Raw genomic sequence first — 57,053 nt, 5'->3', positions numbered from 1 at the left:
TTTATAATACATGTATAAGCCGATATCGTGAGTGCTATCATTCCTGAAATGTGAATATTTCAATGAATCTATTTTGGTCTATAAAATGGTATTTGTTAGGAAAATGAGTACACTGATTATGTTATCATCAAAGAGTAATTACTTTTGGACGTATATAAGTGCCTGGATAATGCAAAAAAGCTGACCGTCAAAAGATTTCAAATTTCAAATATGGTAAAAAAATAAAAACAAAAGTTCAGAACTATCAGCAATTCTGTAAATATTTTTATGAATCTGCTTCAGCACAATTTGATATGCGTCAAATAGTGTTAGAATTAATTGGAATTAAAACAATGAACACTGCTGATATGGTGATTATTTAAAACGTGAACAGCTTAAATTAAAAGAATAGAAAGATAATGTTGGGAAGGAATGGTTTTATAACTTTTGAACACCTGTATTCTACTTTTGCCTTATTTTATTTGCATGCATGCTATTGACGAAACATCATGTCAGGTGTCATGTTTCTTAGTGCAGTAGGTTTTTCTCAGTTTCCCTATGTGAAAATGTAATAACATTATTGAAATTTAAAGTGGTCCTTAACCTATTTTTGTTGATAATTCATTATTAATCATATCTTCGATAGGCCTACTTCAATGCAAGTAACCTGTAATTTAGTATAAATATATCCTGCGAAAAAGGACACTTTTTTTAAATATATTTATATAGTTGATATTTTCTGCTTTAATTAAAGTTTGAAGACAAGTATCTACTGATGCATTGTAAATAGTCATCAAAGTTACCAGGCTTACAAATAATAATATGAACACACAATCAATTTTTTGATTTATGAATTATTTGGAAATCTTCATTTATTTTTAAAAAGGGAAGTAATTGATAATATGCATTCACATTTACAGATCTTTACAATGTTTGTGAAAGCATAAGATCAGTTAACAACTTGATATATTTATCACCAAAAAAGTGTATTATTAACAAATTTCAAATCCGGCATGATGCTTAACAAAGGGGGAACAATGGTCAACATAAGGGGTACCAACCATATAAGAGGGAGGTTTGACTAGCCATAAAACTTGGTTCAACCAACCATTTTATACAGTTAAACTTTATACAGTTAAACTTTACACAAAAAATATTCTGGAATGAGTCTGATTTTCAGGTCAAAAATGTAGGACGTGTATTATTTCCAGATGTCATTATGAAGTAAATGATATCAATGTTTTACAGTAAAGGTTTCAATATCATAATGCATTGACACATTTATGGTGAATGTAAGATTATTTTCATCGTTATACTGTACAAGTCAAATTATCCGAAACGAAGGTTCTGGTGGTCTTTTAATAAATGTTTTATTCATCAGATATACTTGTAAAAGTTGTCAAATTACTTGTCGAGATGTCTCCATACAAAATATTTACAACTTCACTGATTGATAGAACCACATTTAGAGTTACCTTAATGATATTGTTTCGTTTGATAATCAAGAATTCTCTAAATATACTGCCGAAATTTACGTAAAGAAACCTATTTTAGAAAAATTCAAATATCAACAGTAATAACTATGTTTTCCTACATTTAGACATTTCATTTCACACTGGTAACTGTCTGCACAACAATTTACAAGAGAGACGATTTGTTTTTATCTTCATCACTATGCGGTATTTGTTTTTTTTTTAATTGTTGAAAGCCACACAGGTGCCTTTATTGGCTTACATCAACTGCATTTGAACTTTTGTGGATAGTTGTCTCATGGCCAATTGTACCACATCTCCTTGTCTCAATCTTTATTTTATTTAGATACATATATGTACGCTTTTATCACGTAATGTTGTCATTCAGGCAATATTTTTAACATTGTCATATAAGAGGGAGGTTTGGCTAGCCATAAAACTAGGTTCAACTCACCATTTTATTTTCAAATGTTCTGCACCAATTCAGGAACATGACAGTTGTTATCAAATAGTCCGTTTCTATATATGTTTCATTTTGTTGTAGTTCATTGTTTATCTTGTTTAGTTGTTTTCTCTTATAGTTCATGTATTTCCCTCGGTTTTGGTTTGTGACCCATATTTGTTTCAGTTAAATCGACGTATGACTACTGAACAGTGATATACCACTATTTATTTACAATATGTCGATACCTATATTTTGGCATTGCACAAGGTTGTATTTTTTTCTCAGAGTGTAAATGACGATTTTACTATGAATCCATCAACTGGTTGAATGTGCACTGATTAGTATTATAGTTTAATATACATGATTTTGTATAAGTTGTTATTGGCTATCGGCTTCTAACTTGTTTAATTCACCGAATTAGACTATTTACCGGATGTGTTATCACATAAGTAACACGACGGGTGCCGCATGTGGAGCAGGATCTGCTTACCCTTCCGGAGCACCTGAGATCACCCCTAGTTTTTTGGTGAGGTTCGTGTTGTTTATTCTTCGTCCCTCCTTTGTTTAAGTAACTTATTCTAAGATCTGTACTTTGTGTCGTATGTGTCGGTTTTGTTTGTTTTTTGGGGGCTGATGATTTAAGTACTGTTCAACTTATATTTATAGTTTGGTCTTATATTGTACTGCAACAACACTATCCCAGGTAAAGGGGCGACTTTTAAGCAAACAAACCAGTTTAATCACACATCATTCAGTATATGTCTGTTTAAAGTCAGAAGTTTGTAATCCAACGAGTTTACTTTTGTTGCTAAATGTTTTTCATTTATTATTTTGTACATAAATCCGGCCGTTAGTCTTCTCATTTGATTTGTTCTATGAGTTGTAAACTCAGGACCTTTAAAACCTTTAAAATGACGTTTTCATTTGGCTCATTGTTGAAGGCCGGTGATCCATAGTTATTTACATCTATGTGATTTTGGTAGAGAGTTTGCGTTGTTTAATATAAATAATTATGTGCAATACCCAGCGGTCAATTGAGCAAGATCTTCAAGGACGAAAAACGCATACTAAGTTTCATAAAATGTATTTGTTGTTTTTGATTCTGTGTATACTTGTAAAATGGTTTCCTGTTATAACCTCTTTATTTAATATTTCATCTATTTTTTACACTCGAAAGAAATCGTGCAAAATAACTGTCCCCAGCAGTACCTGAATGTGACCAATACGGTTGTTAGAAAGCATGTTCACAGCACAATGCAGAGAAATAGACATCCTTCAGACAGTTGTTCAATATGTAATGTTACCGATTGAGTTATTTTTCCGATTACGCGGTTTGATGGTAGATAAATGCAAAGCAATAAAAGCTTATACGGTCTTGTTCTTTTTGGAGGTCATACGATTCTTTAAGTTTGCTAGCTTCCTTGGTGTTTCTTCTTATCGAGTTATTGGATTTGAACATCGATAAACTATTGTTATCTATACTAACAAAATACTACTGGTAGTTATTAAGTTAAAATAAAAACAAAAAAACATAGATCAAAAGACGGGTAACAAAGAGGCATTTAATGGGTATATGCTATACTGTTACAATTGTTCTAAAATTCTGATAGTAAAGTCTTATAATTTTAGTATTAAAACTGTTTAGCTACGAATATACACTTTTCCTTTGCTGATGGTTTTGTCAAGTGCGTCCAGGGATTTTGTGTCATGAATGTACACACCACATACCTTCTTTTCAACGAAAGTTTCTTATATTTATTCATATATATATATATATATATACTTCCTTTTCCTAATAGTAAGGATGCAGCCCACAACTTGCCACCCACAAATTTTACAATCCAATAATAATGTGCACCGGAACTCACGCTTCAAAGTTTGATCATATTGATCAAATTGTCATCTTTTCATTTTAAAATAATTTGTTTTACTCCATTAATCGTACAACAATGGAGGTCCACAATAACTTAACACATTATAAAGTCCCTTTTGTTTGTGTAGTTTTTTGTTGCTAACATAAAAGGTTCTCGTGCTATAAATTAGTTCCGTAAAAATAGAAAATAAAGAAACAAATACTCGGAATAGCCTTACCTCTATGCAAAATAAACGACATAAGGAAGACTTGTCTCCGAATACAATTATGATATCAGATAATTACCATAATCCATTTTATTGTCGTAGATTAGATAAAGCACATATTGTCGCCTTAAGTCAGATTATGTTGCGATAAAACAGGGAAATAAATAGTAAAGAACGTGAAGTAAGCAGCCTTGAATCATTTATTTAACTATAAATAAATGAATATGACTTAAAATCTTTTAAAAGCAATAGTGCGTATAAGAGTGATGCTATAGAAAAATATTTTTCAATGAGGAAACCCTAGCGACAATCTGATTAAAATTCAAATCTATCGCAATTCACTTACTTGTCAAGAATAGCGAAATTGCATATCTTTATTTTTTATTAGATTGCCTTTCCCTATAATTATAAAGATATTTGTAAATGAATGACTGTTTCTTCTAAAACAAAATGTTTTGTCCAAACAATATTTGAGGTCCCCTCACGATAACAAATGGGGGAGTGTTAACTTTCCGTTGTTACATCGATAGACGTTTTACAGATCTCCTTCCAATTTCATCATATGTAAAGTTCCATTTCCAAGAAGCAGAGGTTTAGTAAGTATACATCTACCAATTGATCTCACAGAGCTTGCATTTCCTACCATAGTTTTCTTGACAGATGCTACTTTTTACAAGGAATCTATCGAACAAAGAGTTCCAGGTGGTGAAGTTGAAATTATATCTCTTTAGAAATATTACGGAAGACGTCACGAGTTGATTGACCGTTTTTAATATCTGTTTCTTTGATGACAGCTAACATGTTTCAATTGTAGTAACCACAATCCAGTTCTCTTTTCCTCAAATGTGACCTACCTAATTAGACTAATCACCGGAAATATCCTTACATGAAACAAGTAATTGGAGCAGCATAATCCCTCCCCCTTATATGAAATTAATCCCGGATATTCTGTGGATTTTTTGGTGGTCCAAAAATAAATTACACGTATTTGTGGTGTCAATTTGCATGCAAAGGCGTTTCAAAACAAAAGTTTTAAGTATTGGGTATAAGGTGGTTTTTTTCAGCAGTTAAAATGAAAGGTCGAAATTTTAGAATATGATGATAACTTTACTAAGTCAAACCATTATTCTTAAAAAGTCGTAGATAAAGATCTCAAACCGTACTTTTGTTGACTGGCATAAACAGACTTGGTAAAATTAGTTCCGTAAACCTTTTTTACGGAATTTAGGGTATCAGCTGCAAAGTAGTAAACACTTCGGTGTTGATATGAATATCAATTACATGGTCATGTAATTATAAATTTACTATTTGCAAAAGTTTGAATTATTCGAAATACTAAGGATTTTCTTATCCCAAGAATATATTATACGAGCCTTTTTTGGCACAATTTTTTGGAATTTTGGGCTCTCAGTGCTCTTCAATTTTATACTTGTTTGGCTCTCTAAATATTTTATTCAAGACTGAGCGTCACTGACGAGTCTAATGTAAACGAAACGCGTGTCTGGCGTATCAAATTATAAGCCTGGTACGTTTAATGAATAATACAAATGTGACAATAAGAGTAACTTTGAAATAATACTTTTTCTAACAAATGTGTTTAAGGAAACTCATTAAAGATCCTAGGCTTATATATTATATACACCCGAAACACGTATCGTCTACATTCTAACATTCGTCAGTGGCAAACGAATCGAAGCCGTTAGTAGGCCATAATAAAGATTACCAGAACAGGACAACGGTCAATTGCATTCGTGTTTCGTATTTCAACTTCAAGATTGACATAAACATTTTGATTCAATACCCAAAAGGCTAACAACTAACAGATTTTTTGCGAAAGTTAAAATATATCCTAGATAGACGATCTCTTGCAATTATATGCCTCACATATTTAATCCCTTGTTAGAATACGCTGATGTTGTCTGGGACAACAACTCAATCTTTACAACGGTTAAATAGAGAGAGCACGAAAAAATGCGGCAGAATCGTGTATATGTATGTGGGGTGTTGGGCTGGTTTCTTCATTTCTATTTTATTACAAAAACTATATAGAAAAGCTTAAGATTAATGTACAACTACAAATTGAAAAAGCATATCACTCCCAAATATTTTATCGAACCTATTTCAAAACTCCCATGGAACTATACATTATCATAGTACATCATTTATCAACTCCTCCTGTCCAAACAAGAATGGTGTCCTTTACAGTATGGGTTGAAGTGTGTATGACAAATTTATTACTGAAGACCTCGTATGGAGTTCTCCGGATGAGCAGATTGAAAATGATTTGGCCTTGCCATTTTGTTAAATTAGTGCTATTGAGACCACAACGCATTACTTGTTTCATTGTGTCAAATCTAAGTCATGCATTAACATCTACATTGTTATGAAGCATGAAGCTCCTTTTTTCTTTTCCGTTTTTTGTGTTTTTAGGAAACGTTGCAAACGTACTTCCGCTTTAAAGTGTTCTTGCTTTTTTCCAAACGTTATTACAATAACAGTAGTTTATGTGTTTGTCCCTCTATTCTTATTATCATCAATACGACTAGAAGAACAAATTAAGAGAACAAAAAGAAAAGAGGGGACAAAGGGTCGAAGGAAACAAACGTTTCCGTAATAAAAAGACTGTATTTGTCGAAAGAAATTTTGCTTTATGGTTCAATGGAACTCAGTTAATCAGCATTAAATGATTCGATTACTCCTCTTGTTTAGCATATCTACAATGCATGATTTTCTACCTCAGGAATAGATTACCTTAGCTGTTTTTTTGAAAAAAAATAGGAATTGTGATCCTCCATGTTCTCCAACTTCGTACTTTATTTGGCCTTTTCAACATTTTTTATTCGAGCGTCACTGATGAGTCTTTTGTAGACGAGACGAGCGCCTGGCGTTTATATAAAATTTCAATCCTGGTATCTATGATGAGTTTATTTATATCTTTAATAATGGTGGCCGTTGAGATATTTATATACATCACTATTGATTTATCTTATTTTTGTGTTCATCGTTTTTATGTTTAATCTTTATTTCTTGTATGTCTGTCATTTAGTGTAACTTTCTGCTTTAAATTTTTTTGGAGTTCGGTTTTTTTGTTATTTTACTTCTTTTATACAATGTAATTATATCTATCAAGAAACAGATTAACATAAGTTAACCACTTGTTTCCGGATCCTACTTGTCAATCTATTGGATTTGTTATGAACATGTGTCCGATGACATATATATATATATATATATATATATATATATATATATATATATATATATATATATATATATATATATATATATATATATATATATATATATATATAGTTCAACTTGAATTTAATAAATAATTAATATGTTTACTACTAATTGCATTCTTATTAATTCTAGCAATGATTTGTATCTCACTATACAAATCCTTGATTCAAGATTATGTTACGATGGCACAGGCCCGGACATAATTCACAAAGGACACGAAGAAAGCAACTTTAAATGATTTAGTTAACGAAAAAATACAACATGACAACCAAAAAGGCATAACAAATGTAAGAGTAAATGATACTGACTTAGATAACAATGACATCCTACTGGTAACACACTTTCAGAACAAGTACAAATATACTGGCAATATGTCAAAAACTTTCCAAACAAGTATAGTTATACTGGCACAATGTCAACATATAAATATATTTCTGTCTATTTTTCTATCTTAAGATCCTGTTCTTTGTCTATTTTTCGCCGGTCTTCCTCGTTTCAGATTACATTTTGGCCAACCTTGTTGTTTATTGGCTAAGCAAGATAAATAATGATGTTCCTTAAAGTTTGCACCTTTTATTTCTATCCATCCTAACTTTATATGTTCAATCTTGTATTCTTTTGGTAAAGTTTTTAAATAAGATCCAACATTTTGGGCGTCATACCCTGACAAGTGACTCAGTAATCTTTCTCTGATACAGTCCCCAGATTGTCCGACGTATATGATATGTTCGTCCTCCTTTATAACAAATATTCCACTCGTTTCCGGCTCGGGTAAATCTGATACTGGTCTATTCTGTGATATAAGTGAGCTGCATTGATAATCTTTGCAACTACGCTTCTCCTAGAATATAACAATAGATTATTATTAGAACTAATAAATATAGCGTATATAAAAATATCCGTATCTTACAGAAGTAAGTAGTCAGCTAAAATGAAAATCTTCACAACCACGCTTCTCCTAGAATATAATCAAAGAAAAATTCTTAGAACTTATAAATAGAACATATATAATATATCCTTGTCCTATAGAAGTAAGACGTGAGCTGAAATGAAAATCTTTATAATAATGCTTCTCCTAGAATATAACTAAAGCAAATTCATAGAACTAATAAATAGAAGGTATATAACATATCCTTATCTTATAGAAATAAGACATGAGCTGAAATAATAATCATCACAACCACGCTTCTCATTGAATACAACAAAAGTAAATTCTTAGAACTAATAAATAGAACATGTATAACATTTCATTATCCTTTAGAAATAAGACGTCAGCTGAAATGATAATCTTTATAATATTGCTGTTCGAACATATCATTGAGGAAAATTCTTAAAACTAGTCAATAGAAGGTGATAATAGTTATCAAACGTACCAGGATTATAATTTAATACGCCAGACGCGCGTTTCGTCTACATAAGACTCATCAGTGACGCTGATATCAAAATAGTTATAAAGCCAAACAGGTGTGACAGGTAATCTATTCCTGGGATAAGAAAATCCTTAGTTTTTAAAAAAAAATAAAGTTTTTTAGGCTTCACAACCACGCTGCTCCTAGAATTGAACCAACTCATAAAAAGAAAGTCTTCACATATCCTTACCCTAGAAATTGGACGTGTGCTGCATTTATAATGCTTCCTCGAATACAACCATAGCAAATTCTTATAACTAATGAAATAGAACGTCAATTTTTTAGCGCAGACATAAGAAGTTAAGTAAATTGTAAGTTATCATACTGTCCTGTCAAAGATTCTACGGACTGATACGACATCGAAAGTGAATATAGATTTTTTTGTTTTTTTGTTTTTCTACTTTTGCTTTCGATTTTCGCGACATATGCAGAAGACTTATTACACGTTTGGCATTGTTCTTGAGAAGATAGAAGATATTCTTATGCGTTTGATGTCTGATGTAACGAACGATCTACTGGATTTGATGCCCAACAAACGTACGGTGTTAAAAAATAGTTGTGAATCTTCTGTCCTAATGAGTAAACGAAAATTATTGATACCAGACAGATTTACCGAGTCATGTTGGTGACTTATAGGTCATATTGAAATGGCTAAGTGAACTAGTAAATTGTGTATGCTGCCAGGGCACTGCAAATACCTAACTTAGAAATGATGATTACAACAAGTAAGTAACAAAACGTATGCAAATGTGAATACAATTAGATATAAGGTGAAAGTCAATAAAACAGCAACCCAACACCCAAAGAACGGATAAAGGTTATCATACTTTTTTATCATTCATAAAAGTTAAAACAATGCTTATGCATTTAAAAGCATATATACTTGAGCAAAAAATAAAAATCTAAAATAAATGTTGTTTAAAAAAGTAGGAAAATAAACAAAAAGTACAAAGACATATAGGTAGATGGAAGTGTAGATTGATTAAATTGTTGAAAGTATCCCCCTCTCCCTTAATCTAATTACAGAAAAAACTTGATACAATGAAAATAAGTTTAGAAAAATCACATAACTGTGGAACAAAAGTGCAACTAAAAAACATATTAAAGTAATTTCAACACGAAAAATGTTCACAGGAACTGTGAAACAAGCTCAAGTATTTAACTATCTTTAAAAATGCCGTCTTAGTCTAGAATGTTGTAGAATTTATAAAGCAATGATTGATCATTCACTGTTTTACATATTGGTACATTTAAAAAGTTGTAACGTATCCAAATACATTTTAACTAAATACCAAAAACAGCAAAAAACAACTTTATCAATAGACATTTTTTTTAATAAGCTTTAATTATTTATTGTTAGACTGGTTTAAAATGATGTGAAAGATCGTAAAAAGAAATAATAAAATCTACTTTTTCGACTTATGGATTTATCAAAATTTATTCCAGACTGGCTTTAAATCAATTTCTTTTTTAATTACGAAAAAGTTGTATCAAAATATCCTTGATTTATTCGTTCAAATTTTTTTTTATATAAAAAGAAGATGTGGTATGATTGCCAATGAGACAACTGTCCACAAGAGACCAAAATGACACATACATTAACAACTATAGGTCACCGTACGGCCTTCAACAATGAGCAAATCCCATACCGCATAGCAGCTATAAAAGGCTCCGATATGACAATGTAAAACAATTCAAACGAGAAAACTTATGTCTGTAAGAACAAAGTTTGCCAAGCTTAGAATCAATAGTTTTACTAGTATGTAAGTCGCTGACAATTCTGCTTTTAATCTATCTTGACTGAAACACGTTTTTCAGTACCATACTTCAAAGTTCGATTGCTTAAATACTACATCTATTACTACTAATAATAATAATGATTGTTAATCATTATTAAATGATAAGATGGAATTATATCCGTGTAAAACAACAAAAACAAGTAATCCGTTTTCTTCAGTTTTTTTCTCTCGGGTGTCCAAGAAGTTTTGTCCGCCTAAACACATAAAAAAAATCTGCCTAAGCATCAAGTACACACAAAACATTGACAAACATTCTATCAAATTGGTTTGATGTCGCAAAATTGAACAAGTAAACTATTCCTCACCATCTCTTGCAATTGTCTGAAGTTAAAATATTAAAATTTGCGTAAAAAATCTAAACTAATATGATCACAATCCCGATTTAGGGGATTTTACGAATTCGGGAAGTCCGTATTTCTAATGAATGAGTTCAATATCCCTTCCGAGAAACGAAATCGCAGAGGAAGTTGTTACAAAAATAAATAACGTCATTTCAAATATAGCATCGGGAACCATTTCTATTGATGTATACGCAAACATTGGCAACATTGATAGTGTTTATAGTAAGCTAGTTTCACTTTAACGTATTTACAGAAAATGAGTGTACGGGCACTAATTGGCCTCATGCCACCAGTCCAGGTTAAACGTCCGATATCAGTTGTAGTCTAATTTAATAGTGTATGCAACTATCTACGATTTAATACAGGAACAGGATTAACTTTTTTCAGTCCGGGAAGTTACAACTTGAAGGGAATCCAATGAAATTTTAGAAGGAAGAACAAAAACTTCAAATTCCTTGATGCTCTTTTTAATCCATTGCGGTTGAAAATATTTCTTTAAATACCTTACTTTAGTGCTCTTTTTAATCCATTTCATTTGTAAATATAGCATTTTTGTTAAATAAATTTATCAAAATAAACATATGAAATAAACATTATAAGTTTTAACGAGGTAGTCACGAACTTGTACTATATCTAGACCACTGACCTCGTTTTCTAGTACTAGTATACCTGTGAATTTAATTTTGGTCTGATTATTTCAATTCACCAGTAAGTCAACCAAATATAATACAAAGGAGAACACAAAAGACGTTCAGGGCATTAACCTCTTTTAATTTTTTCTATGTTGTAGACATTTACTATATTTTTTTTTAACTTTGTCAAATAATTTCTTGTTTTGTTTAGTAAGTTCTTGCAATAACTAACACATTCTCGCTTTGGGATAGAAATGTTTCGCCCCTCTATTCCAATTTACTACTTTAAATCATTTTTGCAAATACTAACAACACAGAAAAAAAAACGAGGGAGAAAAGGTCCATGTCTCGAGCGTCTATAGGTGTCCATCAGACTAAAACATATCTTTTTAGAAATTGGAGTTAAGGCATTAAACATAACCTGAGAACATAACAAACGTCAAGAGGGTTGTTGATATAAGTATGTCCACTGGAAATTAACAACAACAAAATATTTAAATTTGTAATATCGCTTATAAAATTTGTCAACATTACCCCTCTGGAATAAATACTTCACATAACCGGGCCTAAGTCCCATGTATATCACCCAATCGATGATGTTTCTCATCGGATTGTACGTGCACACAATTATTTCGTAAGAAAACTTTTATTTGGGTACAAAGCAAAGTTTATGGAGTGCGTGTAAATACTGTATATCAACAATCATTTCGCAAAACATGTAAAAATACTCGGAAATAAAACCTCTTCCTACATTTTCTATAAATAGGTATTTTTGTTCCACTTCTGTTGAAATCGATTATTTACTTAACGCTTTACACTTGTAGTGCAAAAGTCTTCACAATGTGTTAATTTACAGTTTGTCATTTTCTCACCCACTATTTCAGCCCATACGGGCAAAAGATTGTTTATAGATTTAATACTTAGTAAATGATTGATTTAGGTATTTAAAGTAATAAATTATACCCTTAAAATACTGCAACTTTCATTTTTGAAGGAATTTGATTAAAAAAAGAGTTAAAATGAATGTAAGGGAAATTCTATAGAAGTAAGACAAAAAACATGTCATTAACAATAAGTTCATTGATCACGGTTATAATAAAGGAATGCAACAGAAGGCATATACTGGTTGGGAAGTCTATTTGTATTGTCCCATTTTATTTTATTTACTTTTGTGCAATTCCTACTTTTCGGCTTTCTTCTATAACTGAATACAAAACTGAATTAATCTACACGCAACACATCGAGATATTTCGAACCTTTACAATGAGTACAAGGATTCCTTCAATTGTTTTTAGAAAAGGTGTGTTTATTTGTTATGAAAAGTCCTGGAGACAAAGTAGATAGGGAAAATGTTAATCTATTCCATGATGAGTGGTTCTGTAACATTGTAATGTGGATTTTACAGGATAGTTTATCACTGGAATAGATTTTTTTTCTTATTTCATCAAAATAAAACAATAATGCTGATGATAAATCATTTTCAATTGTGAAAAGTTTTAAAATCATTATCCTATTCTTTTTACGTGTACACGAATGAAGCACCACAACGGCTGCTATTAAATCTCTAGAAATGTCTATAAAAGAAAACAAACATCCGTTTGAATAGCCACAAGGTCAAACTGTAATTGGTCAGGGTTCGTTGGAAATTTATATTTGGTAGCAGGAGTTAACCCTTTATAATTTTGATAATTTGAAATCTAATGTACCCGCTATCACTATCATCAATCAGATTTACTCCTCTATAACAAACACGATTTACTCATCTATAACAAACAGGATTTACTCCTCTATAACAAACAGGATTTACTCCTCTATAACAAACAGGATTTACTCCTCTATAACAAACAGGATTTACTCCTCTATAACAAACACGATTTACTCCTCTATAACAAACAGGATTTACTCCTCTATAACAAACAGGATTTACTCCTCTATAACAAACACGATTTACTCCTCTATAACAAACACGATTTACTCCTCTATAGCAAACAGGATTTACTCCTCTATAACAAACACGATTTACTCCTCTATAACAAACACGATTTACTCCTCTATAAACAGGATTTACTCCTCTATAACAAACAGGATTTACTCCTTTATAACAAACACGATTTACTCCTCTATAACAAACACGATTTACTCCTCTATAACAAACACGATTTACTCCTCTATAACAAACACGATTTACTCCTCTATAACAAACAGGATTTACTCCTCTATAACAAACATGATTTACTCCTAATTGACACTTCTTCTTAACCACGTTAGTATATGGTCTTCTTTGGTTTGTTTTGATGATTGCATGTATTGCAATTAAAATCTTTCACAAACCAATCAAATCTTAGGAATGTCTGTAAAAGAGGGACGACAGATACCAGAGGGACAGTCAAACTCATAGATTGAAAATAAAAAGACAAACAGACAAATAATAGTACAGAATACACAACATAGAAAACTAAAGACTAAGCAACACGAACCCAACCAAATACTGGGGGTGATATCAGGTGTTCCGGAAGGGTACGCAAATCCTGCTCCACATGTGGCACCCGTCGTGTTGCTTATGTTATTGCAAATCCAGTAAACAGTCTAATTCGGTAGGTCACATTCGTGAAAAGGGAAGAGTATGCTAGTTACGACATAAGGGACATATCCGATATCATCTGTGAAACGGTTATTCCATAACGGTCACCCAACTCGTGATGGCATCCGTAAAATGTACGACGGGATGATTTCAACTTCACCATTTGAAACTCTTTGTTTAATAGCTTCCTTGTGACAGCAATCCTCTATCAAGGAAATCATGATAGGAAATTCAAGCCTTGGAGATACATACTCCGTATGCAGGCGCTGCTGGGATGTTGCTAGATGAAAATGGAAAGTTTGCAATTGGGAATCTGAAATCATCTCTTTTGTTGAAAAAAATTTGTTTTCAACCGACCCTCTGTCAATTTCTAGATGTAAGTCAAGATATGAGGCACACGTAACTATATCTATGGTATCCTTTATCAATAGTCCGATGGAATATATTCGTTCAACAAAGTCACCAAACTTTGTATTATTTAGTGAGAGAACATCATCTATATAGCAATAAGTTAAAGGATATGGCTAACTTGTTATATTTCTTGCTAAGAAGTTATTGTATGAAGTCAGCCTCGTAATAATACAGACAAAAGTCGGCAAGAAGAGTTGCACAATTGGTTCTCATTGGAATTCCGACAGTCTGTTGAAATAACACGTCCTCCAAACGTAACAAATATGTTGTCAATAAAAAAACCAAGCATCTTGATAATGTCAGTTTCAGACACTGTTTTGTTTGAATCAGAGTGATACTTGCATCTACGTTCGACATTCTTTTTAATGAAACAAAGTAATACTTACTCTTTCAATTTGTCTTTTAGTTTGGAATGGGGAATACTTGTGTAAAGTGTAAAAAAGTCAAATGTTTTAATACTTTGAGATGAGAGATTCTTAGATTGTATGTACTTTAAAGGATCTTTAAATTTTTTTATTATCCACATCTGATTCACGCCACCTCTAGAATAGGCAGTTACACAATAACTTTGGAGCCCCGCTTTGATTGCTGATAAAATAGATGTTAATAATTTAGAAAGATGTTTCATGGAGAACTTTGAAGGACTTTGAACTTTGATACTGTTGTCAGGTCATTAAAGATTGCATATTTTGGCGTTAATATTGATTCACTTATAGGGTCTTTGCATCGGAACTAAACACATTTATTCAAAAAACAGTTGTTGGCATGACACGGGTTATGTTCTTCTCATATATGTTATGATGGTATGATACTAAACCCCTAACGGGAAGGATTGTGCCTGATGTTCATATGATGAAATCATAATCTTTCAGTCAGTTTAATTGAAGTCTGGAGCTGGCATGTCAGTTAACTGCTAGTAGTCTGTTGTTATTTATGTATTATTGTCATTTTGTTTATTTTCTTTGGTTACATCTTCTTACATTAGACTCGGACTTCTTTTGAACTGAATGTTAATGTGCGTATTGTTATGCGTTTACTTTTCCACATTGGCTAGAGGTATAGGGGGAGGGTTGAGATCTCACAAACATGTTTAACCCCGCCGCATTTTTGCGCCTGTCTCAAGTCAGGAGCCTCTGGCCTTTGTTAGTCTTGTATTATTTTAATTTTAGTTTCTTGTGTACAATTTGGAAATTAGTATGGCGTTCATTATCACTGAACTAGTATATATTTGTTTAGGGGCCAGCTGAAGGACGCCTCCGGGTACGGGAATTTCTCGCTACATTGAAGACTGTTGGTGACCTTCTGCTGTTGTTTTTTCTATGGTCGGGTTGTTGTCTCTTTGGCACATTCCCCATTTTCATTCTCAATTTTATTGTGAAGACCCAGCAATATACCTTTGTTTGTAAGGACACTTATTTAGTTTAGGTATCCAACACGGTGATGGAAGATCCAGTTCTTCATCGTTTTTTTGTTGAAATTCAAAAGGAACATAGAACAGACCTATGATTATCCAGGATTTCCTCTTTGGTAAGTGTCGTGAGGTTATATGTTGAGTTTCCAAGTGAATTGTCAATACCTAATTCATTTATCAAGCCGTTTAGGACAAGTGTTTTGCAACATTTGGGTCTTTATAAATTGACGTAGCGTTGGTATTGATAGAACCATTTAGTTTCTTAATTCGGATTTGTATCAAAGATCTTACAGCCTTAATCCATTCGAAAAGAATATCTGCGTCTTCTATCTCGCGTTAAGCCCATTGCCTGGTATAATCCTCGACTGAATCCATCAGTATTTTGAAGTCCAATTGATGGATTTAGGCTCACGAAATATCGGACCTTTGGATAACAATTTTCGCAGACTCTGAGAAGTTTTATTGACAATGTTGAGGTCTCTTGTAATAACGTTGACAGCCGGATTATATGTGAATTGGGAACTAGCACAGGTACAACCTTCTACAGCCTTAATCCATTCGAAAAGAATATCTGCGTCTTCTATCTCGCGTTAAGCCCATTGCCTGGTATAATCCTCGACTGAATCCATCAGTATTTTGAAGTCCAATTGATGGATTTAGGCTCACGAAATATCGGACCTTTGGATAACAAATTTCGCAGAGAAGTTTTATTGACAATGTTGAGGTCTCTTGTAATAACGTTGACAGCCGGATTATATGTGAATTGGGAACTAGCACAGGTACAATCAGAAGGTTTAGAAGTCGTCAATGTTGAGATCCTGGAAAACGTGTTTGTAATTGAAAATTTTAGTTGCAATTGATTTGGTATAGGTATAAGAAATTATTGGTACTGACTGATCTTTAAGATAAGGAGTTATTTTCGACTGAACTTATTTATGATGGAGGATATTGACTAAGTTGACGTCATTTGGACCTTTATTGGCAAAGGAAAGTTTAAGAAAAGATATTTTCTCTTTTTCATTTTTCCCAATGCAAACTGGTTTGAAAAATCTGTGACTTACAATATCCGAAATGATAACTGTAAGTTTGTATTGTTTGGAATAAGGGTTTGTAACAGTAGTTTGTAACTGAACTGTTACTGTGCTTATGTTACTAAGTTACTTCAACTGATAGGCAAACTTATCAAACTTTTGATAAAGAAATCCTTTTATCATACACCTCTCTCTCTCTCTCTCTCTCTCTTTTGTCCGCAACGATTAATTATTGGATTTCCTAATTTCCTAGTCGTGTATTGTCCTCGTGGTTGTTTTTAAACGACTCGGTCTTCACTTGAAACGCATTGTCTGCTTTGGTCGTGTTGTTATCCATTTGATCTACTAGTATTCCCCATATCCATTTCAATTTTTTTGTGGTATTATAATTTTCTCAGTTTATATTTTCACTGATGTTAATATTGTTTATTTGACACACATTTCATCTTATTTTCTCACATTGGTTTCAATACATATCATACGTTCTCATTGATCACGTATACAAGAAATAAGAAAAATACATGTAAAAGTTCTACAAGTATAATGCACTAGATAAACACTTAACTGCACTTAAGCTGTTTGATACAAAAAGTTTTCAAATGAATTATAAAACGGATGTGCATATACTAGACATTCAATTTTGCACATATCGAAACTTCAAAAGTAAGGAAGTGCTTTTCTGGCAAACAACATGATCATATATAATGATAAAAGGGACTAGCCTGTTTAGGAAAGACAATTAAATCTTTGAAGAATACGATTGATTAAGGATGTGTGATTCGCACCCAATTGCTAATCACGTCTCTCATAAATCTGTACAGATTGGCTTATGTATACAAAATGTATCTTTTATAAATGTATTGTGTAATTTTATACATAAGGCGAGACGTAAATAAAATATTGAATTGAATTGAATTGCTATAAATGACCCTTCATTTTTGTGTGCGTTTTGTAATGTATTCACAGAAAAACATAATAGATTCAGTGTTATTTCTTTATCGTCTTGAACTGCAATTTATAAAAATGGAACGTTTTTAAGAGAACTTAGTGATACTGTCAATTAATGACAACCGTTTGCAGAAAAAAATTATATCGAACATATTTCAATTTATACCAAAACGAGAAAAGTTCATACAATATATACTATACTAAACGACGACAGCAACATGGTTATTTTTAATAATTTAAAAATTCACAATAAAGAACATCAAAATGTTGTAAAGTCACTTCAAATGATGTATCGTACACAAACGTATAATATGTATCGTTTAATATGTAACACATATGTTCCCACTGCATGGGTAACATCTATTATTCATAGCTAAAGTATCGCCTTAGGGTTTTCCTATTTAAAGAAGTTAAAAACAATCATTACGTATAGAGCAATTAGGGACTTTCTCTTAAACAAAGTGTAACTAATGACCGATTTTGTCATTATTCATAATATCATACACAGAAATAGAAATACAACCCTTATTTATAACCATCAAACAGTCCTCTTCTGAATTATAAGACAGACCCATTGGTCGGTAAATGTCATCCTTCTCTGTTCCAATAATCGCCAATAAATTGCCTTCTTCATCAAATTGGTGAATATTGTTTGATAACCACCCAGCAACATAAACAAAACAGCGTTTGTCCACGGTCACACCAACGGGGCCTTTCAGTGAAGCTAGTTCATGACTGAAAACAGTACTTCCTTCAGTGGTCACAGCAAATACTCGGTTTTTACAATAATTAGAGCAATATATCACATTTTTATTGACACACATGTAGTCAATTGCATACTCTGTTTCTATAGTTTTCTGATGATTGCCTGTAATGTCAATGATGGTTAATTTTCGATAAGATGTTTTAACGAATATTTTCTTGTTCATGCATGCTACAGCATAAAACGAGCCGTCACATCTAATTCGTTGTCCCGGTGTTAGTGAGGGTATGTTAATAATTTGTATCCCACCTTCTCGTAGTGTCACCACTGCCCGTGAAGAATCGAATACTGCTATATCAAGTGCTTCATGCTCAAGACAACGCTTCTGAAATGTTTCATCTTCAACGTTCAATACATATATACTAGAATTTTTCATGTCTTTCAACAGAACCCGGTTATTAGAAATGAAACAACCACGGTTAATTTGAACGTTAACTTCTATGTCCAAAGTATCAAATCTAGATTTCAAAACTAAACTGTTTCTTTTTATCGAACAATTATTATCTATAATCATGTTTTGGGTATCGATACAGTGATCGTTACGTCGATATAGTTCGATAACGGGCCCATTTGGAATAGAACTAGCAATATCCGGCATCTCTTCATTCGTCAAGGATAATTTTGGTTTAAGCTGTCCAAAAGTTGGTATCAAATATTTCTCTTGGAGTTCTCTGATTAACCCATTCCATTGAAATTCTGCATCTTGTTTTTGCCTGAGTCTGTTATTACTGCTAAGAAAATTAGCTATACCTTTTTGAATTCCACTGGCTTCAATTAGTTTACGGAATGATTTCTCGCTTATTTCATTTATAAGTAATTCTTGAACGCATTGCTGCAAAGGCTCTATCTTTGATTGCTGAATCAAAAGATTGTGTTCGTCCATTTCAGCATTGTTCAGCATCCTACCTATCTCATTATTAATAGCTAAATGAGCATCTCTTTCCATGTTATCTAAAGTTTGTATCATTCTTTGACGAAAGGAACTTATTTCTTCTTTTATCTCTTTTGACTTTCGTTTGAGAAGTAAAATATTCTCTTCTTTGGCCTTTATGGAGGTTGTTATCGTGTGGTTCAATAAGTCAGTACGCTCCTGTATATTCTGAAGAGTTGAATGTAAATCAACGGATTCTAGTGCACTTGATAGGGTTAAAGTCATGCACTTGTTGTGTTTATTGCTTAAGCAACTGTTGCATATCATTTGCTCGTGTTGTATGCAGATTGTGTCAGCACAGCTTTCCATGTCAGCACTAGAGCATGAGTTCTCAATTAACACATCGCTTAATTCGGTATCCATTGAGATAATTTTGCAAAATTAAACTAGCTGTAGTCATTTACTGAAGTATGCTGAAAATATAAATTATACAATAATTGTTGACCAAAGGATATACCACAAGGCGTAAGCACCGATCATTTATAATTGTAGGGTGGGCTTGGTTTTTTTTTAAATTAATTTTATTTATTCTAAATTTCTAGAAAAAACAATTGTTCAAGAAGAGTAGTGAAAAAATACATAGATTTGGACCAACTGTTGACATGCAGGCACTTGTCTCAGAAAAAAATTTCCTATATACCTTAATATAACAATTTTTTTCTGAGACAAGTGCCTGTGTAACTTTCAGTTATTACGATAGTCGGTAAGATAAATTCGTTACATACATAGTGTGTTAGTGACCTAATATATATATATACGACATAAATGGGGTCAATGAATTCCTTATGGGGATTCGATCTTCGCTCTCACCCCATATGGAATTTACTTACCACATATATATCGTATTAGGTCACTAGCACACTATGTAACTAATAATATTGCCCACAAGGAAGCTATTGAATACTCCGATGTCACGAAAGCATTACTTAGAACACAATTCTTCATAAAATACATGTTATCTGAAATCTTCACCACATTCAACATATTCAATGTAATTTTGAATCCGAGCATGATTGAGAAAAAAAGGACATTTACTCTAATTAATTGAGATGCGTGTAAGCTAACGGAACTGTATAACTATTGTCAATTACATTGTTGCGTAGTAATTGAGATACATGAATAGTGGTGAAATTGTATACTTTTAATCTTAATGATATATCATAAGTATTTATTCTGAAGTGGGCCTTCATTATGACGTTTGCCACGATGTCCCCAGACAAGTAACTTCTTTGGCTCGATTTGCTATATCTGTAGTAGGCTAGACAAAAGAGACGTTATATCAATCCACCTACTTTTTAAATTTCTTTGAAGACTTCTCTTGTTGTTTTTTCTCTAAATTGGACAAAATGTTATATATATATCACCTAAATGATCGATTAACGCAGTAACCATGTTTATTCAAAATCGAACTATTTTTTTTATTACTTATTTAGTATTTTAAATACAAGTTAAGTAATAACTATGTGGTAAAACGGAAATGCATTAGTGGTAGAGATGCTCTTTAAATGGTTCTGTAGCAGGTTTTTTTTAGAGAGATATTATCTATACCTGATAATGAATTTTGATTCTATTCTAGATCATTAAATCCATTGCTAACGTTTTAAAATACTGCAATATAATAACAGTGATTTGTACCCAATTTAGACCAAACGAAAGCTGAAACTTACGTGTTCTATCTTGATACTCGCTATCCAAATAAAATTTGTAAATGTACAAATCAAAATGAAGTAAATCTGAGAAGTAACGATGTACTTACTTGCAATGAAGGTGTGTACGGCTTGTAAAATTCAAAACAACATTGTTGTTTAAAATATGAATCATTATCTAACAAGTTTGGCTCAATGCCTGTACACGGGGTTAAATATGTCGTAATTATTTTAATGACTTTAATGAGGGGTGCATGATCTGATACGAACCTATTCAGGTACAATGCCTTAACCTTTTAAATATGTTTGTTAAAATGGAATATATTATTTTATTATAGATTTGGAGACTTCATATAGTAAGTACTTTGGATATTACAGACCACCCAAGCATAGCTTAGAAACAATTTGGAGAAAGCAATTCAATTTGTTTTGTAAAAAAATCTTTCTTGTACATTGATTTATGCCGGTGAACAAATACTGAAGACAGCTGATATCTTTATTGATCCAATTGTACCACATATCCTTATTTTCAAATAAAAATTCGAGACTTTCCATGGCATTCATTTTGTTATCAAACAGTAATGAAAACGCAATGTATTTTTTTGGGTGGTATATTTCATTTAATATTTTGAATAAAACGTGTTAGAAAAAAGTAATATATACCGCCATGCAGTGTGTGTGTGTGTGTGTGTGTTTTTTCTATGTGCATGTGTGTTATATCAATTACATATTTTTTTCACGAATGTGTATGCATAATAACATTGGTTAAGAGAATATAGCTGTAATCTTTTACGTGTGGACACAACAAAACAACAACATTTATTCCAAAAAACGCCGCACAACATTTAAGTGTAAAGCACAACACATGTTTCTGTATATTTATCATTAACGAATGCCAAAACTTACTTGTTCAAGAAATATCAGGAATGAACATATCTCCAAAATTTAAATAATCTGTTATTTGCTTTGGCAATAGTAAGCTAGATACATTTTTTTTACATGTTTTTCCCAGAATACTTCTGATCTTAATCCTACATATATCCTTGAGAGTGTGAGGATTGGTTGAGTAAATATTTAAGAGTTCTATAGAGTCTTTCAGACAAGCTAGCTTTTTAGCGTGGTGCCTTTCAATTGTGTCCACAGTCTCCTTAGGTATTGTAGTCCCTGCTGCGTAAAACAACTTAATAATATTAAAGATTTGAGTAGGATCTAAGATGGAGGTCAGGGCCGCAGTAAGAGGTGTCAGTCCTATATCATCTACAGCATTAACGTTAGCTCCATGTAGTATCATGATCTTAGCTTTGTTTATATCTAAATTTTGTGCTGCGTAATGCAGAGCAGTATCCCCTGTTGCACTTGGTATTGATACATCTGCATCCCAAGACAGCAGCTTCTCAACAACTCTCAGTTCAATTGATCTTGACATGCAAGCGACATGTAAAGGTGCTAGTTCAAACACTGTTGATGTTCTACGGCTGTTTACATCTATTCCTAAAGTTCTCAAATATTCCATCATGTCTATGCGATTAAAGTCACAAGCATAACTTAAATAATCCCCCGGTCGCTTATGAATATCTTCTCCTTTTTCCAAGAGTAGTGTCACGGCCGGAATATTTCCCCTGCTAATGCACGTGATGAGTGGCATGTTATTTGGATAGTCAATACGGCATCCATATTTAGCCAACATATTAATGAGTTCAAGATTTCCAAGACAGCAAGCAATCACAAGTGTAGTTTCACCAGTATCCCTATTGAGTGAGTCACAATCAGCACCCTCCTCTAACAAACACTCTACAATCTCGATATTTTCCTTGGAGCATGCTAAATGAATCGGAGTTACACCTCCAGCATTCTGTTGGTCTATATAAGCCTCAGCATCTATCAATTCCTTTACAATACTCGTATTGGTGTTACATCTTTTCTCTTTATCGCAAGCCAAATGCAGAGGCATTGTACCATCCATCTCAATACGCAAATTTGGATCAGCACCAAAGGAGAGTAGAAGCCTTACAATGTCTATGTTATCTGATGCAGCAGCTGCACAAAGAGGTGTTCGGACATTGTCCGTATAATTGAATGAAAAGTCGGGGTCATTACCGGCCTTTTCCTGGAGGTAAATGTATTCCACTTGTTCGCGGTTGCCATTATTTATTGCTGTTAGCAGTAATTCAAAAGCCATTTTATCTGAAAAAAGTATTTTAAATAAGATCATGACTTTAAAAGTTGCACATGCATGTTTTGTATTAATTGAGCACAGTGAAAAACAAATAATATGATTTCAGTTTGCACAAAACGTGTTTCTGAAATCAAAATAGGCCGAGTAGGGAATCAAATAACTTTTTGCAGAGTCGAGGCATAAAGTTGGGAAAGACAAAATATATAACGTTCATGGGCATTAAATAACTAGAGGCTCTCAAGAGCCTGTGTCGCTCACCTGACTCTACTTGGGTTTTTGAAATCATATAAAAAAAAATCAAAATCAAAACAGATACTTAAATAATGATTGAGGCCAAATTTGGTTTAATATTGGCCCAGTAATTCAATACCAACTTGAACAGTAAATTAGCAACAAAGTACCAACTCTTCATCAACACCTCATAAGGAACATTCACGCTATGTTTGGTTTCATTCCATTCAGTGGTTCTCTAAAAGAAGACATTTGTATGTATTTCCCATAGGGTCCTATGTTAAACGAAGTCCTTCACGGGCAGCCATCTTGGATGATGGATCAGCTACAACTTAACCATACTTGGTCAGCACCTCATAAGAAACATTCATGCTATGTTTGGTTTCATTACATTCAGTGGTTTTCTAAAAGAAGACATTTGTATGTATTTCCCATAGGGTCCTATGTTAACTAAGTCCTCCGCTGGCAGCCAGCTTGTATGATGGATCGGCTACAAAGTAACAACACTTGGTCAGCACCTCATAAGGTACATTCATGCCATGTTTTGTTCCATTCCATTAAGTGGTTCTCTAGGAGAAGTTCAAAATGTAAAAAGTTAACGACGATGACGGACGACGGACGCCAAGTGAAGAGAAAAGCTTACTTGGCCATTCGGGCCAGGTGAGCTAAAAAGGGGTTTTAGAAGAAAAAAAACCTACAAATTCGCTGAGGTAAATTCACATGATGTTGCCGATGATCATTTTGTTTTCCGGCCCATATAGTAGGTAATTATATATAACACTAGAACACACCCGTGATATCGCGGGTCCGTGACTGAATTAAAGTATATAACTATGTGCAAGCCTTATTTTAGTATTAGTATTGTGATCTCTGCTTTCAAATCTTTCTGTTTGAACCCGTCGAACTGGAACTTATCAATTATTAGTAATATTAATTATTTGGAAAACAAAAGGTCCTGGAATGGAGTATTTTTTAATCAACAGCATTGTCTTATATTAGTTATAAATAAAGTTGAATTTTTTGATTCGCTGTTTTACGTCATGCCCGCTAACAAATTGAAAACGTTGTACCTATACGACTTATTTTTAGTCCAGATTTTTAGTATTCGTATTGTTATCTTAGAAAGTCTTACTGATTAAATACTACAATAGGTAACAATTTGACAATTTAGTAGTGTCAACCCTGTGATTATGACCCGTGTATATATAGCATATAAATCCTGAATACACCGTTTGGTGGTGCGCCTGTCAGATGCGGAACGTACAGATAAGGTACCGGGCAAAAATCCGACACATGGATCCTGGAACAAACGTTCAAGAAATGCGCGACACCTTTAAGAAAGAACTCTTTCAAAGTATGGACAAACACATCCCATCTAAAGAAATCCGCTCTAAGAACAACTTACCCTGGATAAACCACAAAATTAGAAAACTCTTCAAAAAGAAACAACAGCTATCGCCCAATCTCATATAAGTCATGCAAAGGGATATATTAAATGCACAAGAAATAAAACCTCAATAGATAGAAACTGTATTCGTTTTTATTTTTGAAATATATTGAATTTTAAAATTGTAAAATATCTTGATCAAATCTCAACTACTTTTAAAGATACGAATATCCAAAGACAAGCGCTTTCTGCTAAACTTTTATCATCAGATTCCTCCATAACAACGAAATAACTCACAAGGATGCATTTTTTTTTTAAAACAATCAAAAAATGCCAAGCCAATTTCTGATTTTTAAACTTGTATATGTATAGAACTGATCTAAATTGATGAAAATGGTAAGCTATGATGTTTATAAAAGTGAAATTTATGAGTTTAATGGATAATTATTTGATTAAATTTGTATTTTTAGATTTTAAAACAAACCTTATATGCCATTATCTGTACACAACTGGTTTAACAGCACAATATAAGATTTTTAACATTATTAAGTTCGGTTATAAACCTCTATCTGATATAGATATAATGTATGCATATTTTAAATATATTTTACTTAAATGATAATCAATAAGTAATCAATGATATTGTTACGGAGGAATTCAGTTTAATCAAGATTTTTGAAAGTGAAATAATATGACGTCGTTGTTGTTATATATATGTATTATTGAACATCAAAGATGATGAAGTTCATAAATGTATTTGATGTTTCATGTTTGATAGTATCTACTCATTTATTCACACATCAATTTCTGTTACGGAGGAATCTCATATTATTTTAGAACAAATAATTCATGTCAGTCATATATATTTGCAAGTATACATATAGCAACGTTATAAATTTTCATACTAATAAACATGGACAAACAAAGAAATTTAATAATTGTAAACAATTTGTCAGAAAAAGCAATTTAAATTCAATGTTCTGTTACGGAGGAATTTTCAAGAAAAAGTCTTTCAATTTTAATAACCGTGTCCGGTGAAAGAGAGAAAGCACGTCCACTTTTCCCTATAGGTGATGGTTCGTCTACTGTACAAAGAATCTGACTAGAAAAAACCCACATAATGTCTGACTTCGTTGGATGCTTGAAACTATATGCTCCCCGAAGTTTGGTTTTTGTTAAGAAGGATATGTTGTAATCTCCTTCATCAATGTCAATATCAATGACTTGCCCAATATACCAGTCTTTTTGATATACTGCTGCAATCCAGTCACCATTGTGGTATTGTACATTTGTTGGTTCTGTTTGGACATTTTGTTCAACTGCCGCTGGTGCTGACACAGACTTGATTTCATGTTGTTGCCAACCTCCGCAAACACTATTTGGGCACAACTTGCCATCTACAAAGCATTCCTCGCAAAAGCAGGACTTTTCCCTTGTAATTATAGTAGATTCATTATGTCCAAAAACTGCATGCAACAACATTGTTCCTTTAATAGGTTTTAGTTCAGTAGCTTTAATGTCTATATCAGCTTGAGCAATTGAATCCTTCCCAACCCACATATAATTGATTGATGATTCAGACTGCGAAGCCCATGCAAAAAAGGACTTGGCATCTTGAATGACATGTTTGTCCCTTTTAACTGCATTGTCCGCCATTCGTTTTGCCACGGCACCTACACCATCACAAGGACCCTTACCGTGACCTGCTTCGAAGTACTGCCAGCTAGCAGGAACGTTGAACAGTGATGCATGTTCAGCTACTACATTAAAGATATATCTGTTTCGGTATTGGGATGTCGGGCTGTCAGATATATAGTGTACACATGACATATTAGGAACAAGCTCATGTAGTTTAGGAAGCAATGACCGTAGAAAGGCTAACACTGCTGCTGCTGTATGGGATAGTTCATCTGAAATCATAGCAAATGATTTGTGTTCTATTTTGCCGTTTTCAATATTTCGAAAGTAGACAACAATAGGATGTATAGTGACCATGGTTTTGTTCCAGTATGCTGATTGTACTTCGTCGTATGTGGTACAGGTGTAGTTTTCAGCAAAATCAAGTTGCGCTAATACATGGCCATTTGGCAAATTTTCCTTCAATTTGCGTATCTCATCGTATTGATTAGTAACCATGTCAACGTGTTGCCTAAAGATATCAGCACACTTGACTAATTCTTTCTTGAACTCATTAGCTTCAAGCTCAACATTTACCAATCCTATCTTTTTTCGTCCGTCACCAATATCAATTCTCTGCCATTTACTAAACCCTATTTTCTCTTTGTCCAGATCATCAACTATCCTTAGAAGATCTTCATTTGAATTTCTGTAATAAAACTTGTCTAGTGCTCTGTCACTTTTACCAAGAGTTTCATTCAGTCCTTTGCTTGTCATCAGGGCCATATGTTGATGCTTTATGCATAAGCACGATCTTTTTGTAGTGAACGAAACTGGCATAATATTACTTGGACGACATCTGTAGAAGGTAGCTCTACTGACCTTGAATGTCTGGTTTTCCAACCGGAACTTATCATATAAATTGTCTATATAATCATTAAGTATTCGTTTTGGCTTTTGTTGGTCATTAACTTTTTTGACGTCCTTCTTATTCGGCATGGTGGTACTATTATCACTGCGTTCTAAAAATTCGATGATTGCGATCTGATATTTTCCTTGCTCTTTTAGTGATCTTTTACGTTGATAGTTTTCTTTTATCTTCAGTTTGGCCATTCCTGCTAAAGTATTCCTGGTCAGTCCTGTTTCTTGAGCTGTGCTACTTAACATTCTATATTTTTTCAGGTAACAGACACTGCTAACTGAATAAATTGAACTTTTGGGCTTTGCTTTGAACTTGTACATTTTGTTAGTTTCTATTAATTCATTTGTCATTGTATGATACAATACTAGTTTTCTTCTAACTTTATTAGCACTGGTCTTCTTTGAGATTAATTCCTGGATATCTTTGTTAGCCTTGCTTCTTGGGGAATCTGTGTCTCTTAGTTTCCTGTTTATCCTCTGCTGCTTTCTAGTAAGTGCTTGAAATTTTCTTTTCAGTTTCAAATTTTCTTCTTCTAAACGCTGTAATGCATTAGTCTTTTCCAACAAAATTTTCTTTCTCCTAGATTTACTGCCATTTGCCTTTGCTGGAAAACTTAGTTTAAGCACCAATACTTCCTGATTTGAATTTGCTTTTCTTTTTCTACTTTCCCTATTACTGGTCAGCTTTTGTTTATTTCTTTTCTTTCTTTCAGACATACTTAGTTCTTTTGATGGAATGTATGCTTTTCGTTTACGTGTTCTTTCCCTCTGCAGGTATTCTTTTTCATTTTTTGCCTTTTGTCTTTCTCTGAACAGTTTTTGTCTTTCAGCATTAGTTAGTGCCATTTAAGCTGAAAAATAAATATATCAATAAGAAGGTGTGTATGAGTGCAAATGAAACAAATCTCTATCCAAGACACAATCTCATTAAAGTAGACAACTATAGTCTAGATAGGTTTTACACCATTGTATGGCATGCCGAAAAACCATTGTAAAATGATAATTATTGCTTGAAAATGCCTGTAGCCAGTCAGGAATACTAGGATAGTCTCTTATATTTATATGATTTCGTAGATAAGCGAGTTCTTGTATTTGTCGTTTATGGATATTTTGTTTGCTTTTTGCATGCTTGTTCAGAGATTCTGTTGTCGTATGTTAGTTTCAAGTACATTTTAGAAATATTCAAGGCTCCGTGTTGTAAACTGTAGCTTGACCTATAATAGTTTACTTTTATAAAGTGTGACTTGAATGGAGAGTTGTTTTATTGGCACTCATACCACATCGTCCTATATGTATATCTATATAAGTGTAGTTTTGGATATTTAGTGTAATACTAATAATAAAATATGCCTAAACTTGTTATAGTCATTAATAAATAGTTGTAGTTCATTTTTTGCATCATTATTGTCAATAAAATTATGTTACGGAGGAATTGTGATTCCTCCGTAACATTGTAGGCGCTTTTTTATTTGTATTTTTTTCCTTCTGCACCAAAAAGTTGTTTATGTACGTTTTGGTAGTTGTTTATACAGTATTGTTATTATGTTTTTAGGGTAAAAAATCTTTTAAAATACAAATATACTCTCTTTAAAATTACCTCTCTATGAAATGATATATTTACCTTCACAGAATTTCCAAAAAAAAATCCTTTTTCTTCAAATTCAATCGTTTTATGTGGTCAAACACTTCTTTCCTTCAAACATCCCGCTTATGAAACTTTTAAAACCACGTGATACATGATTAACCGGTGTATGGATGAAAATGTGCCCTGTATAAAATTGTCCCGTTACGGAAGAAACGTTTCGGAGGAATTTCCAAGCAGTTGTTTTGTTTTTTTATCAAGAGTGCTGCTTAACCAAATTACATCAAAGCTTGTTTTATGGTCGAAATAGTATGATTGGTTAAAAGAAAAACAGAAATTTTTGTTTCTATACTGTATCAATGGTTTAGCCTACGGTTACGGAGGAATCATTTGATGAGCATAATTGGTTAAATGAAAAATTAAAAAAAAATTCCCAGAGATAGCTTGTTTTAATGGACAGATTGAGATAGTAATTCAAAATTCAACACTATTAAACCCTTAAACAAACATTAAAACCTCTGAACCTGTAAGTTGCTCATTTTGAAATATACTCAAATCACCGTTATGGAAGAATCATGAAACTGACGACACATCTAAATTGTTGATAAACATTTTTTTGTGGTGTTTTGATATTATTTTTACTTTCGTATTCAATAGTTCATGTAAGGATCATTTGGATTTAATCAAGAAAGAGCATGAAATTGGTGCACAGGACAGTTTTTTTCGGTTGCATATTCCTTATTCGAAATTGGCGACATTGCTTTTTTACGATTTTATAGAATTTAAGGTCGATATTTTTACGTTAATTGAAGTTTATTATAGTTGATATGTTTTTAAAAGTGAATTTACATATCATGAGATTTATTTTAGACCAAGAGGCTCATCAAAAAGTATTATCTTTTCAACAGTGGACCCATTCAAACTCATAAACCATGTTTGCACGACTTATATGAGATTGGGCGTATACCAACAAGCGAAGAAAACTAAAAAGTGGGCAAACTACAGACAGTTCCAAAAAGAAATAAAGCTGCAAGTCAGGAAAGCAGAATACTCGTACATCAATGATACTATCATCAAAGGCCTAGAAACAATACAATACAAAGCCATTCTGGAAGTACACCAAATCCAGGAAAAACAGACTGGCAACATTGGTGTATCACCTTTAAAAGACAAGGGGAAATTAGTCAGCGACAGCAAAGGAAAGGCAGAAACTTTATAAATCCAACAATTTAGATCCGTATTCACAATTGACAAATCAACATCAATTCCAAAAACAACAAAATACATACTGCAAACATTTCAGTTCTGTAAGGGCAGTCATTTGAAGGCCGATGACAGATATGGTGCACATTGCTAGTACTAAACATACAAATCTTTGCGCCAACGTAAATAAAATAACGCCAGGCAATACGAAAGATATAATTACAATGATGTGACTAGTAGAGTGACAGTCCCTGTGTATTAACTGACAGCTATAATTTGATGTCCGTCGTAGTTTTTTAAGATTTCTACTTGAATTTTTTGGGTACTTAAAATTGCACCACAGTATAATTTTTTAAAAAAACGTTTAAAATTTTTCTTCAATACCTTGAAATGATTATAGATTTAAATATGAAATTAAATCAACTTACCGTTGAGTTACTAAATACAACAATTTTAATTTGTACGGTATAATAATTACAATAATTAAAACACTGAAGAACAAGGTACGGAATGTTACCGACGTTGACCCTTAAACTAAAAACGTAGGTGAAGTGGGAAAATAAGTCCATATAGGTTGAATTGGTCTTTTGGTTCCCCATAACTGTGGTGGTTCTTTTTTTCATTTAGTTTCTAATAAAAGCAACACATAATTAAAGTAATGTGAAAACTCACACAATAGCAAATGAAAAATATGACATGAGTGTTACTATTTTTAGGCATATTTACATCTAGCACCGTTTGAATGTAAACAATCACACACGTGGATTGTGAAAGATCAAAAATGCCAAAAGAAAAGACTGTTAAGAAATCTAGACAGCACCAGGCTGTCCAAAAGCAAGGTACGCATACAACATTGGTTTTGCCTAGTGTTTCACGAATGTAGGACAGAAAGTTACAGGACAAAAAGTCACAAAAAGTCACAGGACAAAAAGTCACAATTCATTTTTTTCTGATTATTTTCTTTGAATAAATACGCTTATTTCTACAAAAATATTTTTGTATTGTTCTTGAACTATTGTATATAAACCAACTTTGTAAACAACATTTCAAGATATTTCTCTTACATATTCAAACAATTGTCAACATATTATTTCAATATTTGTGACTTTTTGTCCTACCAAATTTGTGACTTTATGCCCTGTGACTTTTTGTCCTACCAAATTTGTGACTTTATGCCCTGTGACTTTTTGTCCTGTGACTTTCTGTCCATTTACAGTGATATTGTTTGCCTTAAATTACTTGAGAATAAAGGCTTTTTCCCCTGGAGAAAAATCCTAGTCCGATATTACTCTGACGTCCAACAGCTGTTTTGCCACGGCCCCAGCTTGTCTGGCAAAACAGCCGTTGGATGTCAGAGTAATCTCGGACTAGAAAAATCCCAAATTGAAAAAAAATGGCTTAAAATTATTCCCAAAAAGACTACTTTTTTTTTCAAACAGTGCAGTCTCAGTAGTAATTGTGCATGAATACAAACTGAAAAACACTCATTTAAACATTTTTCATGCCTAAAATGACTATATGTACAGATTTGAGGGTCTATTTATGTATCATTACTGACAATAAGGGTTTTTATTTCAAATGAGGGTTTACCTCTCTCTTGAAAGAGGGTCTTCAAATTCATGGTTTATTATAAATTTCCCAATTTGAAAAAAATGACGCATATTTTCCTAATAAAAAAGGGTAGAGGTAGTTTTGAAATAAAACAACAATATCACTGGTTTACCGTGTTTCACACATGTATAAGAGTTATAACGTGAGGCAGGGATCTCCATGGATGAAAATTGAACCATGGAGGAACTTTCACCATCATAAACTGTATCTACGCCGTACAGTGTAGCGCGATCGAAAGTATTTCATTCCTCCACATAAGGATAGGTGAACATGCAAATTCATTGCTTATTTAAATTATATGTATTTAAATTTTCATTATAAATACTATATAGAAGTATATATATTTTCAATAATTGCCGTTTGTAACTCTTCAAAGGACAAGCCCTCATGCCCCCTCCCTTTCCCTTAGTCGAAAATGACCAATAGCTATCACGAAGGTCACCATGTAGTTTTCTTGCTATTTTTGGTAATTGTTATGGGGGTTAAAAATCATTGGAGCTTATTTTTCACGGTAATGTCAATTTCAGAAGTCATGAAACCATTACCGGTATGGCTGATTTGCAGCAACGAAAAACGAGTCGTACGGGATGTAAAAGGTTAAAAAAAGATTTGTAAAGCAAACGCTGTCAAATGAAAAGGTTTTAATGACTTTGTTTAGCAAATCGATGCTATGCAACATGCATCTTTCGAGTCTGAATAGAAACCGGAAACGCGGATGTATCAATTTCATTGTAAACTACGAAATGAATTCGGAATTACGATACGATATTTCTTTACAGGAAATATTAAAGTTTATACTTTTAACTTTAAAAGTAATTCTATATTATCGTTACAATACAGCAGTACTCGAGTTATTTGCGATGAAATAATAATTACTGTTTTACGTGTTATTTTGTACTTCTTAAAAAGGGGATGCTGGTTGCGTAAGTCAAAATAAACGCACGTGTTCGACTTGTTAAAACTTTGTAGCTGGATTATTAATTAATTTATTTAATCTGAATTATCATAAGCATTTGCGGAAACTTAGTTAAATAATTCGACAAATGAATCGTCTATCTCGGATAATCTTATCCTGTCTGGTTTGTTAATCTACCTGTACAAGCTCAGGTACAAGTGATTAGCGATCTTAATCCGTATTTCCCTCAGGCGTTAGAACTGTATTGGATTATACTATAAAAAAGCCTGAGGGTTATGCAATTACATGCATTTGATTATAATTGCTACAAAAATGGCGTCAGGCTATAAAACAACCACTGTTTTGAACGATGGCGGAAGACAATTGAACGATGGCGTAAGTCATTTGAACGATGGCGCAAGTCATTTGACGATGGCGCAAGACATTTGAACGATGGCGCCCCGCCATCGTTAAACAGGCCATGGAGATCCCTGGTGAGGGTACCCAAATTGCACCTAATTTGACGTTATTTTCGCCTACATTTATTTATGATCTAGACAAAAGTTTTCATCCTGGGTTTATTTTGTAGATGTATTATTATTATTATTTTCTATATATGGTTCCATCAATTAAATTTTGAATCCATATATATTGAATCATAGAAAAATGGGTTTGAACAGACCTCCAAACGATCCATTATTCTGTAATAAAAATTGCATCTATGCCAAAATTCACATCCTTAAAATTCGATTAACAGATCTTTTGTTTTATTTGTTCAAATATTAAGAACAATTTGACATAAGTCCAGCGGCATGCATGCTTACTATTAATTTTTTAAGGTTCATCATAACAAACGGACAAAAATGGCCGTGTTTAGACCTCAAAAACTACTCTGAGTACAGACTTACCTGTGCAGTATGAAAAGTTTTATGGCCTGGCATCAAATAGATATATAAAAGTTAAATGCATTTTGTGGTTCAGAAAGATAAAATCTTTTTTGGATTTTGATGGGAAATTTTTTCGTTCCTGCAGAAGGACCGAACTTTCAGACCCCATACAATTAATTGTACTTTGGTTTACGAGAATAATGTTGAAAGAGCTTCTTCACTCAGTCGTGCTTTGTAAACGTACATTGTATATGTATTTTATGTATCCTTTTCTGGTCCATGTTTTACCATTGTCAAGTCAACATCCAGTATTAGGAAAATGTGATTTTAAAAACAAAAGTAAAATGTTTTGACAACGTAATTTTGCACAAATAAAGAGTCTAAGGCAGAAATGAGCACGCTTATGTGCACTCTTCGAATGATGCACTGCCAATTAAACAGTTTACGTCAGAACATCAAATTCATATCAAAGTAAAGTTTATTATGTTTTTTTTTTAATCTAATGTCAATCAATGGGATGGCCATCTGATAACCATAATTGCCTTTTGTGACTTAGTCTTAAGGTGGCTCGGGCCTATTCGAAGTTTCTATCAGAAGTGCCGTATTTTTGGTTATTTTATTCTTTAAACAAAATGAATCAAATTGGTCGAAAAAAAAATAGGGGGTCACGGACCATTTAAGCTCAAAATTTTACTTTTAAACAGGTATGTAAAAGGGGCCATTTTTCAATGAAATGATAGGGAAAATAGAGGTGTTGACATATTTTTATCGGAATTACAAAAAAACGTTCTATGACAATTGGTCCAAAACTGTAATATGGAAAGCTGGAATATAGCTTCAAAGAATGAGCCAATAAAAAACATAGGTCACCAATAAGGAAAAAAAAATATTTTGCCTTAAAACCCAAATTTTGGCGGGAAAATGGTGAAAATGGTTGAAATGTCATTTTGACCCTTTAACAAATACGGATAATAACGAAAATATTCTATAAGTCACATAACAACAATGATTTAACATTTCTAATCAATCAAAATATTTAGAAAAATTATGTCAAATTTACGACAAATACTTTTGTAATTCATGCGTGAAATTATGCGCAGTCGTATAGTCCCGAGCCACCTTAAGGATTAAAAATTGAATCCGATATAAAATGTCCGGCTGGCTCAAATATTTTTTGGAATCCCTGGTATGTAGACCCTCTACCTTGTTTGGTTTTGTTGTATATCATACTTGTCCAAACACACACAAGATCAAAGAGGCCAAGCTGTTAAAACATTTATCTTCCATCATGTTAATTATACCCCCTCTTTAAAAAAAAAGTGGGAGTAAACTGTTTTACCTCTGTCTGTCAATCTGTCAGTCCATCCATCCGTCAGTCTGTCCGTCCCATGAATATTTTCAACACAGTTTTCTCAGGAACTACAATACAAGGATTTCTGAAATTTGGTTTCAGGGTTTATGTAAGTCAGATATATCTTGTGATGCGTTTTCAGATTCATCACTCAACAACTTCCTGTTTACCGAACACTTGTATCATTTTACACATATTAGCAAAGTTGAAAATTTTCGTCACATTTTTCTTAGGAACTACAATACAAGGATTTCTGAAATTTGGTTTCAGGGTTTATATAAGTCAGCTATACTGTGTGATGCGTTTTCAGATTCACAAATCAACAACTTCCTGTTTATCGAAATATTTCAGCGGGGGTATCATTAGTGAGCAGTAGCTCACAGTTTCACTTATTTTTTCTATTTGGAATCTTCTTTTTACTCCTACCAAGCTAACTACTTGTATTTCACTTTACACTAAAGCTAGTTAAAACAGCAATCATTATTTTCAAACATATGACAATCATATGACAATAATACCAAATTAGCTAGGTAAATACCAATTAATAGTTATCATAAATAACTAACCTTTAATAATTAATCATCTTATCACCCCAAAAAATATTTCATTTCGTGAAAATATAAATAGTTTGACATGTTTGATATATACATCTGAAAATACATCTAATAATTCAACCTGTATTTGAATTAAATCAGGGTGCAAACGTGTAGGGTGTGAATGTGTTTTGGGAGCGAACAGACCTGATACCTTTGTTTTATAAGTCAGGATTTTCAGCTGTGTGTGTGGATAAAAAACACCCAAGGGATACAGATAATTGACTTTGGTTTATCATTGTTGTTTCTATTGCAGAAAACTAAATTATAAATTTGTTTAGTAATTTTATTTATTTCTTAATTCTTCTTTTGTACAGCTAATGACAGCCTAGACATGCTAGACAGTTATATAACACATACATTGTTTTTATGTAACTAAATTTGCACTAGTTACATATTTCCAGTGTAACTGTTTCATACAAATGTATATATATATATAACATTATTTGTTTCAATTTCAGGAATTAATTTCAACAAAGATTTCGGGCAGCATATTCTAAAGAATCCATTAATTGTCACAAGCATGGTTGAAAAGGTAAAAGCTTAACCAAAAAGTTTAATTTTATTATGTTTTCATTGAAATATAAATCTTAGTGATCAATCATTATCACATTCACTGTTTGATTGATCAGACAATAAAGAAAGATCAGACTGATCTCAAGAATTCTGAGAGCCAAAAATGTCTGAGAGGAAAACAGTCAATTTAAATATGATACAGACTAAAGTCACTTACTTTTAATCATTTAGACCATACATCTATAGGGAACATTTTAACTGTATAATTTAGACCATACATCTATAGGGAACATTTTAACTGTATAATTTAGACCATACATCTATAGGGAACATTTTAACTGTATAATTTAGACCATACATCTATAGGGAACATTTTAACTGTATAATTTAGACCATACATCTATAGGGAACATTTTAACTGTATAATTTCAGGCAGCATTAAGAACAACCGATGTAGTATTAGAAGTTGGTCCTGGTACTGGTAATATGACTGTTAAATTGTTAGAAAAGACAAAAAAGGTAAATTATTGCTGAATATAACTTAATTGATACATTTACGATTTAGAGAACTGTTGCAAACAACTTGAAAATACTTTTTCAAACTCCTACGAAAAATGTAAAGCACTTTTTAAACTTTTTAAATGGATCTAACTTGCCTTTTAAAATTGATGTAAGGAGACAAACAGAAAGCAACTTCATGCAGTAGTGTTAAAACATTAGATTATGAAAATGTTAAGATAACACATACATGTAGGTGTAACAGACATGTACAACAGACACAATTTAAAGGGATGATTGTTTTACACATCATGTACAATGCATTTAAACAAATAATTGAGGGTTTTTTTTATTGGGCAAAGATTGCAATCAAAACCCTATGGTACTGACTTGATATCTAAATCTTCTAAAGTTTATCACTACTTTTGAAATGCACAAAATATAGTGCATTGATCATAACATTCTACACATCCTATCCATGAACATTTTCAGAAATGTATCAATGAAGTATATGTTCAGATATTCAAGCTACATGTACAAAATAATGTTGTACTTGTCAAGAAAATTACGTAACATATGCTAGGTGCAAGAAACTAATATCTGTTCTAAAAATATCAATGATGTCATTGTTAAAGTAATCTTTAAAATTGGAGTTTTGTCCATAATTGTATTTGAATCAACTACAACTAATGCTTTATACAATGCAATGTTTGATTTTACTTCCCACTGATAAATTAAAGCAATCTTTGCCTATCAGTGCTTACAAGCACTTTGATTCTAAACATTGTGGTTAATACATTGCAATTAAAATAGCAAAGCATCCACACATACTTACATCCATCATTTGAATTTTGTTGGATGGTTGTCTCATTGGCAATCAAATCAATATTTCCTTATTTTTATAAAGCAGTTAATTAATTTGACATAGAAAATGGGACATAGATGTATATAGTTATTTAACACATCATTTCAACTGTCAAAATCTGTCAATTTGATTCTTGAAAAATTAAAAGTTTAATGGGTTTATTATTTTTTGGAAAGTTTGCTATAGCAATAAATTTTCTTAAGGTGTCAGCCTCAAACCGGAAGTGACAGACTGACTATCTTACTTTAGGATGTGTGTTCTACTCATAGATAATGTAGTACTGGTGTTTAAAAACTAATTCTAGGAAGATGCTTTTGAAATTTTAAGTTACTTCTATTTTGATTAGCTTAGAGCTTGAATTAAAATGTACTGAATGTTCATCGATAATTCAAATAATTCAACTTCATTTTGAAAATGGATATCACAAACACTACTTTGCGGACCTGCGCTGCGCAGAAAGTTAAATCAATACACACACGAGACAGCAGTTTCTACATTATGCTTTTATCAGTATTCTCCAGACATACGTGAGATCCATATATGTGTGCCTCCAAACGGGAGTACTATAATCCTGGTTTCAGGGGTTTCCTCCCGTCCTCCGGTTGAAGAGAAAATTAATACTGTGTTTAAAATGTTTCATGAATGAACATTTTTCGACGCTTACTACGGTTTTTACAAATGTTTATTAAAGACACAAAAGCCAGAGTGTATCGAAAGAATCCTGGTATCTCCATATCTCGGCCCACAACAAACTCGGACTATAATAAACTCGACCTATTACATAATCATGATAATCGACATCAGAAAATCGGACTATAACAAAATTTGTAATTATACTACTTGCTATTAAGTCTCCCAAACAAAGTTTGGAGACTTATTGTTTTTGCTCATTTATTATTATTTTTCTTCTTGTGGTCTATTTAGGGGTATTTTGAGGGGCCAACAGAAGGGAGGGATTTACTATAGAACCCCATGGGATTTATTTTTTTTTAATTTTCAAATGACTATAACTTGAAAACAGTAAGTGATAGACACACACGGTTTTCAGTAATGATCACAGGACCATAAAAAAAAATAAAAAAATATAGGTTGAGTCCCTGGGGTCACCCCACCCACTCCATTCTGTTAAAGAACTTGTAAACGGTCAAGATCCCCACCCCTAAACCATATATATTCTTGTATGGGGCAACAAAACAAATCAAATAAAATATAGTGAGAGTCCCTCTGGGTCAGCCCCACCCCCTCCTGTTTGAGAACTTGTAAACGGTCGAGATCCCCAGCCCTAAACCATATATATTCTTTGATTGAGACAATAAAACAAATCAAATGAAATATAGGGGGAGTCCCTGGGTGTCACCCCCACCCCATCGTGTTTTGAGAACTTGTAAACAGTCAAGATCCCCACGCCCGAAACCATATATTCTTGTACGGGACAATAAAACAAATCAAATGAAATAAAAGGCGAGTCCCCTGGGGTCACTCCAACCCCCCTCCTGTTTGAGAACTTGTAAACGATTGAGATCCTCACCCATAAAGCATATATATTTTTGTATGGGACAATAAAACAAATCAAATGAAATGTAGAGGAAGTCCACAGGGGTCACCCCACAGGGGTCATCCCACCCTCCTTCTTTTTGAAAACTTGTTAACGGTCAAGATCCCCACCCCGAAACCATATATACTCTTGTATGGAACAATAAAAAAAAAAAATGAAATAAAAGGCGAGTCCCCTAGGGTCACTCTCACCCCCACCCCCTTCCTGTTTGAGAACTTGTAAATGGTAGAGACCTACCCCTAAACCATAAATATTCCTGTTCATGATTTCAAGAAGATTTGAATGACATACAGGGGTAATCCCTAGGCGTCACTTTTGCATATCACTTTACTAGACCAAACCAATTTGTACTGGACTTTGCCCAATGTCAGGCGACCGTGGGAATGACTAATTATGGGAGCTATGTTTGGGAGACTTCGAAACAGCATCCTGTTACAATTATTTCTTGTATTATGTAATATTTTTTTAAAGACAGAAAAAAGTTAACCACACAATCTTCACATTTACATCCTATTTGATATATTACAATCTACCGTTGCAAACTTTCCACAGGTGCTATCCAGCACTTTAAATATTTCAAAACAATTTATAGATATTTTACTAAGGCAAATGAAAAAAAGGATTTGTAAATTGTATACAGATTCTCTTTGTATTGCAAGTGGATAATACATTTTTTAGCTCACCTGGCCCAAAGGGCCAAGTGAGCTTTTCCCATCACTTGGTGTCCGGCGTCCAGCGTCGTCCAGCGTCGTTAACTTTTACACTGATACTACAAATGTACTACTGGGCCAAATTAAACCAAACTTGGCCAAAATCATCATTGGGGTATCTAGTTTAAAATATGTGTCCGGTGACCTGGCAAACCAACCAAGATGGCCGCCATGGCTAAAAATAGAACATAGGGGTAAAATGCAGTTTTTGGCTTATAACTCAAAAACCAAAGCATTTAGAGCAACTGTTTACTGTTTTTATATATCGGACAACCCGATGTTGGGTTGCTGCACCTGAATTGGTAATTTTAAGGAAATTTTACTGTTTTTGGTTATTATCTAGAATATTATTATAGACAGAGATAAACTGTAAACAGCAATTTTATGTTCAGCAAAGTAAGATTTACAAATAAGTCAACATGACCGAAATGGTCAATTGACCCCCTAAGGAGTTATTAAGGGAGACGGATTTATATAAGTTTTTCTTGTTTCCGAATCCCTGTATTTATATTGTATATTTATATTTCATGCACTTTTTTGAATAAATATTGTTTAAACTAAGGAGTTATTGTCCTTTACAGTCAATTTTTAACAATTTTCCACTGAAACTACTGGGCCAAGTTCATTATAGATAGAGATAATTGTAAGCAGAAAGAATGTTCAGTAAAGTAAGATGTACAAACACATCACCATCATCAAAACACAATTTTGTGATAAATCCATCTGCGTCCTTTGTTTAATATTCACATAGACCAAGGTGAGCGACACAGGCTCTTTAGAGCCTCTAGTTTCACTCAAGATTGCTTAAAATTTATCATGTTCAACATTTATGAAATATACTATATGAACATGTTGAATTTTCATGATACCCACCGAGCATAAAGGAATTTTTTTGTCAATTTTCTAAAAACAAGATAGATCATTCTTCCCCAAACTTCATATGCAACTTTTTGTTATTTCTTGCTATAATTTAGATTTTGTTCAAACTTAACCAAAAAAAGGTTGTCTCAATTTGTTGAATTTACATTAGATTTCTCATACTGTGCCAGATTTGTTAACCTATTTAACCCTATTACCAGGTACTTAGTAAAGCTTACTGGGCTTCAATTTTATATGAAAGACACTCATAACATGAGGGTAACAAATATTTGTTTTGCTCTTCAAAGTGATACACTGTCTGATATCATACAGAAATGTAGAATAGTAATTGTTAATAACTGAACCATGAATACATTTATGTTAAGGTGATAGCATGTGAAATAGATCCAAGACTTGCTGCAGAGTTACAAAAAAGAGTTCAGAGCACGTAAGTTTATGTAAAACAAATAGTTTTGTTAGTCTTGTGGTTTTTTTTTCTTTAATTTAAGTACATTTATATATTTTGGAGTTTAGTGTGAGTCTGTGTGACGTTCATCTTCTCTGAACTTTACATAAAATTTACATAAATTGTAAAACTAAACAAATAATTAGATGTCTGTTCACGATTATAATTGAAGTTTTCAATGAACATTTTAAACTAGAATGATCAAGCGAGGATTTTGACAATTCAACGTGACTTTTACAATGAATTCCTTCTTTTTTGTTATTGACCAAACGTAAATTATGACATCCTAACTCAAACAGAAATTCACGATTTACATATCTGAATTTTTTTCATTTTTTTTAATCAGCTATCAATGTATTTACGTTTACCACGAAACATCTTTTTTTCTCTATCCACGAAAAATTGATACCAACGAAAAAAATAAATGAGTCCACAATAAGTGTTTTTATTAAAATCTTATATTTTTGTTTATTTTTAGTCATACTGTTCATGTTGTTACATGCAAATCCTTTTTCTGATTCTTACATCTTTTTCAGCTTGACATGTTTTAAAATTCATACAAAGGATCAGAAATGGTTATGTTATTTGCTGAAATGGTCACTCTAATTGTTGCCACTTGACATATTACCCAGATCTTCTCTAACCAAAACTTGCCATAAATAGGGGTAAACCACTTTTGTTAATGACATATAATGAAGATCACTGATATGTGTCAAACTTGATATGGAAAATATCAGAGAGAAATTGTAAAATGAAAAGTTGTTAAAGTGTTCTAATTATTTTTTGTTTTAATTTGATTATAGTCCCAGTCAGAATAAACTACAACTAATGATAGGGGATGTTCTCAAGACAGAGTTACCATTCTTTGATGTGTGTGTAGCTAACTTGCCATACCAAATCTCATCACCGTTTGTATTCAAACTCCTTCTACACAGACCATTCTTCAGGTACTTGATCTGTAATATGTGCAGCATATACATTTGTAGAAACAGATCTCTTTAGATAATTATTAACTTATACATCATTCTTGCATTTCTTTTCAATTATTTATTTTGTTTGCATGCATATGTCTGATATGTGTATGTTTGATAATGAGCAACCTATGCATCACAAATAGTATTAAGATAAAGTTATGATTACCTGCTGTAAATAAACAAACATTTCTGTAGGTCATGGAAAATTGTTAATGAAGAATGCCATGTTACATAACTATATAAAATAAGATTAATTACATGAAAAAATTATAATGTGAAGAACCAACATTTCAGAAGTGCAAATATTCTTCTCGTAGATAAAATAGGTTAGAAAACGTTACATATATTTTATAAGAATATATGACATAATAGAAAATTAAACTAAGGATGCACAAACTATTTTAAAGCATGTGTTATTAATAGAATCAGCTTTGTTCATGTAAACACCACTGATTAAAATATTTGTAGATGTGCTGTGTTAATGTTCCAGAGAGAGTTTGCCCAAAGACTTGTTGCCCAGCCTGGAGACAAACTATACTGTAGGCTGTCTATAAATACACAGTTGTTAGCTAGAGTTGATCTCTTAATGAAGGTTTGTACTGTAGGCTGTCTATAAATACACAGTTGTTAGCTAGAGTTGATCTCTTAATGAAGGTTTGTATTGAAAATATTATCTAAGGTTTATAGTGGTCTACTTTGATCTATCAAACACCAGCTAGAGTGATATTTAAGAGAATTTATTTAAAGTGGCTGGGGTTTCTGAAGAAAGAAATGGGCTAAATATTGGAAATTTTGTTTAAACTTTGGTGATTATTAATTATTACATTGGTTGCAATGAATTACATTGATTACACATGTGAAATAAACATGGTTATTTCACTCCTCTGACGTCAGTCAACAATAGGCGTTGTCAAGACGTTGATAACGTTGGATCAAAACAAATTGTGAATGCGTATAATTCCTTACATTTTCTACTTTTAATTTCATAAAAAAAGCCATTTGCCAATGTAATAAAAAGAATAACTAATCAAAGAATTCAAATATCGAAAAATATTCAACTCGTGACTGAACAACACTGATAATTAACTCATGCGCTACGCGCATTCGTGAATTAACGTGTTGTTTGGTCTCTCGTTGAATATTTTTCTCTATTTGAATTCATCGATTAGTTATTCTATAAACAATCTGCTCATACAAATTAATAACTACCATTAAATGTATGAGACTATTCAAAATAAAGATTTAAAACTTGATAGCAGGTGATGGTATATAATGTAGTTGTGCACTGTTAACATTTAAATGGGGGACAAAATCATGGATTTCTTATTGTGCATATGAAACAAAGTAGTAGTAAAATAAAACAATTTATTACAAGAAATACAAATATTTGAATGATGAAAATTTTGAATGTTCAAAAGTTCACAATGGTCACACACTGGTCCATGTATAGATTTCAATATTAACCTGTACTGAATTCCGATGGTAATGTATTGCTTGTTTCTCTTACCCACAGGGGTAAAACTGGTGGAATTCCCTTCTTTCTTTCAAAGTCCTTTTTATATCATCTTATGTTACTAGTATTGTACAAGGTTAATTTGTCAGTAGGATACATGTAGTACATGCAGGACTGTCAAAAAGACTATGACAAAATTTATATTCTATTAAAGTACACATTGTCTGTATCAGTGTATGTAATAAAATATTGTTTCTGTCCAAATTGTGTAACACATAAAATTTAAGATAAAATTAATTTCAAAAAGTCTGTTTGTTCTCTTTTAAAATGTTAGCACACTAGTCAAAATTATCATGATTATGCTCCTGAACGTATATAATCTTTTTCAGACTCCAGTCTATGGCCAAACTTTCTTTTTGCAAATTGCAATTTCAGTAGAAGATACATGCACAACATCAATAGTCTGCTCAGAGCTGAAGATTTTTGTGTACATTTTATTTTATTGTAGTACCTGGTTCCTCTAAAACAAACTAGAACATCAGAATCTTTATCACATGAACCAGTTCAGTGCTTAATCTCCATTCCCAACAGACCACAAAGAAACATTAATTGCAATGAATTTTCAATCGGACATAATGCTTATGTATACCTAATTAGTGAAATCTGTCATTCTGCAAACAAGGTTCTAGCGATTTTTGGGAAATCTGAAATACATGTTATAAATGTTTGATGGAAGATATTTGAGAAAAATACCAGTATAAGCAATTTGTTTTTACATTGCAGGTAGGAAAAAATAACTTCAGGCCTCCACCAAAAGTAGAATCAAGTGTGGTCAGAATTGAACCAAGAAATCCACCACCTCCTATTAATTTCCAGGTAAGAACATATTCTTCCACCTTATGTTTTTTATGCCCCTGCCACAGTGGAGGGGGCATTATTAAAGTTTTACCTTGTATTTCTGTGTGTACGTCCCTAAATTGGTTTCCGTTCTCTAACTTTAGTTAACATCAACCAAATGTTATGAAACTTATACACAATGCTCACTGGTTGGTGTAACTTTTACCGTTCATTTAAAACGTTCTACGCAAGCCGGGCATCAGTGATTTCCCCAGGGCATTAAAACACTGTGGTACCCTGGTGCTATATTTTCTACAATGGTGCTATGATTTTATAATAGAATGTATAGGGGCCATGGTGCTATAATTTTTTAGAAAACCAGTGCTATTTGAAAATTCTGGGAAGAACACTTGGCATCATCTGTGTCCCATGGACACATTCCCCATTTATTTTCACTTTAAAGTGGGGAAGTGGTATGTTGGGATTCTTATGTCTGGTTTTTTTATTGTTGTCAGTTTGAAGATAATTTATGGAATAATGCTTGATGAATGTTTAGAATTTTAACGAAAGGTTTTATAACGCCAAATAAAATTATGTTTGAATTTTATTAACATGGAAGTAAATGTTAACTTAGCATTTACTAATAAACCATGAAAATGAGGTCATGGTCAGACAGACAGACAGACATGTTCATCTAACAATCATTCCATACACCAATTATAGTTGACATATATTGCTTATAGTATCAGATAAACCGACAAAACCATGAAAAATTAATTAACATTGACCAATGAACCATGTAAATGAGGTCAAGTTCAGATGTAACCTGCCAGTCAGATACGTACACCTTGCAATCATTTGACATTAAATATAGTTGACCTATTGCTTATAGTATCTGAGAGGGACTAGACCACACAAACTTTACCTTGATCACTGATCCATGAAATGAGGTCAGCTTTGTAGACTTTTCAAGCATATCATATATATCAAAGTTATCCTATTACTCATTATAAGTAAGTAGTTCATGAGGTTAATGACAATGGATATATAAAAGATGGAAACTTTATAACTAAAGGCATCTGCATACAAGATATTTAAAGGCAATAGGTCTTCTACCTTCCAAATATAAAGCTTTATACAAATAGTTTCTGCTGTCTCGGCCAGATTGTAATCATTATGTCTCGCAATTGCAACTTTTGTTGTAGACGAGACAATACATGATTCATATTTTCTAATTTTTTTTATATGTCAAGAAATTGATGATGATGTTTTTAAAAGTCTCAAAAAGTGTATTGTAGTTGTAGTTTGATACATGAAGAATCCTTTTTGGGTTTTTTTAGGAATGGGATGGTCTGGTCAGAATTTGTTTTTCTAGGAAGAATAAAACTCTTGGTGCAGCTTTCAAGTAAGTATATCTGAACAGATATAGAATTGGGAAATTTATAAATTTAAATGTTCTGATAAACTAGATGCAGCACTGAATCAGGGACCCATCAAATTTAACATGGTTCAAAATTTTTATTAGATAATTTGAAAGCTTAATCATATTAATGAAATAAATATGTGTCTAAAGGGTTATTCGTAGAGTATGAGAATATAGTCCTGAGTAGCATATTATATTGTGCTGTCTAATGTTCTATGATTCTATGAGAGATAATTCCTTTAATTGGATGACAAAACTTTTAAGATGACAAAAACATCATATTTAGCTGCATTAAACATTGTTCAAAATTTCTTAGCCATTTGTTTTGGGTACTACCGCCCCTGTGAGATGATAATGAATAATTCATGAATATGCATGAACATTTCATGAACTGTTCATGAACAGATTTCATGAACAGTTCATCATATCTTCATGAACATTTGATGAGCAATTCATGAACTGAAAATCGACAGTAATGTTCATGAACTTTAATGTTCATGAACAATTCATGAACAAGAAAGGGTTCATGATCATTGTTGAATTTAAATGTTCATGAACCTTTCTTGTTCATGAATTGTTCATGAACATTAAAGTTCATGAACATTACTGTCGATTTTCAGTTCATGAATTGCTCATCAAATGTTCATGAAGATATGATGAACTGTTCATGAAATCTGTTCATGAACAGTTCATGAAATGTTCATGCATATTCATGAATTATTCATTATCATCTCACAGGGGTAATTTACTGTCAAGGAGAGGATTCTGGGGGGGATTGGAACCCACCCTTTTTTAGCAAGATCAATGCATATGAAAGGGTTTATAGTACATAGTTTGAACCCCACACCTTTTTTAAAATGGCTGGATCTGCACCTGTACCCACCCAATATTAAAACTAAAGTAACTATGCGTCAGATATAATAATATAAAAGGATACATGTAAAGTTTCTGCTTCTTTCTGTAATATTTTGTTGTCTCTGTTCTTCCAAGTAGAATCGCTGAATAAATGTAACTAAAATCTCCACGGAATCTGTTTTACTATCAAAACTGGCAGCTCCATTTTGATATTTAATCATTCAATCCCCTAAAAGTATAAAAAAAATCCACAAAGAATCAATTGTTCTAGATGTTTTAAAGCAATAAAATTCAATTGAAATGTTGTTGCCTGTTTACACACTACATCTGAAGCTGTTAATGAATCAAATTCATTTCAAAACCCTCCCCCTTTTTATCCCCTGAAGATTATAAAAACTGGCTACTTATTATTTTCACAAAAGAACAATTCAAACAATTCAAAAACTATAAATTTTAGGTAACTACCAATAATCATATGTGGAAACAATTATTCATTTTGTTTATATAATTAAAAATAAATTTTCAAATATGCTTTCAGACTTTCTGATGTTGCTTTGCTCAAAGAAACCATAAAAAAAATATATTTCCTCAACAAATTATATTTTATAATAATATACACATGTCTGTCATGTTAAATTAAATTTGTAATGCACTTATCTGAAATCTTTCTGACTGGAAATGTCTTTTCCGTGTTTCCATCAGCGTAATCTCCATTTTGGTGACGTATTACCCAAGAGTGCACTTATGCTGACGTTGAGACTGTGACAATCTCGCCCCAGATAATATCGGCCAGAAGTTGATCTGTGCCGTAACGGAAGTATGAAAATAAATCAAGGGTGTCGCAAACAAATATTTATTAATATGCAGTTTTATTAAGTATAATAAAAAAAAAATCTTTAGTTTAAACGGCACATGGTGCATGTGAATAAACAAGTGGACTCACTTGGAAGGTATTTTTAGGGCCGAACTGTTCAGTACGATTAAAACCACGAGGTCAAGGTTTGTTTACATTGTACATACGTTGAGAAACGTCTGTCGTTGGGCCTATCTATCATTGATCTGATATTTTTCTAAGTTATTTATATGCCGGACGACAATTAATAGAAAGGCACATATGTGAACTTGGAGAAAATCAGAATTTACATCTTTAGCAGTTTAGGGAAAGGAAGAGTAAAAAAAACCTTCTTGCAGCAAACCAGTAACAGCAGTGACAGTCCCACACGCAGTGTTACCAGTTACTAAATCATCTATTATTCATAACACATGCATATGACAGATGAACATTTCAAGAATTTCAATGATCAGCTCGTGATTCATCAAAACTTCATGAACATTCATAAAATACTTTTAATGAACATTTCATGAATTTTTATGAGCAGCTACTGATTCATCAAAACTTCATGAACATTCATAAAATACTTTTAATGAACATTTCATGAATTTTTATGAGCAGCTAGTGATTCATCAAAACTTCATGAACATTCATAAAATACTTTTAATGAACATTTCATGAATTTTTTATGAACATCTAGTGATTCATCAACAGGTTGGGGACAACCCACCAAATGGGGAACTGTTCCCCAAATGAGTAACAATCCCTCATTTGAGTAATCATTTTGTAGTGCTAAAAAACAAAATTTTCTTCACTGAGTCTTTTTTCTTAAAATGGCACATATTCATGAAAAATGCAGCAACGTTTCTAAAAGATGATTATCCTTATCTTAATTTACTGAGAAGATACAAGCCTATGAAAAATCAGAAAATTTGACTATTTTCTAGGCTTCTAACTTTTTTAAAACACACAATAAAAATATATTTCTTTGGGAGAAGTTGTTCCATTTTCTATAAATTTGTGCCATTTTACCTAAAAAGACCTATTTTAAGAAAATTTAGTTTTTAGCATTATGAAATGATTACTCAAATGAGGGATTGTTACTCATTTGGGGAATAGTTCCCCATTTGGTGGGTTGTCCCCAACCTGATCAAAACTTCATGAACATTCATAAATACTTTTAATGAACATTTCATGATTTTTTATGAGCAGCTAGTGATTCATCAAAACTTCATGAACATTCATAAAATACTTTTAATGAACAGTTCATGAATTAAATTCATGAACCTTCATTTATGAATTATTTATGAATTTTCATGTACCATTCATGAACATTCACGAACCATTCATGATAGTTCATGAAGTCATGAATTTCTTCTCGCCGGGGCAGGACATTTTGCAGACTAATTTTTGGTTTGTTCAATAGAAAATAGTATACATTTATTTCCCATGCCTGAGGGAAATATGAAGATTTGTTCACCCAAGAATATTCATATGATTTTTGAGGGTGAGCAAATCTTCATATCTGCCAAGGCTAAGGGAAATGAATGTTTTATTCCACTGCCTATGCTTTGTTTACTACCTGAGGCCAAGGGAAATGAATGTTTTGTTCCACTGCCTAAGCTTTGTTTACTACCTGAGGCCAAGGGAAATGAATGTTTTGTTCCACTGCCTAAGCTTTGTTTACTACCTGAGGCCAAGGGAAATGAATGTTTTATTCCACTGCCTAAGCTTTGTTTACTACCTGAGGCCAAGGGAAATGAATGTTTTATTCCACTGCCTATGCTTTGTTTACTACCTGAGGCCAAGTGAAATGAATGTTTTGTTCCACTACCTATGCTTTGTTTACTACCTGAGGCCAAGGGAAATTAATGTTTTGTTCCACTGCCTATGCTTTGTTTACTACCTGAGGCCAAGTGAAATGAATGTTTTGTTCCACTGCCTATGCTTTGTTTACTACCTGAGGCCAAGGGAAATTAATGTTTTGTTCCACTGCCTATGCTTTGTTTACTACCTGAGGCCAAGGGAAATTAATGTTTTGTTCCACTGCCTATGCTTTGTTTACTACCTGAGGCCAAGGGAAATTAATGTTTTATTCCACTGCCTATGCTTTGTTTACTACCTGAACATCAAAAATTAGTTTGCATACATTTGTTTTCTTCTTATCTGCTTGGTTTTATAACTAAACACGACAGACACATAGATAAACAGTATCTGCTTGGTTTTATAACTAAACACGACAGACACATAGATAAACAGTATCAATCAAAAGTTAATTATAAATATTAGTCTTTTTGTTTTAACGTCTTAAATAAATTTGAACACGATAATGATTTTTGCTATCGCTATATAACAAAAAAAAAACTGTTCAAAACGTTATGTACATTAACCGTGCGTAACGTCGCACGATGTAGTTCCAAATTTGATATTGGAGGGAAATATGAAGATTTGTTCAATGACACATGGGATAGTCTCAACCAATCAAATATTGATTAAACTATCAATATGTTTATACAGTGGAATAATATGTATTATTCCATATTGGTATTATTTTAGTAGGTTTCTCTATATGAATTGGATTTTGAATAAAAAAGCATATTCACCTGAGAAAGTGTTATTCACCGCGCTAAACGTCACACGCTTTTACATGCAACGTTATGGTAAAATGTTTCATGTAAAAAAAAAATGGTATATGTTTGTTATTAGATACCTTTTCTTCTCTCGGACTATGGAATAAAACAATTACTGTCTTTTGTTTCGGTAAATATGGGGTTTTATTGACTTTTGAAAAACTGACACTCACTTCGGCCGTCGGCCTCAGTGAATATCAGTTTTTCACAAGTCAATAAAACCGCATATTTACCTCATCAAAAGACAGTAATTGTATAACATTACGATTGAATAATGACCAATTTTCATGATTTAAATCTTTTATTCTCTAGGAAAGGTTAGATCATGACCTTCTTTAATAATGAAATTGCTGGCATGACCTTAGTTATATTGCCTCAAAATCATGACATGCTTGCAATACATGGTTTTATTTCAAAGTTTGCCAAATTTGTAACTTTTACACAATTGTAGTAATTACACATGTGTAACCAACATCAAATCACATTTTATTTTAGATGTTCAATTTTGTAGATTTACAAAGATTCTAGAATTGTTGGAGAAAAATTACAAAACAAGCTGTTCTCTGAAATCAGTTGTAAGTATATAGTCAACCCTACTGTGAAGGGGAGGAGGTACCTGTTCATCTCTGTCCATAACACATTCCTGTCTAATTTTTTTCAGCAACTACATTTTAAAGCTTCTTGATGTATGGCACCAAGCTTCATCTGGAAATACTCTGGGCTGTTCCATGAAAATATTCATTTTAACCAGGAAAGACAACTTTAATTTGTTGCTATGGGTGGCCAGAGTGGGTTTAATATTTTCTGTTAATGTATGCAGGCTTTTAATTTGCTTCTATTTGCCCTATTTTAAAAGTGCATTTCTAAATACCTTGTATGTTTTAATGGAACAGCTTGGATTCCTTCAATGTTTTGTTTCCTGATTACCATTGTCATGTATCTATATGAAAATGTTGTCACACCTTCTCAGCAACTACACATCATTACATTTGATATATGGGCTTGGCACCAAGCTTTATCTTATTATGCCATACAGTGTGGGAGAATGTCAAATAGTCAGTAATTTATATCTTAATTGCAATTTCTTCTAAACATACCACTGGATATTTTGTCATGGGGATGACTGAAAAGTAATCCAGTTTTAATAGTGCCTGTCCTTGCAACATATGTATGTATCAATGAAACAACACTTATTAAATAAGGCTTTATTAGACTATTTTGTATTTATGTTCATCAAATCTCATCACTCCCCCTCCATGAAAGACTTGCATAGCTACCTGACAATTTATGTACGTAATGAATAATTTTCTTTTTGTGTTTAGCCTATCCCTCCAGACTTTGACGTGAAAACAAAAGTAGCAGAATTATTACAGAAAAATGAATATGATAAAAAGAGAGCCAGGACCATGGACATTGATGACTTTTTAGGGTATGTCAAACCTCACTAAATTGAAATGGTCCCAAATCTGTGTTATATATATATATATATATATATATATATATATATATATAACTCCTCTAAACATCAACCCAACAATGTTAGATCTGTAAATTTGCTTTCGCAAATTTTTGGTTCTTCCCTCGCCGGGATTCGAACCCATGCTACTGTGATATCGTGACACCAAATCGCCTGCACTGCAGCCGTCCCGCTAGACCACACGACCACCTGGGCTCTTAAAAATAGAGCTTTCGCTGGCCGTGTGTTACCTTTCCACGTCAGTTTTAATCTAGCGGCGTACTGCAGTACATGATATATTAGGCATGAAGATGTTATTGTTACAGATCAGCTAAATTATCTATAGTAAAGGATCCTACAAATTAATGTAAGATACAGTCAATATATATATATATATATATATATATATAATAATAATAAAATTAGAAGAGACAGTATAATTGCCAATGAAACAACTGTCAGTTAGAGACAAATTGGTTGATTGATTGGTATTTGCTTTACGCTGCACCAGTGCAAAATATGTTTTCTGGTTTGTGCGTCTGTTCGTCCATTCCTTTGTCCGTTTGTTCGTCTGTGCGTCTGTTTGTCCCGCTTCAGGTTAAAGTTTTTGGTCAAGGTAGTTTTTGATGGAAGTTGAAGTCCAATCAACTTGAAACTTAGTACACATGTTCCCCATGATTTGATCTTTCTAATTTTAATGCCAAATTAAAGTTTTGACCCCAATTTCACTGTCCACTGAACATGTAAAATGATAGTGCAAGTGGGGCATCCGTGTACTATGGACACATTCTTGTTTTAGCTAGTTTATTTTTATGCTCCCGTCATAGCGGAGGGGGCTTTAAGTTTTACCTTTGTCTGTCTGTACGTACGTACCTCCCAATATTGGTTTCCATTCTCTAACTTGAGTTTGCCTCAACCAAATGTTATGAAACTTATACACAATGCTTATTACCACAAAACACAGATCAAGTTTGAATTTTGGTGTCGTCACTCTAACTGTTCTAGAGTAATGCCCCTTTATAAATGGATAAATTGCAAAGTTTTCAGTTTCAGTTCTCTAACTTAAGTTTGCCTCAACCAAATGTTATGAAACTTATACACAATGCTTATTACCACAAAACACAGATCAAGTTTGAATTTTGGTGTCGTATCTCTAACTGTTCTAGAGTAATGCCCCTTTATAAATGAAAAATAAATGCAAAATTTTTAGTTTCCGTTCCCTTACTTAAGTTGCCTCAACCAAATGTTATGAAACTTATACACAATGCTTATTACCACAAAACACAGATCAAGTTTGAATTTTGGTGTCGTCACTTTAACCATTCTCAAGTAATGTTCCTTTATAAATTGAAAAATTGCAAAAAATTTTGTTTCCGTTCTGTAACTTAAGTTTGCCCCAAACAACCATTATGAAACCTATACACCATACCTATTACCACAAAACTCAGATAAAGTACAAATTTGGGTAGCGTCACTTTTATCGTTCTTGAGTTATGGCCCTCATAATGTTTTATGCAAATGGGGGCATAATCTGTGTCCATGGGGACACATTCTCGATTTATTTTCAAATAGAAGACGAAAAGACAAGGATATTAAACAAACTACCTTTAGAGGCCACTATGCAGTTTTTAACAATGATTTATAAAAAGCCTGGGATAACAAATTGTTAAACAATATGAAAGTGAAAACTAACGGCCTGATTTAAGCAAATAACATTGAACAAATTAAAGCATCAAGGATGTTGTGTTTTAGCCAATTTTGTAGCTAGTCTGACATTTTTTCTGACCATACTTTTTATATATAAAAAAGAAGATGTGGTATGATGGCCAATGAGACAATTCTTCACAAGAGACCACATGACACAGAAATTATCAACTATAGGTCATCGTACATCCTTCACCGTACTTTGTTGGTAGGGGACTAAAAATGAGCTGAAACTAGCTCATCAGATCGGTACTAAGGATTAAACGTTATCTTATGAACACAGTCTTTATGACATGACTTATTTTCTTTCAACCTGAGTACCAGCATACTGTTTGTTGAATTTTAAATATATTTTTATGAAAGGTTCACTTACTTTCAGATTACCCATAACTCTAGTTGGTTTATAGTTTATTGACTTGTTTTATTTTGCAGGTTATTAAATTGTTTTAACACAGAAGGATTTCATTTTACCTGATTAAAGAAGAAACACAAACAACATATCTGTGATATCTACCTTCAGATGAATGAAGACACCAAGGAAAGCATCAGAAATATCATCATCTAATGTTATGTTACTGAACATTTATAGACAAAAAATAAAACATCTTTTACTGAATATTCACATTAACATATTAACTAAATGATATTGAATAATGTTATGCTAATGTATACAAGTTCATCTTTGAAGGATTTAAATTGTCTATCTGAATTAAATTGTACTAACAACTCAACAATTGATGCATTTTCTTTTGTATGAATAAAAGGACATGTTGGGTATAGTGGAGACAATAAAACTAGAAGACAAAAATAGCTTACTACATTTACTCATAATATAATTGTTAAATTGCTTTTACAAGTTTAATATGATCTGATTATATTTTATTATACATCACTTGATTGGGCTATCGCTATATAAATTCAGAAATTATTGTGTGCATTTATTATTGCGATTTTGTCATTTCAGACTAAAATGTGATTTTAATTTTTTAGATATTGAGAAAATTCCTGTTTAATTCATATAAAAATTTATATAAAATCTGAGTTTAAATTATTGCAATTATAACCCTACCACATTTTTCGCAATAAAAAAAAACATTACAATAACTTTTGAATTTACAGTAATTTTACCATTATTATTTTCATCCTTTTTGTTTTTTGTTATGTATGATTACTAGTATTACTGACCCTGAACAGTATAGCATGTAAAATAAACTTACGAATATTTTATTGTCTAAATAATTGAAGCCAACATGTGAAAAATAAATAGAGGTTCCTACTACATGTACTAGACTATTGCTCTCCTAATAATTCTGTTCCTTTGTTCTTTTTATACTTATAAAATCAAGGTTGGCAGATTTGCTGTAACTTAAGATATAGACAATAATAGTGCATTGACTTGACATATCAACGATATAAGGATGAGGCTTAGAAACGGGGAAATGCGAGGCTGTGCCGAGCATTTTCCCCGTTTCGGGCCGAATCCTTATATCGTTGATATGTCAAGTCAATGCACTATTATTGTCTTTATACTGCAATCTAAAAAAAAAAACATTTTCAATTGTTGTTTATTGTGTTAATTTTATTTTTTTATGCCCCATTTAGGGGCATTATGTTTTCTGGTCTGTGCGTCCGTCCGTCCGTCCGTCCGTCTGTCCCGCTTCAGGTTAAAGTTTTTGGTCGAGGTAGTTTTTGATGAAGTTGAAGTCTAATCAACTTGAAACTTAGTATATATGTTCTGTATGATATGATCTTTCTAATTTTAATTCCAAATTAGAGATTTAACCCCATTTTCATGGTCCACTGAACATAGAAAATGATAGTGCAGATGGGGCATCCGTGTACTGGGGACACATTCTTGTTTATTTAAATATTGGGAAAAACCCCCCTTTAAAAAGGCCTCATATCACACAGACAGAGAAATATAAAACACGATGAAATGTACATCATTACCGCAATCAATGTTGAACGAATTCGTTGCAGACTAAAATATCAACAATAAACATAAAACATAATGATTTATAGGTTGCAAACAAAAAAATATTAAAAAGTGAAATATGTTTTTCCCGAAAATTGCAAAAGAAACAAGTTTGAGTCGTTAAACGCATCATTGTTTACATTGAAAACAAGAACAGGTTGAAGAGGTCGTATGAATAATTAAACATAATTTCGACAAGTTCTATTTAAATATTCATGAGGAAAAGTGATATCAGGTCAGTGACTGTATATGACATAGAAATATACGGTCAACGCATTTTACTGCTCAAATAGAACGAGTGCAGTATAAATGATTTTAAAACTTGTTTTATGACCCACTTGCCAACATTTTGTTCCATTGAAACTTTATACATTTTAGACCTATTCTGACTTAGCTGACACATCAACTAGAAATACAAGGTTATCTGCAGTGATAAAAAAAACAAACCCAAAGATTCTGCCTTTTGGCATATTGTACTTTTTGTATGAGATTTATCATCTCCATTTAATTTTCAACATTAGCTGCGGAACCATAGCTCCTGAGTCCACAAACTGCAAAAATATCATGAGGACTTTAGAGCTCAGGGTCCACAGAATAGTAATACTACCATTATGTCACAAAGGGGTAAACAAATTTCAACATGATCACTTAACCAAATCCTTTTCATCCTTTGGATATTAACTTCAGTGAAGTTACTTTGTTAAACTTATATTGCACATGATATGTATAAAGAAGATGCGGTATGCTGGCCAATGAGACATCTGTCCACAATAGACTAACAGCTACAGAAACTAACAACTATAGGTCACAGTACAGATTTCAACAATGAGCAAAGCCCATACAGCATAGTCCGCTCTAAAAGACATCAAAATGACAAATGTACAATTCAAAATGTCTCACCTTCTTTTCTAACCATTGATTTTATGTTAATACTAGTAGTCCTAAATAAAAAGCTGTACTACAAGTATCACATAAACCTAACATGATCCAAGAAAATGAGGCCAAGGTCAGATAAACCAAACAAGAAATACATATACACCTTACAAGCATTCAATACACCAAATATAATTGATATATTGCTTATAGTTAAAGAAAAACAGACCAAAACACAAAAATTGAACACTGAGCAATGAACCATAAATGATGTCAAGGTCAGATAAAAACCTGTAAGACTGACAGTTACATAAACAAATATTTCCATACACCAAATATAGTAGAATTATTTCATATAGTATAAGAAAAACAGACCAAAACACAAAAACTTTTTAACTATAACCACTGTACCATGAAATGAGGTCAAAGTCAGATGACACTTGCCAGTTGGACACTTTACATTCCACACATCAAACAGTAGATCTATTGCTAATAGTATATGAGATATGGACTTGACCACCCGAATTGGGTTGAGGTCAAGTGAAAATTCTTTGACTGGCATGAGGACTTGCAAGGTATGTACATACCAAATACAGTTATCCTATTACTCATAAGAGAGAAATTAACATTACAAAAAAACATGAGAATGAGGTCAAGGTAGATGGACATATGTCAGACGGACAATTCATAATATAAAGCATCTCTATAGTATGAAGCATTGAGGTGTTCTACCTTCTAATATATAAAGCTTTTAAGAAGTAAGCCAACACTGTCAGGTCATTAAGGATTGCACATTTTGGTATTAATATTGATTGTCTTTGCATCGGAAATAAACACATTTATTCTAAAACCAGTTGTTGGCATGATAAGGGTTATGTTCTTCTCATATATTTTATGAAGGTATGATACTAAACCCCTAACTGGAGGGATTGTACTTGATTTTTATATGATGAAGACATAATCTTTTAATCAGTTTAATTGAGGTTTGGAGCTGGCAT

General features: G+C 32.6%; 1 protein-coding gene and 2 long non-coding RNA genes across 6 annotated transcripts; 1 reads left to right on the top strand and 2 right to left on the bottom strand.

Moving 5' to 3' along the window:
• Positions 1-7,443: 7,443 nt before the first annotated feature.
• Positions 7,444-12,069, bottom strand: LOC143064500 (uncharacterized). Of its 2 annotated transcripts, none has more exons than XR_012975261.1 (2): positions 11,934-12,069; positions 7,444-8,059 (listed from the first exon to the last, which is right to left on the bottom strand). It is a non-coding gene; the product is annotated as an uncharacterized LOC143064500 (long non-coding RNA). The 2 variants fall into 2 exon arrangements; XR_012975262.1 differs by lacking the exon at positions 11,934-12,069 and adding an exon at positions 10,732-11,260.
• LOC143064489 (putative dimethyladenosine transferase) lies at positions 9,322-54,432 on the top strand. Of its 2 annotated transcripts, XM_076237357.1 has the most exons (12): positions 9,322-9,352; positions 21,460-21,477; positions 36,037-36,110; positions 36,524-36,610; positions 40,964-41,025; positions 41,847-41,990; positions 42,486-42,609; positions 44,254-44,346; positions 45,648-45,712; positions 50,559-50,622; positions 51,370-51,476; positions 53,640-54,432. In XM_076237357.1, the coding sequence occupies exons 1-12, from the start codon at positions 9,337-9,339 to the stop codon at positions 53,680-53,682; spliced, it is 897 nt and encodes a 298-aa protein (XP_076093472.1). In that variant the 5' UTR covers positions 9,322-9,336; the 3' UTR covers positions 53,683-54,432. The 2 variants fall into 2 exon arrangements, with proteins under 2 accessions (XP_076093472.1, XP_076093463.1); XM_076237348.1 differs by lacking the exons at positions 9,322-9,352; positions 21,460-21,477 and adding an exon at positions 30,947-31,077.
• On the bottom strand, positions 17,995-30,781 carry LOC143064507 (uncharacterized). 2 transcript variants are annotated; one of them, XR_012975264.1, is made up of 3 exons: positions 30,667-30,781; positions 21,232-23,305; positions 17,995-19,888 (listed from the first exon to the last, which is right to left on the bottom strand). It is a non-coding gene; the product is annotated as an uncharacterized LOC143064507 (long non-coding RNA). The 2 variants fall into 2 exon arrangements; XR_012975267.1 differs by having other exon boundaries at positions 22,028-23,305.
• Positions 54,433-57,053: the final 2,621 nt, after the last annotated feature.

The sequence above is a fragment of the Mytilus galloprovincialis genome, chromosome 1 (assembly GCF_965363235.1).
Source record: "Mytilus galloprovincialis chromosome 1, xbMytGall1.hap1.1, whole genome shotgun sequence".
NCBI lineage: Eukaryota > Metazoa > Mollusca > Bivalvia > Mytilida > Mytilidae > Mytilus > Mytilus galloprovincialis.
This window is presented reverse-complemented; position numbering and strand designations above follow the sequence as displayed.

Coding starts and splice junctions, on each gene's coding strand:
- LOC143064489 (XM_076237348.1), top strand. CDS start 31,020: ATGCCAAAAGAAAAGACTGTTAAGAAATCTAGACAGCACCAGGCTGTC. Junction 36,111..36,523: donor TCACAAGCATGGTTGAAAAG/GTAAAAGCTTAA, acceptor GTATAATTTCAG/GCAGCATTAAGAACAACCGA. Junction 42,610..44,253: donor GAGTTGATCTCTTAATGAAG/GTTTGTACTGTA, acceptor TTTACATTGCAG/GTAGGAAAAAATAACTTCAG.